This window comes from Lathyrus oleraceus, chromosome 2 (assembly GCF_024323335.1).
Source record: "Lathyrus oleraceus cultivar Zhongwan6 chromosome 2, CAAS_Psat_ZW6_1.0, whole genome shotgun sequence".
NCBI classification, from domain to species: Eukaryota; Viridiplantae; Streptophyta; class Magnoliopsida; order Fabales; family Fabaceae; genus Lathyrus; species Lathyrus oleraceus.
In genome coordinates this window covers 176,664,604-176,736,692 of record NC_066580.1, presented here as the reverse complement: position 1 = coordinate 176,736,692, position 72,089 = coordinate 176,664,604, and the positions used below count along the sequence as shown (strand labels likewise).

At 34.4% G+C, this 72,089-nt stretch overlaps 2 protein-coding genes and 2 pseudogenes across 2 annotated transcripts; 3 read left to right on the top strand and 1 right to left on the bottom strand.

The window, feature by feature from the left end:
* The first annotated feature begins 36,705 nt into the window (after positions 1 to 36,705).
* On the top strand, positions 36,706 to 36,805 carry LOC127124324 (uncharacterized; annotated as a pseudogene).
* Positions 36,806 to 40,580: 3,775 nt separating this feature from the next.
* Positions 40,581 to 43,819, top strand: LOC127118735 (protein TIC 62, chloroplastic). Its single transcript, XM_051048991.1, has 9 exons — positions 40,581 to 40,866; positions 41,472 to 41,584; positions 41,676 to 41,729; positions 41,826 to 41,910; positions 42,097 to 42,202; positions 42,470 to 42,556; positions 42,664 to 42,761; positions 43,244 to 43,353; positions 43,561 to 43,819. Exons 1-9 carry the CDS (start codon positions 40,611 to 40,613, stop codon positions 43,624 to 43,626), a joined length of 975 nt encoding a protein of 324 aa, XP_050904948.1. The 5' UTR covers positions 40,581 to 40,610; the 3' UTR covers positions 43,627 to 43,819.
* On the bottom strand, positions 43,559 to 50,185 carry LOC127122498 (non-specific phospholipase C4-like; annotated as a pseudogene).
* Positions 50,186 to 69,411: 19,226 nt separating this feature from the next.
* LOC127118734 (probable polyamine transporter At3g13620) lies at positions 69,412 to 71,104 on the top strand. The gene has a single exon (XM_051048990.1). It carries the CDS (start codon positions 69,503 to 69,505, stop codon positions 71,003 to 71,005), a length of 1,503 nt encoding a protein of 500 aa, XP_050904947.1. The 5' UTR covers positions 69,412 to 69,502; the 3' UTR covers positions 71,006 to 71,104.
* Positions 71,105 to 72,089: the final 985 nt, after the last annotated feature.

Here is a 72,089-nt window from a genome sequence, read left to right as displayed (position 1 = left end):
ACATGCAATGATGCATTGCCATTATCTAATAAGAAGACACAAAAATTTAATCACAAAAGTAGTATATAAAATCTTTTTTAATAACCAACTTATTTACCATTTATAATACAAGTGTCTATAAAAATAAACATTTATGTATAAGCACACATAAGCTATTTTATAACAAAAGATAACATAAATTTAAGTTGTATTTTTATATATTATTTTGAAGAGAATTTATGAATATACACTAAAATTTATTTGAAAATAATACTATAAGTTGTTTTTATAATTTATCCTAAACGGTATCACAAAAGTTATATCGTGAATTAAAATGGAACTCTATAGACAAATATCATATTGGTGGGATATTATCCCATATTAGCAAAATCATAATGAACCTCAATAGTGAATTGACTCACAATATGACTGGAGTAGAGAACTTTAGAGCACATAACCCAAATAAAAGATCTATTGAGAATAATAATTGTATGGGGATTTCTTTTCTCACCCTAAGCATTATTTCTCTGCCCTTGTGAAAATCCAAAATTACCTATAGATTTCATAAGTCATCTATGGATGCACCTCATTCCCACACAATCCATTCGTTTTTAAGTCAGACCCCAAGATTATGACAATATAATTTGAAAATGCATATTTGTATACCTTACGAAAGTGTATTTTTGAATTTCATTGAACCAGAAACAAATGTAGAAACAAAATAGATGCAAAAAACAGAGATATATTAACATCAATAATTGTTATAACATATATAAAAAGTGAAACATTACATAGGCAATCGTTAACATAAATTGAATAATACGTTTCATTATCAAGTAGGACATTTCAACATCTTCAAACTATCTTCGGTCGATCTTGAAATCTTCGCATTTAGCTTGATCAGACCTTTTGTTTCGTAACTGTGAAATGTACTCCACATAACACTTAAATATTCATTCGTCTTCAACTCAAATTTGTTAAACTGAATCTTTCCTTCATTGTCAATCAACGGTAAATGGTACTCAATTTTCACAATTTTTTGATTGTATTTGCATTATAGGAGATTATCTAGAATGAATCTCAAATCTACAGGTGAGGTATACTCTGTGAGGTATCTCAAATCTACACGTCGTTAAAGTAGACAAATGAGACATGCCAATATATGCTCATTCTGGTGTGGTGTTATATGATTTTGTTAAAAATATGAGATGAGAGACTCATATTCATACAAGATTTAGGCCAATATGTACCTTACAATTCAATCTTATCTCAGAGGATATTTCAGAGATACATAGGATGCATCCATAAATGCATTTCTGAATAAACTTCAGTTCGCGTTTTTTAAATATTTGGGGTGTGTTCGAAGATGCATTTCCATATTCACCCACCACTGTTCACACATAACCTATTTTAGAATATAAAAATGGATTTTTTTTTAAATGTGAAACATAAATTGAAATCTATGAAAACCAAAAGGAATTAGAACATACAAAACATGTCTAACCACATAAATATATTGTTGAATAAAAACTAAAATGAATAGAAACATGTGTCACTGTCTAAATTTATATGTATGCGTGCTTGCACCTTTGACTTTTATTTATTTGTTTATTTTTCAATGTTGCTCAACTTGGTGAATTATTGTATCCTATGCAAAAAATTATCCAGCCAAGTTTCAGACTCCCTTGATAATTGAGCTTTCCACTCCGGTGATTACAATGGTATAAGGCATCTTAGTTTCAAATAAGCTTGAACAAAGTGCAACGATTTTGAAAGTCGCCCAATATACATAATACGATCAATTTAATTTTGAGGTGAGGCAGTCTGAAATGGAATAAATGTTTCTGAGAAACCTTATCTTATCAGATCAATATTCACCATATCATACATACTTGCTATAAGAAGACTAATTTCAGGAAGTGTGTCCATTTTTTCTCTGGTGCTGGACTGTTAACACAAAGATATGAGATTCATGAATTGCATCAAAATATTTCTTTTTTCCATATAGTTGTGTGTATGATTTTTTATGCGCCTTTAAATCTTTGATAAGTTGTTGGTGGACAAATGTATGATATTTCTCTCCTTTACTGTGAAAAGCAAAAATAACTCAATAATCGTAGTTATTGTCACCTTAAACATTGAAGATACATTCAATGTATTTATGAATAAAAATCGGTATCTATTCGACGAATAGATTTTTGGTAAAGGTGGCGAAGGAGGTGGTTTTCTAATACGAGCTTCTTTGAAAACAATTTTTTGATATTTTAAAGTTGGAGAATACGTTAATTTTTTGTCAACGTGTTCAAAGTAGAAAAGAGACTGTGTCATTGAATTATCACTTGATGTTAGTTTGACCTTCTTAGAAGCACCTTTTGTTTTTATCGGTTGATTATTGGTTTCAAATATGTGGTTCTAGATAAGTAATCTTCCTAATTTGCTCTTTGATGTGGAGTTTCATATTGTCATCAACTTTTAAAAATCTCTCTTGTATCACTTCCCATTCGGTCAAGATAGAGATATTTGATTTACCATCCTTCATCACACCATCATCATCATCATCATCATAGAACATGATTTTTTTCCAGTGAGTTCAAACCTCATCGATTCATATTAGGCTATCATGTTTCACCTTCTTTGAAATTAGACAAGCACATAGAAGATCATACATTTTCATGAGTGTGAAACCATACTTTGAGCTATCAAAACCTACCTTCCCAGCTCATTTGGCTTCGTGAAAAATAAAATTCAATCATGCTCGAGATATTTTGTCGACCAATTGTGAATATATATTGTTGTCTATGAAAATGTGTTCCAACACTGTGATGTTGTGACCAAATGACGTTTGTATCTTATTATTCTATTTTTTATCTTTTAGTTCACAAAGTCTCAATGTCTACCCAAATCACCCTTACTATTTTCCAACCAATGCTTCAGTGTAGCATGACCAGACTCAACTCGGTTAGTTGTTGTATTTCTAAGGTATCTAAACTGATCGGTCCAAGCACAAACAATCTTGTCCTTCACCTACTACATAATTAGTTTCAAAATATTTCAAGAAATCTTGATATTTCTCACATATCTTCCTGAAAAGTATAACAACATCGATATATAATTTTTCCATAGAAGAATTTATTATAACATTCATGCATCCAATATTATTTTCACTATCACACTAGCTTTGCCATTTTTATGTCATTGCCCTTTATTTGTTTGGGCCTTACCACAAGTTTAAGTCGATTTCTCACATTCTTTATGATGTGATACCAACAAAATAATGTGTATGAAGTAGGAAATACATTTGCAATCGAATTCATCAAAACAATATTGTGATCAATGATAATGATCGTTGGTGTGTTTCTTTATCCTTCAGCATTGTGCGACACACTTCTAAATTTCAAGTAATATTTTCCTCCTTTTCGCTCTCCAAAAATGCAAATCCAACCGAATAAGTCTTCTTCATAGAGGTAACACCAAAAAAAATCCAATAGTGAAAATATGTACTTGATGGTCTTATATGTTGAATCAATGATGAGTACAGTGGGAATCATATTAAACAAATTTATGAAATCAAGATGAATAAAATATATATCAATAACGGTTTCTCCATCCTTGCACACTCTGTACATAGATACATGATTATTATCATCCAGAAGTTTCAACAGTTGTTGTATTTAAATTTTATACCCCATTAACGCTTTGTTGTTAAGAACACGAATATTGTATATTTTATTGATATTTAAGATATTTAAGGGTCTTTTATGTTTCAAAGTTGTGATTATGTTTTTGGGCTGCACCATATTCAATGTCATGTCAGCAACAATTTCCTTCTCTTTAGGCATAAGGCGACATGAAATGGGATAATCGGCTAACTTGCCACACATGCCAAGGTTATGTAAACCACAAATCACATTGAAACTCCATTTATTATTTTCCAAAAGATCACCACACAACTTAAATGGACACTCATATTTCCTCGAACAAGTCTCATCTCATTTCAACTTCCGGAGAGAAGTTGCATACTTATCACTTGTTTCGCATCTCAGTGTCACAAATGCAAGTCTTCTATCTTAACCATTATCGGACCTTTTAATTAGAGCACCAGACCCCAATTTTGATGCCTCCATGCGAATCCTTGGGAACATATGATCACGAACCTCAAACTTTTGTCCATTTGTAGATTAGTTGCCAACATCCACTTCATTGACAATAATATGTTTGACATATGTAGACACAATAGGTTTGAGGATAACATCAGGGTACACCATATCTAAGGAAAACAATAACAAAAAACATTCAAAAAAATTGGTCAAATTGTACTCTGAACTCAGAAAATTGTATGAGTTCAACTAGAATTTGGAAGTGCATTTTCGGACACAACATAATTTTTTCAGCTCAAAAATCAAATTAATGTGAGTAATGAAGAATGAAATACATGAACTTTACCTTAAATTTCAACTTCTTTTGATCCTTTTGATGTAATGAAACACAAGAATGAAGTTTTGCAGTACAAAACTTGATTGGAAATGTAAGAATCTTTTAAGGGTTTTTAGAGAAAACGAAAATTTGATCATGAATAAGAAGAGCATGTACGGTGTTGTTTTATTAAAAGTCACATTTGATAAGTCCAGAAATACACTTTCAATATTATGACGGACAAATAAATGTGACATATTTTTAAATTTTTGTTTAACTGAAAATATACTTTCAAATTTGTAAAACAAAAATGAGATGAGTCTTATTTAAAAAGTGTTTTTGACGTGAAATACATGTTTCTAGAAATACATACTGAAATATTATGGACATCTTTAAATATTTATGGACATCTTTGAATTTTTATGCTTCTCCACCACCTAGGTGGGAGAAGCTATTCCCTAATTGTATTTAGTTCTACAAGATAAATGGGACGGATGCAACTGAATCCATGTTGAACAATCACTAAAAACAATAAATCTAAATTCCTTATTTTTTAAAAATGTGTGTTTGGGTTTTAGTTAACCCCACCAAGATTTAAATGATTTATATATTACTTATAAAAATATATTTAAAGTATTTGTAATTATAGATGATAATTAAAGAGTTCTAAATAGTTGGATATTTTGATTGTCATATGATATACGATGATTTTAATTTTAATTTTTCTTTAAAAAAATTGAAAACATTCTTTTTTTTACGGGAAACAAATCTTAAACATATATAAGTTAAATTTTTAAACATATAAGTTAAACTTAGTTTATTTTATTTAATGTATATAAAATAAAAATATAGAAAAACCTCAAACGTAGTAATTGCTTGACCAACAAACAAACCATCTCCCGATTTAAACGCCTCAATGTGTCCCCTTCTGTAATAGTTGTTTCTCAACAAACAAACCATTGAGGTTCTGCAAAATCTTCCAACAAAAAAAAGTGATATCATTAATTATTATATATTGATATTCATTTATAGTGATCTTCCTCTTCAATGGGAGAGAGAAAAGGAGATCTTAGAATATATGTCATCTGTTGTTTTTTCTTTGCATGCACAATTGTTGGAGGAATCTTCCTTTGCATGTTCATATTCCTACCAGATTCTGAATCTGTAACATGGTATCTCTTTGTAGGCATGGCATTGGTTGCAATTCCATGGCTCTCTTGGTTTATCATCTTTATATATAGATGCATTGGACCTGTTAATGCTCAAGAACATCATAATAATAGCAATCATGGTAAAAGTGCTGCAATTTGGACACCAGAATCTCCACAGACAACTAGCCCCGGTGGTGCGAAATCCCCCGGTGATTCCCCTATTCACGGTGGCGATGAAGAAAATAGCCATAATGGAGATGTTGATGATCACGAGTCTAAGAACGAACAAGAAAGACCACCATTTGTAATGGTTTAACACTAGTTTAGAGAAAATGAAATTCCATTATAAAAAAATGTGTTAATGGATTGTATGCATGCATGCATGCATGTTGATGGTGTACATTTAGGTGAATTAATGCATACATGGTGATGTAAGATAATTAGATCATAGTGATGATAAATTAGATGAGTGACTCAATAAGACATGATAAGCCATTTAGGAAAGAGTCCACATTAACATGAATGGTTTATATATGTTATTGAGTAGTGATTCTAATGATACTTGAAAAGGACAATTAAGGATTTAGATTCACCCATGGTATGTAATTATACGTACTGGTTTATTGATATTTTTTTATCCAGATCACTGATTTAATGATATACAACTTTTTGTTCTTGATCAATTTTGTTATCATTACAGTTTTGTTTTTATATTCAAATTGGTCTTTCTAATATTATTTTTTGTCTTTGTTCTAAAAGAATAAAATCCAATATTGTACAAATATTATTCTCAACTAAATGTAAAAAAAAAATTGTCTTTAAATTTGTTTATGGAAAAGTGTTCATTGATAATTTTGCCAAGAAAATTAAGGAGTTTTCTCAAATTGCAAATTGCAAAGAGTTTAATGCCATTAAGATTTTTTGGGCATTAGCGTGTCATGTTTTTGTGGGGTTGGAGAAATAGGGAGATTCATGACAAGGAATATCATCAACTAGGTCAAATGTGTTAAAAAGCTTGCTCATGATTGATCATATGCAAGTGCAAACTAATAGCACTATAGTTTAGCAAGTTACCATCCTAATTTTGTTCCAACTTTTTTTAAAATTTTTAAGTAATTAGTCAAGTTTGATGGAAATCCACCATAATCTATGGAGAATTTCAATCAATCTTGATGAATAAGATTGTTATCACCTACACAACAACAATGAAAAAGAGAAGAACAATTGAGAAAGAAAAGAAAGAACGATGGAGAAAAAGAATATTTTCTACAGAGTTTCTCTCTGCCATCAACCTGTGGAAAACTTCTTTATTCATTTTGCAACTGTAAAATTTTGTGAATACAATGTTATGAATGCAACATTACAAGAATAAGAGTTACTCCCTCTATTTATAGATTTAGGTTAGCTTGCTCACTAAGCCAAAACCCAAAACTATAAAAGTCCAAAATAGTTAACACTATTAAAAATAAGCCTAAGTTGAAATCCTGTATGAAGCAAATGCTTCGACACTTCGACAAACTAATACAACTCGACACACTAGGTGATTCGACACTTTCTTGCTTCTGTCGAACAACCTGCTTCGACACAAGGAATTACAATTCAACACACCACCTAATTCATTGTGTCTAAGCTATCTACATTCATCATAGCTCTTAGTCTTCTTAACACTTCGACCTGCACTCTCTTCGTCATGATGTCTGCAATTTGATTCTCAGTTCTGTAGTGTTCCACATTCATCTTCTCATCTGCTACCTGCTCTCGAAGATAATGGAACCTCATTTCGATGTGTTTGCTTCGACCATGTGCTATCAGATTCTTCGCAAGATTGATAGCTGACATGTTGTCGATCTTCATGGTAATTGCTCCACGACTCTTCGTTGTTATCTCTTCGATCAGATTCACCATCCACATTGCTTGACATGCACAAAGGGAAGCAACTATGTATTCTGCTTTGTACGATGATAATGCCATTACTGGCTCTTTTCTCGAACTCCAAACAACTGGTGTACCACCTAGCATAAACACATAGCCAGTTGTGGATTTTCAATCCTCAACATCACTACACCAACTTGAGTCGGTGTATTCCACTAATTTGCATTCTTTTACTTCATCAGCTGCAGGAAACAAAATGCCATAGTCGAGAGTTTCTTTCAGATACCTTAATATCCTCTTCGTCGCTGCTACATGTGATACCTTTGGCTTCTGTATGAATCTACCCACCATAGCTACATTATATGCTAAGTCAGGCCTTTTGTGACAAAGGTATCGAATTGACCCAATAAGTCTTCTATATTGGGTTGGGTCGACATCATCTTCATCTGAATCTTTTGACAGTTGTAATCTGGGCTCAACTGGAGTCGAAATTAGGTTCCAATCTTGCATCTCAAATCTCTTAAGTATTTTGTCTGCATACCTTCTTTGATGCATCATAAAACCTCCACCACTCTTGTAGAATTCTATGCCAAGGAATTATGAAATATCACCCAAATCTGACATTTCGAATTCTTTGTTGAGATCACCTTTGAAGTCTTTGATCTTCTTCTTGCAGCTACCTGTTATCAACAAGTCATCCACATAGATACATAGTATAAGCAATTCACTCTTGCTTCTTCTTACATATACTCCATGTACAGTTTTTCACTTTACAAATTCCTTCTCCCTTAGAAAGCCATCTATCTTCTTGTTCCAAGCTCTTGGAGCTTGTTTGAGTCCGTACATGGATTTATGCAGTCTGTACACCTTTCTTTCTTCGCCTTGTTTCATAAACCCAGCTGGTTGTGCAACATAAACTTCTTCTTCTAAGGGGTCATTAAGGGATGCACATTTCACATCCATCTGACACATCTGTCAGTTGTTCATGTCTGTGTAGAAAGCATAGTGTACCAGCTCACCTTCTTTATTGACTATATTATCTAATGTAATCACACATTCTTGCAACCTTGCAGGCATGTGTCTTATTCTTTGAGGTCTGCTTGGGCCTGCTTCACCCATGCCTTCTTGTCGAACTTCTCTTTCGACTTCACTAGCTGGTTCATCACATAAGATTCTTACTAAATTCTTCTTAAAATTCTCAGTCCAATCTCATTCCTTAAGCTCATCTATGATCATGTCTCTGCTGATCACCACTTGCTTGTTCACTGGGTCGAACAACTTGTATCCTCCAGTCGAATGATATTCTATCAGGATCATCTCACTCGACTTGTCATCAAGTTTTCTTCTCAACTGATCTGACACATGTCTATGTGCTATAGATCCAAACACCTTTAGATGACTCAAGCTAGGATTGCCACCAAACCAACATTCTTGTGGTGTGATTCCTTCTAGCTTCTTCGTCGGGCATCTGTTCAGGATATATGTTGCAGTCGACACAACTTATCCCCATAATTCTTTGGGTAGATGCTTGACTTTCAACATACTTATCACCATGTTGATGATGTTTCTATTCTTCCTTTTTGCGACTTCATTCTGCTGTGGAGTGCAGGGTGGCACCACCTCAGCAAAATCCCTTCTTTCACACATAATACGTCGAAGTCTTTCGACACATATTCTCCACCACCACCAGTCCTCAAAATCTTGATCTTTCGACCGCTTTGTCTTTCGACCATAGATTTAAACTTGGAAAATACCTCAATCACTTCACTTTTATTCTTGATCAGGTAAGTCAACAGTTTTCGACTGAAATCATTTATGAATGTAATAAAGTATTTTTTACCTCCAATATAATCCACCTGGATAAGACCACATACATCAAAGTATATGACTTCAAGAATGCCTTCGACCTGCTTCCTGCATCCTTACGGAAGTTGTTCTTGTGCTGCTTTGCCTGCACACATTCTTCACACTCTTCGTTTGGAATGTCGATTTCTGGTAATCCCGAAACCATATTTCTTCTCTTCAAATCTCTGATGTCTTTGAAATTGAGATGGCCAAGTCTATAATGCCATATTCATTCATCTCTGTTGGCTGCTGTTTCAAGGAACTTATGCTCCATCACATTAAGCTCAATCTTGAAGGTTCTATTCTGAGACATAAGAGCCTTCAAGATCAACCTTCCATTTGAGTCGAGAACTCTCATCATCTTGTCTTCGATCGAAACCTTATAGTTCTTTTCGACTAACTGCCCTATGCTAAACAAATTGCTCTTCATGCCTAGTATGTATAACACATTTGAAATTACTAACCTCTTGCCATCTTTTCTCATAATCAGAACATCACCAACACCTTCAGCTGTTAGAGTGTTGTCATTTGCAAATTTCACCATGTTCTTCGTTGAGGGCTTTATGTTGACAAACCAATCTTTCCTTCCAGACATGTGTAGTGAGCATCCTGACTCCAAGTACCACTGGTCCTTGAATCTCTCTTCATCTCTCGTTGTAACCATCAACAACATCTCTTCTTCTTCATGTTTCACCAGCTTTGTATAAGTTTCTTGCAACTTCTGCTTTTCTGGACAATCATTAGAATAATGACCATGCTTCTGACAATTGTAACACTGAATGTGATTCTTGTCTGGCTTTTGACCACCACCTCTTCCTCTACCTGCATCATCGCCTTTTTTGTTTCCTTGGTTCCAGGGTTTTCTCTGATTCGACCAGTTTCCTTTGCCTTTCCTTTCTTTTGTTGATTGCGCCTTCAAAGCCATATCACTCTTCGACTTTCCTGCAGCTCTTTCAGCCATTATTTGTTCATGAGATTCAATCGTCCCTTGAACTCTTCCTTTGTCAGTTTTGATAAATCTTTTGACTCTTCTATGGCTACTACCACGTGGTCGAACTTTGGAGCCAACGACCTCAAGATCTTTCTAACAACAGATCTTGATGTCAACACTTCTCCACATACCTTGATTTGATTCACCAGCTTCGTAACCTTGGTGAAGTAATCAGTTATACTTTCATTATCTTCCATCTGAAGCAATTCATACGTCCTTTTGTGAGTTTGTAACCTCACCTCTTTCACCTTCTCCGCGCCTTCAAACTGTAAGAACAAAAATTGTTCTACAACAGATTCCAGGATTTTGATGATAACAAAGGATGAAACCAAAAATGGCACTCTAACGAAAATTTTCTAAGTGTGCAGGACTCTGAAAAAGAACAAAGGAATCTGATCGCTTTATCAGATACAGAATCGAATCAGATACAAAGTACCAGAAGATCAAAAGCATCTGAAGAAGAAGCGCGCTCTAGAAGTTCTGACTCTGAGCAAAACAGCATAGCAGAATACCAGAAGCTCTAAACTTCCTCTTGAATCAACGCTGAGGATCTAAAAGAACAGGACTATCAGAAGCTCTGATGTCACATCTCAAATATCTCAGATTAACAGGGTAACACAAACTCTGACGAAGAATTTCCTTATCCAAAAAGAGTAACGGCAACTACAACTTCAAATGGAAAGAAATTATTTTGGTTGTTTTGGCAAGAAACACAGAAGTTATGGCATTAAACTCTCATCAAGACAAAATATCTGCCATCACTACAACGGTCCTTTCACCACTATATAAAGGATGGCGAACCTCATTGAGAGATACACCTGAACGCACAGAAATACTCTACTCTCTCTCTTAGTCTTTCACGAGCTGTTGCTCATACGTGAAATTTCTTGTTTGCTCAAATTGCTGTAATATTTGCTTTATCTTAGAAGCACCTTTAGATTACAATTCTCTTTTGCTTAATTGATTTTGTTCCTCAAGTGACTCTGCGTAGTCTGTATACTTGGGAGGACTAAGAGATCTTTCTCTTAGACGTTGGTTGTAATAATCTTTCAAGATTAGTGGATTAAGTCCTTTTTGAAGGAGAAATCACCTTGGTCGGGTGGACTGGAGTAACTTTGTGTTATAAGCAAACTAGTATAAAATCCTGTGTGCTCTTATTCTACAAAAGCGCTTATTTTCCAAAACAATTCAAACCCCCCCTTTCTTGTTTTTCTCACCTTCAATTGGTATCAGAGCTTCGGCTCTGTTATTGATTTTCTAATCAAACACTTAATAGTGTAGAGAGATCCAGAACGAGAAAAACTATGGCCCACACAAATGAAAGAGACAGTTACAATGCTAAGCCTCCTGTCTTTGATGGAGAGAAATTCGATTACTGAAAAGATAAAATTGAAAGCTTCTTTCTAGGCTATGACGCTGATCTCTAGGACATTGTCACAGATGGATACAAACCTCCTGTAACAGATGCTGGAGTTGAAATTCCCAGAAGTAAGATGTCAGACGATCAGAAGCGAGAATTCAAGAATCATCACAAATCCAGAACGATACTTCTCAATGCCATATCTTACAACGAGTATGAAAAAATCACCAACAGGGAGACATCTAAAGATATACTCGACTCCCTGAGGATGACTCATGAAGGAAACTCTCAGGTCAAAGAAACAAAGGCTCTGGCTCTAATCCAGAAATATGAAGCCTTCAAAATGGAGGATGACGAAGCCATAGAGGTAATGTTCTCTAGATTCCAAACTCTTATTGCAGGTCTCAAAGTTCTAGACAAAGGATACATAACTGCAGACCATGTCAAAAAGATAGTCAGAAACTTGCCAAAGAAGTGGAGACCCATGGTCACTGCCTTAAAGCTTTCAAAGGATCTGAACAACATCAGTCTTGAAGAGCTTGTTAGTTCACTCAGAAGTCATGAGATAGAACTGGAGGAAGATGAGCCTCAGAAGAAGAACAAATCAGTAGCATTAAAGTCCAGATCTGAAAAACGCAAATCTGACAGAAACAAAGCCTTCCAGGCCGAAACAGAAGATGCTGATGACTCTGAACAGGAAGATTCTGATGATGAAGAAGAATTGTCCCTCCTAACCAGAAGAGTTAAACAACTCTGGAAAAAAAGGAACAATAACTTCAGGAGACCAAGACCCAGAGGGGATCGATCAGAATCAACCTCAAAAGGTAAAACTAACAAAGATGTTACTTGTTATGAATGTAAAGAAACAGGTCACTACAGGAATGAATGTCCCAAGCTAAAGAAAGACAGTTCCAGAAAAGAGAGCTTCAAGAAAAATTCCCTCAGAACCAAGAAGAGATTAATGGCTACCTGGGATGATAGTGAATCTGACTCATTAGAATCTGATTCTGATGAACAGGCCAATGTGGCGTTCATGGCTACCACATCCAGGAACACCTCAGATGAAGAATCTGAATCAGAAGAGGTATTTTCTGAACTCTCTCGATCTGACCTAGAATCATGCCTGTCTGAAACTCTTAGCTCATATCAGAAACTAAAACAAAAATTTAAAGCAATAAAAGGTTGCCTTGAAGAAAAATTTGAAGAATGTGGCAAACTTGAGATAACAATTCTGGAACTAAAAGATGAAAACAAAGTTTTAACATCACTAAGAGATGCAGCAAAGAAAAACTGTTTAAAACTGGAAGAAGCGTTATCTCAAGCTCCACAAACTTCAAACACGATAATTTATAAATACGAAAAAGCCTTTCAAAAGTTTCTGAAAAATGGGATAGGAAGGAGTGTAATGGAATCCATGATTTATAGAGTCAGTCAGAACAATAGAAAAGGAATTGGGTATGATCCTAAGGAAGATAAAACTTCTACTAGTGACCAACAGAAATCTCCATTTTCATATCACTATACACACACACAAGAGCAAAAATTTGATAATGCTAGAAAACCCAAAGTAATAAGAAACTCTGGGAAAACTAATAATAAAGGACCCAAGAGACTCTGGATACCAAAAGATAAGATTGTTTATGTTGCAGATATCTTATGCAGCAAATTTCAAACACCGGTCATGGTACCTGGACTCTGGATGCTCGCGACACATGACGGGAAGAAAGTCTATGTTCCAAAGCCTGGAACTTAAAGACGCTGGATTCGTAGGCTTTGGAGGAGATCAGAAAGGAAGGATCAGAGGCTCCGAAACTATTGGTAATGGTACTCTTCCCTCTATATCTGATGTCCTTTACGTAGAAGGATTAATGCATAACCTGTTATCCATAAGTCAATTAAGTGATAACGGTTATGATGTAATCTTTAATCAAAAAACATGTAAAGCCATAAATCAAAACAATGGTTCAGTCCTATTCACAGGTAAGAGGAAAAACAATATTTATAAAATAAATCTTTCTGATTTAAAAGAACAAAATGTGAAGTGTCTGATGTCCGTTCACGAAGAGCAATGGGTATGGCATAGACGCTTGGGCCACATTAGCATGAGGAAATTATCCCAGCTAAATAAACTCGAGTTAGTCAGAGGCCTACCTAAACTGAAGTTCTCTTCAGATGCTCTATGTGAAGCATGTTAGAAAAGAAAATTTTCTAAAATATCTTTCAAAAAGAAAACTATTGTTACTACCTCTAAGCCTCTGGAACTTCTTCACATTGATTTATTTGGTCCTGTGAAAACAGCATCAGTCAATGGAAAGAAGTATGGACTAGTCATTGTTGATGATTTCAGTCGCTGGACATGGGTGAAATTCCTAAAGCACAAGAGTGAGTCTCACTCTGTATTCACTAGCTTCTGTTCCAAAGTGCAAAAAGAATTTGACTCTAAAATTGTAAGAGTCAGAAGTGATCATGGTGGGGAATTTGAAAACAAATTTTTTGAGGAATTATTTGACTCTAATGGAATATCCCATGATTTCTCCTGCCCTAGAACTCCACAATAAAATGGAGTTGTAGAGAGGAAGAATAGGACACTCCAAGAGATGGCCAGAACTATGATCAATGAAACTAATGTGGCTAAGCACTTTTGGGCCGAAGCTGTAAATACAGCGTGTTACATTCAGAATAGAATCTCCATAAGACCTATTCTGAAAAAGACTCCCTATGAACTGTGTAAAGGAAGAAAACCAAACATTTCATATTTTCATCCTTTTGGATGTTCCTGCTTTATTTTAAACACTAAAGAACATCTGAACAAGTTTGATTCCAAAGCACAGAAAGGTATTATGTTAGGATACTCATAACGCTCTAAAGGCTACAGAGTATACAATACAGAAACCAAAATTGTGGAAGAATCAATTCATGTCAGATTTGACGATAAGCTTGACCCTGAAAAGTCAAAGCTAGTTGAAAGTTTTGCAGATTTGGAAATCACTCTTGCAGGATCTGACAAAGCTCCAGAAGCAACTGCCATTCAAAATCCTGAAGAAATTAACCTTCCAATAATCCCAAAGAAAGCTAAAAGTCGCCTCAACATATCTGAAGAGTTGATTCTGGGTAACAAGGACGAACCTGTCAGAACCAGGTCTACCTTCAAGACCTCTGAAGAAACTCCTCTGGGACTAGTATCTCTGATCGAGCCTACGTCCTGTGATGAGGCACTTCAAGATAACGACTGGGTTCTAGCCATGCAAGAAGAGCTAGATCAATTCACAAAGAACGATGTCTGGGATCTTGTTCCTAAGCCCAGAGACACTCACGTTATCGGAACCAGATGGGTATTCAGAAACAAGCTGAATGAGAAAGGAGAAGTCGTCAGAAACAAAGCTCGACTGGTGGCTCAAGGTTACAGTCAACAAGAAGGTATTGACTACAATGAAACCTTTGCTCCAGTCGCCAGGTTAGAATCTATTCGTCTTCTTGTATCTTTCGCTATAAATCATTCTATCAAATTGTATCAAATGGATGTCAAGAGCGCATTCCTTAATGGTTATATATCATAGAAGTGTATGTCAACCAACCTCCAGGTTTTGAAAATCCAAATTATCCAGAACATGTTTTTAAACTTAAAAAATCTTTATATGGACTTAAACAAACTCCCAGAGCTTGGTATGAACGTTTAAGTAACTTTCTTCTGGAACATAAATTTATCAGAGGGAAAGTTGACTCCACACTCTTCTGTAAAAACCTTAACAATGATCTCATGATATGCCAGATATACGTTGATGATATCATTTTTGGTTCAGCTAACGCCTCTGTTTGTCAAGAATTCTCTGAGTTAATGCAGGCAGAATTTGAAATGAGCTTAATGCAAGAACTAAAGTTCTTTCTAGGAATTCAAATTAACCAAACTTCAGAAGTCACGTACGTTCATCAAAGTAAATACATAAAAGATGTTTTGAAGAAATTTGACATGGCTGAATGTAACTCTGCAAAGACTCCCATGCATCCAACATGCATTCTTGAAAAGGAAGAAGTAAGTAAAAAGGTTTGTCAGAAGCTCTATCGTGGTATGATAGGCTCCCTTCTCTATCTGACTGCTACTCGACCTGATATTCTCTTTAGTGTTTGTCTCTGTGCCAGATTTCAATCAGATCCTAGAGAAACTCACTTAACAGCAGTTAAGAGAATTTTCAAATATCTGAAAGGAACTCCTAACCTGGGCCTGATGTATGAGAAAACATCAGAGTATAGACTTTCTGGTTATTGTGATGCAGATTACGCAGGAGATAGATTGGAATGAAAAAGCACATCTGGAAATTGTCAGCTCTTGGGAAACAATCTGATATCATGGGCAAGCAAAAGGCAATCAACTATCGCCCTGTCCACGGCAGAAGCAAAATACATCTCAGCATCACTATGCACTACTCAGATGCTCTAGATGAAGAATCAGTTAGAAGATCTGCAAATCTTCGAGAGTAACATTCCTATCTTTTGTGATAATACTGCTGCCATTTGTTTAAGTAAGAATCCCATTTTACACTCTAGAGCTAAGCACATTGAAATAAAACATCATTTTATCAGAGACTATGTTCAGAAAGGGATAGTAACATTGAAGTTCATTGATACAGATCATCAATGGGCAGATATCTTTACTAAACCTTTAGCTGAAGATAGATTCTTCTTTATCTTAGAAAATCTGAACATTCAAAACTACCCTGAATAAAATGTGCCTCTGAGGTTGTTAAATGAGACTCTGACATAAACTAATGGACTCTGCCTCTGACTCTGTTACCTCTACCTAGTTAGAAGTCATCTGAGTTAGAAATCTCCAGGAACCAATCCCTTGGTATTCCTGAAGATCAGATCAATCAAACCGTGGAGTGTCTTGTGTCTGACCTTGAAACTTCTAGACAGCTGTCCAGCAGTAATCAAGGAACAGTCTCTTGAGATCTCCTCGAGCAGTGTGCTGACTGTTGGGATTAGACCTCATTTATGAGCTATAATCATTTCTCCCTCTAAACGTGCTAACTTGGTTTTTGTGCTAAAACTCTGATTTATGTGTCGTTTTACATGCACCCTAATTTGGGTATTTAAACACTCATTTCTCACTTTGCACACATTTCACTCTCACTCACTCTTTAAACCTCAGTTCTCTCAAGGCATTTCTGCAAGCAGTTCTTCATCTTCATCTCAGTTCTTCATCAACATCATGGATGCTCAACAACAAGCTGTGTTCAACTATTCTCAGCAAATGGGTTCAAGTGATCAAGTTCAAAGCACCAGCAACCCTACTCCAACGGTTACAGGCTTCGTTACAACACCAATCTACAAGGAGCCTCACATTCTTGGTCGTGAGCCCCATATTCACCTTGCAACGCCCTTTGACAAACTGGAAGTGTTGTGTGAATCCTTGGTGGATTTTGATAACATGAGAAGAAATGGCGTAGACCTCACTGACGAACTTCGCAAACAAGGTTGGGGAAACTACTTTCAACGCCTCTACAGTCCAGTTTACCCAAATCTTATTAAAGAATTCTGGAGATTTGCTGATGCTGACGATCACTTCATCGTCTCCTATGTTTTGGGAGTAAAGATGGTGATAACTGAAAAGTCCATCGCTGCTCATCTAAACATGGAGAAAAATGGAGGCAGAAGAATTTACAACATCAATCCCAGGGCGAAATACATATCTCAAGAAATCAACCCAACAATATTCAAACAAAACGCAGAAGGCAACCCCTCAAAGAACAAGGAACTACTTCAGAACCTCCGAGTTTGGCTGAAGATCATTTTGGGTACCATTCACCATCGCCCAACGTCAAACTCTTCAGACTACATCAATACATATCAGAAATGTATTCTGTACTGCATTCACAAAGGTCTGAAGCTATGCCTCTCTGCACTTCTCTTCAAATACCTCAGAGATTCTGTACGAGAAACCAGAAATCACATGAAGCCCAGAACTTACATTCCTCTGGGAAGACTCATCTCAGATGTACTGATAGAGAGTGGTCTTGTGGATCATCTGGTAAGGCTCAGGCTCATGGAAGACATGGCAATAGACACTGGAAAGCCTCTGAACTCCAAGAATCTGAAGAGCATGGGGATTCTGGAGAAGGTCAACGTTATACCTACTCTGGACACCTCTTGGGAAGCCTTAAAAGATCAGAGGAAAATTCCCCATGGTCTATATCTGTTCTCCAATGAAGAACCCAAAGAGGCAATCCTCCACTATCTCCAAGGTCTGAAGGATGAAGGAGTGGATATCTCAGAATTCAATTTGAACGAACTGCCAGATAAAGCTCCCAACTTCATGAGGCATAAAAGAGGTCCATCTGAGAAGACATCGAAGGCGAAGAAAGCGAAGCTAGGAGAATCCTCTAGATCAAGACCGCCAGCACCTCTGCATGAGTCTTCTGGTAAGTCTGTCTCTCCTGCTCCCTCTGCACAAACACAGCAACTTGCCTCTTCTATCCCTCTACCAACACCTCTATACACTTCATCTGAAACCCCTCTTTCAACCACTTGAACATCTCAACCACTCCCAAAATTCAACCTTGCCACTTCCTCCTTACCCATATTTGAAGCTGAACAAATGAATGAAACCACCTCCTCATCTTCAGCCCCAGAATCACCTCCTTACTTTGTCATCTCATTTAACACAGAACTCTCTGACCCCTCTTCTCCCACTCTAGCCCAACTTCAGACTCAAAACTGTGCCTCACAACAACCACAACAACCTCCACCTGAACCTGAAGTAACCTCACCACCCACAGAACAACCAACCATCACTCCCTCTAACGTTTAACCCTCTGACCCCAACACCTCTGACATTACCCCTCCAAACACTTCCGCTGAACCTCAAACTCTCAACCTAAGCCCTCCCACTTCCTCACCTCTACCATCTGAACTTGAACACTCTCTGCCAACCCTAGAAGAGGCAATTATGCTGTTTGCAAGAGCATCGGTGGAAAAGGTCAAGTCTCTGACCATAAACTCTGGCATCAATGATGATCCTTCCTCTGTTATGACACACTGGAACAGAGTCATTGGCTGGATGACCTCTGAGGCCTTTAAGCTGAAGAACCTCTCTGAGCAAGTCAGAAACGACTTTATCAGAGACGCTGAGGCAAGACTACATGAGCGCTTAGCCAGAGAAGCTGAGGAACATGCCAGAAGGGAAGCAGAAGAAAGAGCAAGACAAGAAGAACTTCAAAGGGTAAAAGAAGCTGAAGCCAAAGCTCTAGCTGTTGCTGCTGCTGAAGCTGAAGCTAAAGCCGCCGCTGAAGCTGAAGTTCTCCGTGCTGAAGAACAGCATGCTCTGACTCAGAGGGAGCCCTCTACATTTGCCCCTCTGGTTCTCAAGACCCTTGAGGAGCTTCAGAGAGAGCAGAAGGAAGTCCGAGCCAGATTGGATCAACAGGACACAGTCAACGCCAACATCCAGAATCTGCTGACTCAACTGCTTCAGAGAATGTCTCCTCCTCCCAACCCTTAGGCGCCTAGGCTTACTTCCTGCTTTTTGCCTATTGTTTCTGCTTGTTTCTTTTGTTTGTATCTAATGTTTTTTTTTCTATCTGGACTTTATATATATATATATATATATATATATATATATATATATAATATATATATATATATATATATATATTATATATATATATATATATATATATATATATATATATATATATATATATATATATATATAATATAATATATATATATATATATATATATATTATATATATATATATATATATATATATATATATATATATATATATATATATATATCTATATCTATATATATATTATATATATATATCTTTGTCTTCTTTTTATTAAGTCTTTTTGATTCTGACAAAAAGGGGGAGAAATCAAAACAACTCTGATGAAAAATTATCTAATTCCTTCAGTACTCTGCAAACATATTATTCAAATAAAAATCTATCTAACACTCTTTGACTTAGAAAGTTGCAGAAGGGTATCTAGAAACTTCATTGCGTGGAAGCTCTGGTAAGAACTTCTAAACTCCCTAGCTTATCTCAGGGGGAGCTCACTTCTATCTGATCTGATAAACTCTTATATCTGAATGTTTCATCTGTTAATCAGTTTGTTTTGTTATCATCAAAAAGGGGGAGATTGTAAGAACAAAAATTGTTCTACAACAGATTCCAGGATTTTGATGATAACAAAGGATGAAACCAAAAATGACACTCTAACGAAAATTTTCTAAGTGTGCAGGACTCTGAACAAGAACAAAGGAATCTGATCGCTTTATCAGATACAGAATCGAATCAGATACAAAGTACCAGAAGATCAAAAGCATATGAAGAAGAAGCGCGCTCTAGAAGTTCTGACTCTGAGCAAAACAGCATAGCAGAATACCAGAAGCTCTAAACTTCCTCTTGAATCAACGCCGAGGATCTAAAAGAACAGGACTATCAGAAGCTCTGATGTCACATCTCAAAGATCTCAGATTAACAGAGTAACGCAAACTCTGACGAAGAATTTCCTTATCCAAAAAGAGTAACGGCAACTACAACTTCAAATGGAAATAAATTATTTTGGAAATAAGTTATTCAGGGAGACAAACTTGTTTTGGCAAGAAACACAGAAGTTATGGCATTAAACTCTCATCAAGACAAAATATCTGCCATCACTACAACGGTCCTTTCACCACTATATAAAGGACGGCGAACCTCATTGAGAGATACACCTGAACACACAGAAATACTCTACTCTCTCTCTTAGTCTTTCACGAGCTGTTGCTCATACGTGAAATTTCTTGTTTGCTCAAATTGCTGTAATATTTGCTTTATCTTAGAAGCACCTTTAGATTACAATTCTCTTTTGCTTAATTGATTTTATTCCTCAAGTGACTCTGCGTAGTCTGTATACTTGGGAGGACTAAGAGATCTTTCTCTTAGACGTTGGTTGTAATAATCTTTCAAGATTAGTGGATTAAGTCCTTTTTGAAGGCGAAATCACCTTGGCCGGGTGGACTGGAGTAGCTTTGTGTTATAAGCGAACCAGTATAAAATCCTGTGTGTTCTTATTCTGCAAAAGCGCTTATTTTCCAAAACAATTCAAACCCCCCCCCCCTTTCTTGTTTTTCTCACCTTCACAAACGACCTCTCCAGAATTTCCCATGCTTCTTTCGCTGACTCTACATCACTAACCTTTTCAAAGTCATATGAATCTACACATTGATGGATTATAAATAGAGCTTTATAGTCTTTCTTCTTTAATTCTTTATGTGCAACCTTTTCTTGAGCTGTCACATTTTCTGCAAGCGCTATTACTCTTTCCTTCACAAGATCCCAAAGATCTTAATAACAGAACACAACTCTACTTTCACCAATTGTCATAGTTGGTTTTCTTGAGAATTTGAATATTTGCTAGAAAATGCCCGTTTGGATGAGTCATTGTTGTCGTGATTTTCTTCCCACGAATCGCTTCAACTGGAGCTCTTGATACCAGATGTTGGAAATCCACCACAACCTATGGAGAATTTCAATCAATATTGATGGACAAGATTATCATCACCCACACAATAACAATGAAAAAGATAAGAACAGTTGAGAAAGAAAAGAAAGAACGATGGAGAAGAAGAATATTTTATGCAGAGTTTCTCTCTGCTCACAACATGTGGAAAACTTCTTTATTCCCTTTGCAACTGCAAAATTCTGTGAATACAATGTTATGAATGCAACATTACAAGAATAATGGTTACTCCCTCTATTTATAAATTTAGGTTAGTTTGCTCACTAAGCCAAAGCCCAAAACTATAAAAGCCCAAAATAGTTAACACTATTAAAAATAGGCCTAAATCAAAATCCTGTATGAAGTGGCATGCTTCGACACTTCGACACACTCATGCAACTCGATACACTAGGTGATTCGACACTTCCTTACTTCTGTCGAGCAACCTGCTACGACACAAGGAATTAGAATTCAACAATGTTGTGCCTAATATAAAATTTCAGTTTTACAACCTAAACGATCGAATTATTTTTTGATTGTGTAAAAACTGAAAACTTTTTTCTCATGTTTAAGTCTAAAACTGTCCATTTTACGAACTCTGATTCACATGTGTCGTTTTGGTGCGTTTAAAATAAATTTTCAATTTTATAAAAGGACTGATTAATTAATTGGCCGACTGAATGAAAAAACTGCAAATATTTCTTTCAAACTTGAGACCACAATTGAACATTTTATGAAATCCCGATTCTCATAGGTTCTATTGGTGTGCTCGTGTTATATTTTTGGTCTCGTTTGCATTCCATATTTTTATCCCGTTTAACTCATTTATTCCGGTTTTAATTCAAATCAAAAATAAAAAATATTTAAGATTTAGATCTTAAAGTTTTGTTTTAATTTTTATTAAATTTTTTAGTTGTTTTCATCTTTCTTTTTTTCAGCATTTAATTTATATATATATATATATATATAATATATATATATATATACATATATATATATATATATATATTATATATTATATATATATATATATATATATATATATATATATATATATAGATTAGGTATGTGATTTTATGATTGACAACAATTTTGGTAAAACATGTATCACATCTTAATGTCGAACAATGTCTCATGACATCTTGATCAACTGTGCAGCAGGTTCTGCTTATGTTCCTTGCTGACTGATGTCTTAACGGATGTTATAACATCTTACACCAGGACACTGTATAGGTCTGCAAGTGTGAATCCTTGAAGAGTTGATTTTAAAATGTGAGATTCTTGATGATTCTAGTTCTCCTATATGCGCAACAAATCAATGATTTTTTTAGAATAAATGCAAATTTGATTTGATTTCATAAAAAAGATCTTTTAATACTTTTTAGGAAATATTACAGATTTGTTCCTATTATTGTGGAGAAGATCTTGCAACTGATTTACAAGAGAATATTTAATCTGATTTGAAGAGTCCAAGCCCATACTGCAAGAGTCTATTTATAAGGACCACCTAAACCTAAATTTCAAGCAATTTACATTGAAGAAACCGTGTGCACAAATAAGGGTTTAAGTTTTTGAGAGTTCCTTAGGTTTTAGTGTTTGTTTGTACATCCCTCATGTATCTTTTGATGCATAGAGGTTGACTGATTGTACTTGATTGTATATCAAGTTATTATTCTCACTCATGAGCTTTTAAGCAAAGAGTTGAGTATTGTTCTTGGTTGAAGCTTTTAATCAAAACCAATTATTGTTTATTGGAAGTATAATCTTTTATTTTGGGTTATTGTCACTGGTTTGTGACTTAGGATATCACGGCGGTGATTGGAAATGAGAGGGGGATTCTCATATCTAGAAGGGTTCTAGGTAGAAATTGCATGGGTAATGATTAGGTGATAAGTTGTAAACTGAGATTGTTTAGGCTTTGAACTAATACTATTAGTGGATTTTCTTCCTGACTTGGTAGCCCCTAGATATAGGTGACGTTGCACCAAACTGGGTTAACAATTGATTGTGTCTTTTACCTTCTGCAATTTAATTATACATAATTACTATTTTGATAAAAGTGGTTCTGTCAGCAGATGATGTCTTAACATCTGTCTTGACATTGTGTTCTGTTATTTTCTATTCTCATATCTATAAGTTATCTTGTTATTGTGTATTGATCAGATATCAGTGTCTCAATATCTCTTAGGACATCTCATATCTGCATACCAGAAATTCATATATATATATATATATATATATATATATATATATATATATAAAACAACCCATCATATATATTAAATAGGGGAGAGCCACAAGTGAAAAACGGCCATGCGATCACAAATGAGAAGGAAACCTTTTTTCACGTAGCTTACTAACAAACTTGCATTATGATTTTATTCCTTCTTCATTTACTAAAGGAAAAAAAGTCACCAATATAAACACGCGCCCAAGGATCCAAGAGGAAAGTGTACATTCTGGAAAATTAGTTGACCAACCAAGGTGTTAGATCGGCAGAACTTATCTTGAAAATGTGAGTTCTTTGAGACCAGGTTAGCATGATAGTTGAGTATGGTAGGGTTAATAGATTTGGTACTTAAGATGTCATCTAGTAATCGGAATCTGGTTAGATTATCTGAGTAAGCAAGGCAGAATCGACTTCCCATAAGCCAAGATGGTTCAATTAAATACAAATCGGATCCGATGACAAAGCTAGGATATCATCTCAAGAATCATAAGAGATGGGTTACAGTATAATACATTATGACAAGGAGTTATAATTATTGAAGAGGCAGTCATTAAAGGACAATTATAAGGGGCAATGGACTTTACTAACAAGAGATTTGATGAAAGGTCTGGAGAGTCAGGGCAATGGAAGAAGGAGACCTATAAATATGAGGATATTCAGAGGATAAATGGATAACATGAAAATCTAACATATCAGACACTCTAACAATTTCTAAAGATGCATCTTTGACTCACTCTAACAATTTACTCCTAATTTAACAACTCAATGACTTTTTTAGAAGTGCATTTTCATAGTTGTGAAGCAAGAATTTAAAAACCTGTTATCTTTGCATGTTAGTCAATTTCGGAGATGCATTTTCGGAACCATCAAACTTTTTTTAATAAAACAGAACCCTGCATGATCAAGCTCCATTGCCATTTTTCTCAAACCCTTGCAAAAAATTCTCCCGTTTTCAATCAAGATTTTCACTCCAAAAAATTAGACTTGTGTTTCATCACATTAAAATGAGTAAAATAATATGGAATTTAAGGTAAAGATCATTTATTTCATTCTTCATTGTTCACATTAATCTTATTTTTGTGTTGTGAAGGTTACGTTATGTTCGGAGATGCATTTCTGAATTATAGATGAGCTCCTACGAAAATGAATTTTCGAAATAGGTATGTGTTTATTTAATTCCATTTTTAAATATTTTATGTTATTGTTTGAATTAGAAATGGTGCACACATATGTTTTCCTAAAACTTATTTTGTTTATAGATGTCAAACATGTTGATGTGAAGGAGGTAGATGTTGGCAAATAATTTAGAAATAGACAAGAGTTTGAGTTTCGGGAACATACGCTTCAATGAATTCACACAGAGACATATAAATTGGGATTTGGTGTTGTAATCGAAATGTTCGATAATGGTTCGGATAGAAGAGTTACATTTGTGACAATGAGATGCGAAAGAAGTGAGACATATAGAACTCATCTCCAAAAATTCAAACGAGATGACATCGGTTTGAGAAAATGTGAGTGTCCCTTTAAGTTGTGTGATTATCTATTGTTAAATAAAAAAATGGAGATTTAATGTCATTTTTGGTTTACATTACCATGGAATAAGTGACAAGTTAGTCGGACATTCAATTATTGTCGTCTTATGCTGGAAGAAAGGGGAATTGTTACAGACGTGACATTGAAAATGGTGGAACCTAAAAATATACTTGAAACTTTGAAATGCAAAAGACACAGAAACATATCAAATATCAAGCAATTGTATAATATTCGTGTCAATAACAATTAGGCGTTAAGGGGGGATAAAACTGAAATGCAACAACTATTGGAACTTCTGAATGATAACAATTATGTATTTAGGTACCGAACGTGCGAGGATGGAGTAACCATTCAAGATATATTTTTGACTCATTTAGATTCGATAAAGTTATTAAACATGTTTCTTACTATGCTCGTCATTGATTCAATGTATAATACCTATAATTATAGGCTTCCACTATTAAATATTGTTGGTGTTGCCTCTACCAAGAAGACTTATTCTATCGACTTTTCATTTCTAGAGAGTGAGAAAGAGACAAATGTTACTTGTGCTTTAGAAGTGTGCCAGACAATGTTAAAGGACAAAGAAGACATGCCTAAAGTAATTGCCAACTTCTGTGATACGGTATTGATGAATTCAGTTGCAAAGGTCTTTCCTACTTATTACGCATTACTTTGTAGGTATCACATCACAAAGAATCTGAGAAGTCGAGTTAAAATCGTAGTAGGGACGAAACAAATTAAGGGAGAAGGCTAAATAATTGTCAAAGCTATCGTCATAGTGGAAAGAATAATGGATGAATCGAATGTGATAATAAATTCTTCTACAAAAGAATTATATGTCAATGATGTTATGGAATTTATAAAAGGTGTGTGGGAAATATCTAGATTTGTTGAAATATATTGACTGTAGAATTCTGGACCAAGTGAAGAAAAATATTATTTGTGCTTAGACCGATTAGGTAAGACACTTTGGAAATACAATAACTAATCGAATTGAATATGCCCATGCTTCACTGGAGAATTGGTTGGAAAACATTAAGGGTGATTTGTGTAGAGATTAGGACTTTGTGAACTAAATGATTCAAAATGAACATAATGAGATACAAACATTATTTGGTCGCAACTTACTGGAACACATATTCAAAGACAACAATCTCGAGCAGGACTGAATTTCATTTTTCATGAAGCCAAACAAGTTTAGAATGTAGGTTTTGATAACTCAAAGTATGGTTGCACACTTAGGTAGGAAAATGTATGGGCTCCCACATGCCTATCTAATTTCAAAGAAGGTGAAACTTGATAGACTGATACGAATGGATAAGGTTTTCACTCACTTGAAAAGGCTCAGGTTTGATGATGATGGTGTCGTGAAGGACAATAAATCGAATTTCTCTATCTTTATTGAGTGCGAAGTAATACAAGAGATATTTTTGAAAGCCGATGAGAATATGAAACTCCACATCAAAAAGCAATTAAGAAATATTGTTTATCCAAAAACCACCGATTTGAAACCACTGTCTCAACCGATAAAAATAAAAGGTGCTGCTAAGAAGGTCAAACCAACACCGAGTGATAATTCAACAATGCAGTCTCCTTCCTATTTTAAACATGTTGACAAACTTTTTCCGGATTCTCCAACTCCAAAATCTCAAAAATGTTTTTTCAAAGGAGCTCGCATTAGCAAACCAACTCCTTCACTGCCTCTACAAAAAATCCAGTTCATCGACGAGATGCCAGTTTTTATGAACAAATATATTGAACGAATCATCAATGTTGAGGGTGACGGTAACTGCAGCTTTCAAGTTATTTCTGCTTTGCTCGATAAAGGATATGAAAATCATACACTTGTCCTCTAAAAACTTATCAAAGAGTTGAAAGGCCATAAAGAATCATACACACGACTATACGAGAAAAAAGAAAATTTTAATGTAATTTATGAATCTCTTGTTTCTTGCATTAGTGGACCGGCACTTGAGGATAAATAAACGCGTTTTCCTGAAATGGGTCATCTTATAGCAAGTGTTTATGAAAGAATGTGTATTGATCCGACAAGATATGATTTCTCATAAACACTTTTTCCACTACACATTGTCTCACCTCTAAATATAACTAATCATATTATATGTATCGAGTGACTTTCAAAGACGCGACACTTTTGATCGCTCGACTGGGTGAGTCGAGAATGGGATACAAACTGCAAGTGCACAGTTCTATCGCGTAGTTTTAAAAGATATCGATCCCACAGGGACTTATGAATCGATATACCGTTATCTAAAGTTACTACGTAAATCTAAGGTGAAGATGTTTGATTGTTTGGGGAAAAACTAAGAGCTAAACTAATGTCTAGATTAAATATTAATAAAACGGATATCGGTATGTAATTCGTCAAAACTAGGGAATCAAGTCTTTGTCGGTTTCTTGGTTTTAAAATGAATCGTTTCGGTTAACTTTATTGGTTAAAGGTTCTATCTCAAACTCTCGCTCTGTTGAATAAACCATGATTTTATATTAATGTTGCTGTCACTTATAATTAAGTCAAAAACCATATTTTGAAAACAATAAAGTTGCAGAAACTCTTTTTAAGAAAATACTGACCGTTTTAAACACCCTTATCTCAAACTCTCGCTCTGTTGACTTAGGTTATACAATTAAATCCAAATGCTTAACTCTCGTCCTCACATTCAATCTTTAAAAATACTTTTTGGAAAAGGTCAGAATTTAATTAACTCTAAAACTTGCTCTCGCCCTGATCTAGAATTAATGCCTAACTTACACTGTCCAGTTAAAATCTCAAACTCTCGCTCTATTGATTTTAACTTCTTTATGTCTTTTACTTTTGTAAAAAAATCTTGTTATTAAACCTGTAAGTTGAGACCATAAAAAGATTGATTTTGATTTTAAGTTTAGATAGACCGACTCAGTCTCGACCCCTTATTCTGCTTACTTTACATACCGATACCTAGGCAAATTAGCCAGACATGCTAAATAAACAAGAATTTATATCATGCATAAACAGACTCATTCCAGGCAGGCAATATGAATAAACAATAGAATAAAACATAAAAAAATTAAATAACAATTAAAGAACCTGAATGCGTAATACAATGGTCTTGAACACTCCACCACAAGCCGGTAGGATTTGTTCTTCGATTCTTCAATTAAGCAGTAAAATAAATCAAGGAAATAAAACTCGAATATAACGTAAGGTTAAATCCGGTATAAAGTTGCACAGTAGTTTCCGGTGTAGAAACTATTACGCGAAAAATATCTAAAAGCTAAAAAAACGGGGAAGATAAATTGCAAGGGAAAAGAGAAAGTAAAGCTTGCAAAAGAAATAAATAAAATGAACAGTGCTGGAAAGGAAGAAAAATAAGCAAAGGCGTGAAAGGAAAAATTTGACAGAGCTTCCGCAAAACTGAGCGTGCAAAAACTGTGTATTTTTTTGGTTTGTGAGATGGCTATTTATAATAGCCTTGGTAACTGCCTTGCGTTCCCTACGAGTCTTCAGCATGGCTAAATACACGGCTTGGGAATAGGATACGAAGTCCTCAACGTTACTTCCATTCTTCTGAGAGCGTAACTTGCGCCAAAAAGCTAGTGGGCTGGTGTGACGCTCGTCACACCATGTGTGACGTCCGTCACAAGGCTACTTCGCGTGACGCTCGTCACAACCCTTGTGACGCCCGTCACAGGGGCAACGTGCGCTTTCTTTTGGGCTGGGCTTGGTCTTGGTTATTTGTTTCCTTTTTATTGCTTTTTACACCTCCTTTTCTTCCCTTTTTCACTTTTGCTTCGAAATGGATACCTGACATAAATAGCAAGGAAATACTGCATAATATCTGATAAAATGGGATAAATTAAAGTAAATGATAATAAAATCTAATTAAATTAAGTCTTAAAATGTGATATAATTTCATGTTATCAAACTCCCCCATACTTAAATCTTTGCTTGTCCTCAAGCAAAATTCAGTATAGAACTTGTTAAAAGTTTTAGCCAGATGAAATTTCAAAGCACACATCAATTCGTACTAGGTTGCGAATTGATTTTTGTTTAGGAGGACTTGAGTTTAATCTTGACATCAACAACCACCGTTACAACTTAGATAACCCTACCTTATGCAAATCAGTTCAAGTACCCTATGATAGCTATCCTGGTTCCTTTAGTCTTATTTTACCCGTTTTCATTCTAGCGAAATCACATTAAGCCCTTTATCTTTTCGCGCACATAGTGGAGTAACCGGTTAGTGATTATGATCCGCTTTTAGCTAGAAGTTCTGGTACATAAGTCGGATAACTTCATTATTCAGTCCATTGCAAATTGCGGGGGATCGGACCGTAGTCCGCCCTACCAAGTTCAGTACCAGATTCCTACTGAACCAACTCATAATGGATCTTTCGTATTGTGCTTTTGCATGATCTGCAACCTTTAGATCAAATGATCTGGTAAGGATCACCTAATTTAATTAGTGCATTTCTTGATATATTTATATATCTTAGGTTACTTTGGGGATCATTCACTTATATTCATCGGGTCTCCACGTAGTTTGCTATTAAGATGGTGCTGACTTCTGTATAAACTACTTGGGGTTGCCATAGAACTAAAAGTTCAAGGAATTGGTATAATAGGTACTTATCCTGATCTAACATATTGAGGTTCTCAGAGCGTTGTTACGGTAATGGTTTTGTTTTGATCTCACTCAAGTTTTATAAAGTAAGCAACCTTTATACTTATTGGGTGTGTTAAAATTTTTGTTATGGCTCAGGAAATTGAGGGGAATAGATAATAGAAAATTTTCACACTTAGGAACTTAACTTAAAATAAATATATATTATAATAATTTTTTTTTTTTTTTCATAATAAGAAAGGGAAATAACAATGAAAGGGAAAATAACATACTTGAAAAAAAATGAGAATGGAAAGAATATTGTTTCCCCCCCCATACTTAAACTAAACATTGTCCTCAATGTTTTAAGGAAATGAAATACAAGATGGAAAGGAAAAAGAAAATAACAACTAAGGCTGCCTTCCGCCTCTGGTTCTTGGACCTGGTGATCTTTGACGTATGTCTAAGTTGTCGAACCTGTTGAACAATTCAGTAAACCGCTGGTCGGTTATGGCATTCCGAGCGTCCTGTTGCTGTTGCATTTGACGCATCATCTGCATCATCTCTGTATTCTGTGCCTGCATACCATCGATAGCATCCATAATGTCATCGTTGGTCGCAGGCCTTCGTCGTCGACGACGTTGGGAGGATGGGCCGGCTGCATTACTGGAAGGGTTTAGCGGGACTGATTGTTGTGTTGGCGGATGATCACCTTGTTCCATTTCTTCAAACTCATCTGTTTGCTGGTTTGTTTGTGAAGGCTCGGTGGTTTCAGGAGCGCTTAGATCATAGAGGTGGCGGTCGGGGTTTGTGACATCAGTTAGGGTGGTATTGGGTAGCACAACACTCGGGACTGCTTGGTTGTTCACCATAAGATAATAGCCTCCGCCTACTCTGTTTTTAATCAGGCGGCTGGAGCGGCAATAGCTGATATCCATAGACAGGGGAGGTAGGGATTCTAAAGTTTGGAGTCTATCCCCTAGGTTCAGGCCAAGTGCTATGGAGGTTATTAATCCACCAATTATAAAGGGTTGCCGGCCTCTAGCACATACGGTGCGGATATGATGAAAGAGAAAAGAGGCGGCGTTTACCTTAGTATCCGGTTCGAAAACGCACTGGAGGAAAAATAACTCCTTCGAGTTAACCTTACTGTTGTTTGGTCTTCCAAAAAGTGTGTTTTGCAGGATACGGAGAAAATAACGGATGGTGGGGTTATGGATGTGGGAGAGAAGGAGTTCTTCCCAGTTGTAGGTATTTATACCGGAAATTTTCTTAAAAAGATCGAAAACTAGAACTGTGTTCCAGTTTGAGGTTGGAGGGATTCTGGCATGCAGCAGACCTTCTGTGGGAAATTGTAGCATGGCACTCAATTGGCGTTGGGTTAGAGAGTACTCGGTGTTAAACATGCGGAAGGTTGCGGTACCGGTCAGAAATTCACCCTCACCGGCGGGAGTGGTGTAGTCGTAAGAACTTAGGAATTCTAAGGTTAGGGAAGGGTAGGTGGGTTGGTTATGGGTGCAAAGGAAGGTTAAATCGGCTTTACGGAGCATCCACTCGATACCTTGGAGTAAGCCCAATTGTTGTAAACAAGTTAAATCGGGGTACCTGGTGGAAGCGACGCCTCGCTGTTGGAAGCGCTCGAATTGCTCTTGCTGATAGTTGTCATCTCCGGATCGGAAGATGATATTTCCGAAATTTTGATTTCCCGCCATTGTGATGAATTTTTGAAGGGATGATTTGGAAAGGAAAAGAAGTGTATTTGATATGAGAGAATTGTTTTGTGGTGAATGAAGGAAGTTTTGGTAGGTATTTATAGGAGAAGGATTGGAAGGTAGAAAGAAAAAGTGGTTGAAAAGTAATTAAGTGTGGTAAATGAAAAATGAATGTGGAATGAAAAAAAAAAATTAAAGTGTAACGTTCGTCTCCAACGGCTCCTTAACGTTCACTTGTCTGAAGGGCGTTACGCTCGTCACAGGGGTGTGACGTTCGTAACAGGCGTTTTGCGTGCCGTTCGTCATGGAGTGTGTGACGCTCGTCACACCTCCTTTTTGGCAAGGCTTCAGTGGCGCTTCACAGAATTACTTTGGTAGCGTATTTTAATGTTTCATTTTGCTTATGATCATTTTAGTATGCAATTTTAATGCATTGTGCACGCTTACTTGCTTTGTATAATAATAATAATAGGTAACAACAGTAGAGCATAATAGCCATTGCATAATAAAATTAATTAAACAGCTTCAATAAAAATGATCATAATGTATTACAGGGAAGGAAAATAATGAAATGAAATAGAAATAAACATGAATTCAAATAGCATTAATGAAAAATCTAGCCTAAAACTAAATAACTTAGAGAGAAATAACTAAATTCCATCTATCTTCGGATCTCTGGCCGGAGGAGTAAAAGAGTTAACATGATGCCGTAACATACGTAACTGACTTGCCGTGCTGCTCATGTATTCCAGGATTTCAAGTCTGAAGTTATGGAACTCTTCCCTGAGGGCGTCTTGCTCTGACATCAAGGCTTCAATGACTGTTTTAATATCTGTTCCTGGCATATGATGTCGGAGATCAGGCATGACTGATTCTTCGGTCAGGACAGGCTGAGGAGGAGGATCAATATCATAGTAGCCGGAAGGTGTCTGAGGGTCAGATTCAGCAAGAGAGATATGGTCAACATAGTGCTCATAGTCGTCACAAATCTCATAGTCCTGGATGGATTCAGTGGATCCAGCCGGAGTTGGGGTTTCATTCAGGTTATAGAGCCAGTTCCTTTGATTATGAACACTAGTTCTAGGATCGGGCATGGTGAATAGGCAGAGAACCTGGTTATCAATAATAAGCTCGAACTCATCAGACCCTATGTTTGCTATAAACATAGTGTTGAAGAGGAAAGGTATACTCATAGTAGTAATGCCACAAAAAGGGTTAAGGTCAAGCATAGGCTGACGTAGTCCAATAGCATTACCTATCATAGTGATCAAACCGCCTATTCTAATGGGTGCTCGCTCATCCTGGATAAGGTGGTCCAAATTAGCTAACATAAAAGTAGCACCGTTTACTGGACGGTTCTGGGAAGCACAAAATATGATGAAGAGTTCATCACGTGAAACTGAAGTACTATTTGGCTTCTTCCCAAATAAAGTGTGGGTCAGGATCTTATGGAAATAGCGAAAAGCCGGGTTATGTATGTTTCCAGAGAGAAACTCATGTTCTTCGGGCTCATCATTTCCAGTCAGCTTACCCCAAAAGTGTTCAAGCTCTCTATATTCAAAAAGTTCTTCCTGGCTTACAGTGAATGTATCAAAGGAGGTAGGAAAACCCAAAAGGTTGGTGAAGTCTCTAATATTAAATTGGTATTCCATATTGAACATTCTGAACTGGATAAAACCTCTGCTAATTCCTTTTCCATGGCTAGGTAGATAGATTAATGAACTAAGGAATTCTAATGTGAGTCTCCGGTAGGTGGTGAAATGTCTCAGGATAGGGGAGGTCTCCCATCCTATCTGATTCAGCAAAAACAGGACACTCTGTCTCAGTCCAAGGGCAGTCATAGCCCAATCATCAGCATATAAACTAGGTAGCATCTCTCTAGCGGCTAGTTCTTCAAACTTTCGTTTCTGAGCCATTCCTCTGAACTTGATACCCATACGATCAAAATGTCCCATCTGGTTAGTGTTAACTAGAGAAAAGAAACATGAGTTTAAGTCAGGATTTGGCCAAATGCCGAAAGAAGAAAAGAATTATTATTATTATATATAGATATATTTTTTTTCTTTTTGAATAAATCAATAATGAATACTAAATAGAAATTAAAAGAATAATTAAGAGAAAAATAGAGAAATGATAATAATAATAGAATAATAAAATAACAGATTAATTTGTGGGTTGTCTCCCACTAAGCGCTTTGTTTAAATGTCGCAAGCTCGACAAAGAAACTGTTAAATATAGTCTATGAGTCCTGGGGGCGTTTCGTCTAAGTGTAGAATTTGCGAATCTTCGTTGGTTTCCGCATAGTGATAATGTTTCAGACGTTGCCCGTTTACGGTGAACGGTTCTGTAGATTGTCCTTTTATTTCTACCGCTCCACTGGGGAAGATTTTAGTGATATGAAAAGGTCCTGACCATCTGGATCGTAGTTTTCCCGGGAATAACTTTAGTCTAGAGTTAAATAAAAGTACTGCGTCGCCTTGCTTGAAGACTTTCCTTGATATACGCTTGTCATGCCATTGTTTTGTTCTTTCTTTATAGATTTTGGCATTTTCATAGGCGTCTCTTCTGAGTTCCTCTAATTCGTTTATGTCAAGGATTCTCTTTTCACCGGCGGCTTTATAATTCAAATTTAAATTTCTAATAGCCCAATAGGCCTTATGTTCTAATTCTACCGGGAGGTGACAGGATTTTCCATAAATGAGCTTAAATGGGGTCGTCCCTATGGGAGTTTTATAAGCAGTTCGGTATGCCCATAAAGCTTCTGGTAATTTCAATGACCAATCTTTCCTTGAAGTGGCGACCGTTTTTTCTAGTATTTGCTTGATTTCTCTGTTAGATACTTCCACTTGTCCACTGGTTTGAGGGTGGTAAGGTGTTGCTATCCTATGTCTCACTCCATATTTAAGTAGTAGTTTTTCGAGTACCTTGGATATAAAGTGTGATCCACCATCACTGACTACTATTCTTGGGATGCCAAATCTCGAAAATATTATATTTTTAAAGAGTCTAGTTACTACTCGGGTGTCATTTGTTGGAGAAGCTATAGCTTCGATCCATTTTGATACGTAGTCAACTGCCACGAGTATGTAGTTATTACCGAAAGAGGATGGAAAGGGTCCCATGAAGTCTATCCCCCACACGTCAAAAATCTCTACTTCCAAAATACCTTTTTGTGGCATCTCGTCACGTCTAGATATGTTTCCCGTGCGTTGACATCTGTCACACTCCTTAATAGCCGCATGTACGTCCTTCCATATAGTTGGCCAATAAAAGCCAGCTTGTAGGATTTTAGAGCAGGTCTTGGATGTACTTGTGTGTCCACCATAAGGCGCAGAGTGACAGTGTCAGATTATATTTTCTACCTCTTCTTCGGGTATACATCGACGGAAAATACCATCGGGGCCTCTTTTGAAAAGTAAGGGATCATCCCAGTAATAGTGTTTTATGTCGTGGAAGAATCGTTTCTTCTGCTGGTAAGATAAAGTAGGTGGAACTATTCCGGCAGCTAAATAATTGACTAGATCAGCGTACCATGGTATGACAGATATAGCTAAGGTGGTTTCTACTTGCATGTCGGAGTTGTTCTCTTCCAAAGTAGCTATGAGTTTATCATACGAGAAATCATCATTAATGGATGTTCTTTCTGGTTCAAGGTTCTCAAGTCTAGAGAGGTGGTCTGCTACTACGTTTTCAGTTCCTTTCTTGTCCTTGATTTCTAAGTCGAATTCTTGTAGTAACAAGATCCATCTTAGGAGTCTAGGTTTAGCATCCTTTTTTGTCAAAAGGTACCTGATAGCAGCGTGATCAGTGTAAACTATTATTTTGGCTCCTACCAAGTAAGAACGAAATTTATCTAGCGCAAATACCACTGCTAGGAGTTCTTTCTCGGTTGTGGCATAATTCATCTGCGCTTCATCCAGGGTTCTGCTAGCGTAATATATAACGTGAAGCTTTTTATCCTTTCTTTGTCCTAAAACAGCACCTACAGCATAATCACTGGCATCGCACATTATTTCGAATGGTTCATTCCAGTCTGGTGTCTGCATAATGGGTGCGGAGATCAATGCTTGTTTAAGAGTTTGAAATGCTTTTAAACAGTTATCGTCGAATATGAATTCAGCATCTTTCATCAACAGTCCGGTTAAGGGTTTAGTTATCTTAGAGAAGTCTTTGATGAATCGTCGGTAAAAACCGGCGTGTCCTAAAAAGCTTCGTACTTCTCTCACGGTTCTTGGGGGTTGAAGATTTTCGATTACCTCTATTTTGGCTTTGTCTACTTCAATTCCTCTGTTCGAGATGATGTGTCCTAAAACAATTCCTTCTTGTACCATAAAGTGGCACTTTTCCCAATTAAGTACTAAGTTTACTTTTACACATCGTTCAAGAACTCTTTCCAGGTTTTCAAGGCATTCTTCGAAATTTTGTCCGTATACAGAAAAGTCATCCATAAATACTTCCATGATGTTTTCGAGAAAGTCGGCGAATATTGCCATCATGCATCTTTGAAAAGTTGCAGGGGCATTACACAGACCAAACGGCATTCGTCTATACGCGAAGGTACCAAAAGGGCATGTGAATGTTGTCTTTTCTTGGTCATTAGGGTGAATTGGTATTTGAAAGAAGCCTGAATAACCGTCTAAATAACAGAAATGTGAATGTTTAGCTAATCGTTCTAACATTTGGTCAATGAATGGTAAAGGGAAATGATCTTTTCGGGTTGCTTTGTTTAGTTTCCTATAATCAATGCACATTCTCCATCCCGATTCGATTCGTTTAGTTATAGTTTCTCCTTTTTCGTTTTCAATAACGGTTATGCCTCCTTTCTTGGGTAGCCAAGGCATCTACTTTGCTTGCTAGTTGTTTAAGTTGTTCGCCAGTGTGTATGTTCTGGTTTAAGAAATCTTTATTGGTTTGTTGTTGGGAAGCTATAAAGTTTTCCATCATGATTTCCAAGTTGGATTTTCTAGGGGTATTATTGTTAGGATTCTGTTTCTGATATCCTGGAGATATAGATGGGGCTTGATTTGGAGACTGTCCAGGTGCGTATAAAGCATTATTACTCTTATATGAGAAGTTTGGATGGTTCTTCCAATTTGGGTTATAGGTATTCGAATAGGGGCTTCCTTGAGCATAGTTTACTTGCTCTGTTTGGATTCCAGTCAAGAGTTGACATTCCGCAGGAGTGTGGCCTTGGATTCCACAGACCTCGCAATTCTGAGTTATAGCAACCACGGCTGTTGGAGGTGATACGTTTAAACTTTCAATCTTCTGGACTAAAGCATCCACTTTTGCATTAACGTGATCAAGGTTACTTATCTCGTACATGCCAGTTTTCGGTTGAGGTTTTTCCACTGTTGTTCGTTCGGTTCCCACTGATAGTGGTTTTGGGCCATGCTCTCGATAAGCTGGTAAGCATCAGCATAAGGTTTGTTCATTAGTGCACCACCTGCAGCGGCGTCTATTGTTAACCTTGTATTGTATAAGAGACCATTATAAAATGTGTGAATTACTAACCAGTCTTCCAAACCATGGTGTGGGCAAAGTCTCATCATGTCTTTGTATCTTTCCCATGCTTCGAAAAGAGACTCGTTGTCTTTCTGTTTAAATCCGTTTATCTGGGCTCTTAACATAGCTGTTTTGCTTGGTGGAAAATATCGGGCAAGAAAAACTTTCTTCAACTCGTTCCATGTGGTGACTGAGTTGGAAGGAAGAGATTGAAGCCATCTTCTAGCGCTATCTCTTAATGAGAAAGGAAAAAGACGAAGTCGAATTGCCTCCGAAGTGACACCATTAGCTTTAACAGTATCAGCGTATTGGACAAATACGGATAAATGAAGGTTTGGATCTTCGGTGAGATTTCCAGAGAATTGGTTCTGTTGCACAGCCTGCAACAACGAAGGTTTAAGTTCAAAGTTGTTTGCTTCGATTGCGGGCGGAGCAATACTTGAATGCGGTTCATCTTGCGATGGAGCGGCGTAATCTCTAAGAGCACGAGCTGGTTCTGCCATCTCGGTTAAAAAAGGAAAATCTTTGAGATCAGGAAGGTCTATAGGAGGGAGATTGTTTTCAGTACGATATTCCCGAATTCGTCGTAAGACTCGGAGATATAGTTCGATATCGTTGATTCGTAAATAGAGCGGTTCGCCTTGAGAGCGAGTGCGTGGCATACAAATCAACGAAAGAAAGAAAATAGAAGAAAAGGAAACCTTAGTCTCTACAGCGTAACGGAAGAGTTACGATATCGATTGAATAAAAGTCCCCGGCAACGGCGCCAAAAACTTGATCGCTCGACTGGGTGAGTCGAGAATGGGATACAAACTGCAAGTGCACAGTTCTATCGCGTAGTTTTAAACGATATCGATCCCACAGGGACTTATGAATCGATATACCGTTATCTAAAGTTACTACGTAAATCTAAGGTGAAGATGTTTGATTGTTTGGGGAAAAACTAAGAGCTAAACTAATGTCTAGATTAAATATTAATAAAACGGATATCGGTATGTAATTCGTCAAAACTAGGGAATCAAGTCTTTGTCGGTTTCTTGGTTTTAAAATGAATCGTTTCGGTTAACTTTATTGGTTAAAGGTTCTATCTCAAACTCTCGCTCTGTTGAATAAACCATGATTTTATATTAATGTTGCTGTCACTTATAATTAAGTCAAAAACCATATTTTGAAAACAATAAAGTTGCAGAAACTCTTTTTAAGAAAATACTGACCGTTTTAAAACACCCTTATCTCAAACTCTCTCTCTGTTGACTTAGGTTATACAATTAAATCCAAATGCTTAACTCTCGTCCTCACATTCAATCTTTAAAATACTTTTTGGAAAAGGTCAGAATTTAATTAACTCTAAAACTTGCTCTCGCCCTGATCTAGAATTAATGCCTAACTTACACTGTCCAGTTAAAATCTCAAACTCTCGCTCTATTGATTTTAACTTCTTTATGTCTTTTACTTTTGTAAAAAAATCTTGTTATTAAACCTGTAAGTTGAGACCATAAAAAGATTGATTTTGATTTTAAGTTTAGATAGACCGACTCAGTCTCGACCCCTTATTCTGCTTACTTTACATACCGATACCTAGGCAAATTAGCCAGACATGCTAAATAAACAAGAATTTATATCATGCATAAACAGACTCATTCCAGGCAGGCAATATGAATAAACAATAGAATAAAACATAAAAAAATTAAATAACAATTAAAGAACCTGAATGCGTAATACAATGGTCTTGAACACTCCACCACAAGCCGGTAGGATTTGTTCTTCGATTCTTCAATTAAGCAGTAAAATAAATCAAGGAAATAAAACTCGAATATAACGTAAGGTTAAATCCGGTATAAAGTTGCACAGTAGTTTCCGGTGTAGAAACTATTACGCGAAAAATATCTAAAAGCTAAAAAAACGGGGAAGATAAATTGCAAGGGAAAAGAGAAAGTAAAGCTTGCAAAAGAAATAAATAAAATGAACAGTGCTGGAAAGGAAGAAAAATAAGCAAAGGCGTGAAAGGAAAAATTTGACAGAGCTTCCGCAAAACTGAGCGTGCAAAAACTGTGTATTTTTTTGGTTTGTGAGATGGCTATTTATAATAGCCTTGGTAACTGCCTTGCGTTCCCTACGAGTCTTCAGCATGGCTAAATACACGGCTTGGGAATAGGATACGAAGTCCTCAACGTTACTTCCATTCTTCTGAGAGCGTAACTTGCGCCAAAAAGCTAGTGGGCTGGTGTGACGCTCGTCACACCATGTGTGACGTCCGTCACAAGGCTACTTCGCGTGACGCTCGTCACAACCCTTGTGACGCCCGTCACAGGGGCAACGTGCGCTTTCTTTTGGGCTGGGCTTGGTCTTGGTTATTTGTTTCCTTTTTATTGCTTTTTACACCTCCTTTTCTTCCCTTTTTCACTTTTGCTTCGAAATGGATACCTGACATAAATAGCAAGGAAATACTGCATAATATCTGATAAAATGGGATAAATTAAAGTAAATGATAATAAAATCTAATTAAATTAAGTCTTAAAATGTGATATAATTTCATGTTATCAACTTTGTTCAAGTTTATTTGAAATCAGGATGCTCTATACCACTGTTATCACCATAATTGACAACACATTCATCCACAAAAGATGATACTTGGCCAAATTATTTTTTAGAAAAGATGCAAGAGTTCACCAAGTTAAGCGATATTGAAAGAGAATCAAATAAACAAAAGTTAAAGGTGGTACCGCTCATAAATTTAGATTTAGTCGGCGACATATATTTTGATTCATTTTAGTTTTTGTATGTAATCTTGTATTAATATTGATGATGTCAAATATATATATTTTCAAAGAATTCAATACATATTTAAGTTTTCAGAAAATTTTAATATTTTTCTTTCTAAAGTAGGTTTTGTTTCTCATTGTTTCTGATTTACTTATGTGTTAGGTGATTCTGGAAATGCCTCTTCGGGCGCATACAAACTTTTTTTAAAATATTACAAATAGGGAACATTTCAAAAATGCATCTTCAGACACATCCAAAATATTTTAAAAAATACGAATATGGTGATTTCGGAGATGTATTTCTGGAATGCTCATTTGAACAAGATAGAATTTTTGAGGTCCATATTGTCCTAGAACTTGTATAAGTACGATGCTCTCATATCATATTTTTTACATCATTACATTATAGCAGAATGAACATCATTTGGTATACCGCATATGTCTACTTCAACGAGGCGAAGTCCTCAATTACATTTAAGTTCAATGAGTATACCCCTCTTGCATATCAAAAAATCATACTAGAGAATCTTATACTCCGACAATCAAAAAATTGTCAAGCTCGAGTATCGTTCACCCTCGATTGACATTGAATAGAAGATTGAGTTTAGTAATTTTGAGTTGAATACAGGTGCATATGTAAGGGCTATGTGGAATACCGTTTTCTGTTACGAAAAAAATATCTGATTGAGCTGAATGCGACAATTACGAGATTTGTCAAAGATATTTTTAGCTTCGATCATCATATGTCTACCTGACTTTGTGTTTTTGTAAAAACTGGAAATGCACCTCCGTAAAGTCTATGGAGCTACATCTCCAAAATAAAATCAATCTATTATTTAAGACATGCATCAACCAAGAATGTGATATGTGTATCTATATGTGTCCAAAATTGTATCTCTAAAATCTAAAAAAATTAATTTTTCACAAAAACATGGTAAGAACCCTTAGGACCCCTTAAGCAATTCCCTAAAATTGTTTATCATCATTAACCATTACCATTACAAAAATGACTTGTAAATGAAGAGGTGGCCACTTATTTATTTATGAAAAGAATGAAAAGAAAAAGAAAAAAAAAACTTGTGGTGCCTAATTGAGGTTGGAGTTTAGTGTGTTAAATAAGTAGTGTTTGTTTTTTTTGTCCTTAGAGAACTTGTTGAATTAATGGCTTCTACAACTGCTGCTTCTGCCTTACTTCAATTCCACTCTCTTTCTCCTAATCCTCAATTTTTTCTCACCAAACTCCCTAACTACCCAATCTCCCTTACTTCTTCTACCAAACGGTCTTCCAATTATAAGCGCGTTTACGCAAAAGCTGTTTCTACCGACTCACAAAAACCTCTCGCCCAAAATAATCAAAACACTTCCACATCCTCCTCCTCCAAACTGGTTCTTGTTCTTGGTGCCTCAGGAGGTGTAGGTAAACATTTTATTCATTCTTTTTTTGTTTCACTTATTTTTGTAATTAAAAGCTGAAAGTGTTAAATATTTACTGAAATCAAATATTAGTGGTTGATGAATTTTTACTATAAAATGAAATACTTTGCTGATTGTTGTTTATTCATCTGACTTTATAATAAATTAGTTAAATCAGTTAGTAGTTAGAAATCAGTTATAGTTAGTTAGATTTCTGTTTCAGTTTGCTAGTTTTGGTCGACTAATACATCGACACCGATAAAAATTTGAAAAAAAATGAATCAAGTGAATGTAACCACAAATGTCGGTATAAGTATCTGACACTGACACGCCTTCTTTTCAAAGATGTCGGTGCTGAAGAGGTTTTGGTTCTCCTTTTTGCTCTTGTATTCAATTCATTCAGTTGAGATTGAAATTAATGTGAAGTGTTTCACTCATTTTCTCTCATATGGTAACAGAGTCTCGGTTACGATCCAATGAGTTGTGAGTTATACTAGTTGCTCTAATATGGCATCAGAGTCTCGGTTCAGAAGTGCATACATAATTGATGCCGATAGTTTTGATTGGGGAAGTTTGTGAAACAATTGACTTGTCTTACTCAATATTCAGGGCAGCTTGTTCTAGCGTCATTGCTTCAGCGGAATATTAAGTCGCGGGTGATACTTAGGGATCTTGAGAAAGCTAAGGCACTGTTTGGTGAACAAGATGAGGAGAGACTGCAGGTATATCTTGAGAAAGAGCTTTCTGGCTCAATTTGATTTAATTCGTTCTCAATACATTTTTCTAGTTCTATAAAGCTCTTGAATATGATAGGTTTTCAAAGGAGACACAAGGAAGCATGAAGATTTGGAACCATCTATGTTTGAGGTAGGCCCTTCAAAGTGCTTTACCATTGCATAATTGGTGATTCACCATTTCATTCAACCAATAGAATGTATGGTAATAATTTGTGTTTCTTTGTAGGGAGTCACTCATGTGATTTGCTGCACAGGAACAACGGCTTTTCCTTCGAGGCGGTGGGATGATGAGAATACACCAGAAAGGGTTGGTAAGAATCACATTATGTATATATGTTGCAGCATTTGGTATCATTGCTAAATTGAAATTCAATAGAAAATTAGTTCGGTATCATAGCTAAAATTCATATTATTATAATTTGTCTACATTGTAGAAATCATCTTCTTTTCAAGCACTTCTCAGTATTTTGATTTTCACTACTAGTATTTATTTGAAGATTGGGTGGGAGTGAAGAATCTAGTATCTGCATTGCCTTCCTCGGTGAAGAGAGTTGTTCTTGTGTCATCCATTGGTGTGACCAAGTGTAAAGAATTGCCATGGAGGTAGTATTACTTATTAGTTCTTAATTTAAACTTTAGTTTAACCTACACATGATCGGGTTATAAACGCTTTTTATTTCAGCATCAACTGTAACACTAACTGAAGAATCAGCTGATTCATGATTCTGTTACTAATTTTTGTTGGCCTTTTTTTGTGATTCATGATTTGGTTACTACCGTTCTGCAGAGTGAATCTATGTAAATTATGTTGGTTGACGGACATCTAAATTTTTTGTCTCATAGACTTGTTAATGTACATATTTGATGCAGCATTATGAACCTATTTGGTGTCTTGAAGTATAAGAAGATGGGGGAGGATTTTCTTCAGAGCTCTGGCTTTCCATTTACCATAATTAGGTAACATGTTGCATGTTTTATACCTGATATTGTCATCTTGATAATTGAAAACAAAGGTGTCTTTTATTTTAGAAATATCCTCATATGGTGTATTTAAATGTATTTAGACCTGGAAGATTGACTGATGGACCATACACGTCTTATGATCTCAATACTTTACTCAAAGCAACAGCTGGTCAACGGCGAGCAGTCCTTATAGGTCAAGGTAAACGAATGATTTTCCTCTTTATTGTTTATTTCCAGACCAATTTTCATCTTAGCATATTACTGAACTTTAAGTGTGAATAGTTTTAGGGGTGCAAATGGTTGATATCAAGGATTTAACTCACCAAAAAAAAGTTGTGTAAAGTACTTATGTTAATCTCTTGGATGTGGTTTTTTTTTGTCTTCACCCTCTGGTTTCAAGGGGAGGGAGGCGGCCATGGTTATCTAGAGTTAAAAGTAATGTTTGGCCATGAATTGTTTCACTTGGGATTTTCAAACTCGGTCTTCCCAAACAATTTGTCCTTAAGTGGAGCTCATTTATCACTTGAAGCCCGATCACTTTGTTAAGCCCCTACATGTGAGATAGATGTTGAAAATGAATTTACCGTCTTCTCTTCCATAGTACATAACTATATGTGGTAATGCATAGCTTTTGCTAGTATTTGTGTTTTAAGGTTTCGGAAATCTGGTAACTACTTTCAGGAGATAAATTAGTGGGAGAGGCCAGCAGAATTGTGGTTGCTGAAGCTTGCATACAGGCACTAGATCTTGATGTCACTGAAAACCAAATATATGAAGTTAACTCTGTAGAGGTAAACTTTCAGTGGTAATTTTGTTATTAATTGTATACATGGATGTGTTCAGCATATGAGATCTAAATCACATGATATAATCAACACCTTAAATTTCTTAACTACATGTTTCTGTTAAGTTTGTGATTCATATCTAGTGTAAATCAAATACTGGAAAATATTTATAAGATTTATTTTATTATTGATGCTAAAATGCATATATTTCAGGGGGAAGGACCTGGAAATGATGCTCAGAAATGGCGAGAATTATTCGAGGCGGCACGATCTAGCTAACTAGACTTATTGTCAAAACTTGTATATCATTAAGAACCATGTATATGCATCATAGTTAGGGGCTTCAGCTTTGCAACTATTGTATAGATATATATATACACTTCTTTATTCATTATTGGATACACACAAAAGCACTTGCTTCATTAACAATATTGCCAATTATACACACAGAAGCACTTTTTCATAATGTAAATCATGTCCAAGCTGATTATTCATCGATCACAGGTTACACAAGACAACATCTTGTGAAAGAAGTTTTTGGAATTGGATTTTGTACTACATGAATTGGCACAATCAAGAATTTCAGATCCATCTGCTCCATTTTTTTTTTTTGCTTTCTCACACTCATTCAAGAACCTATTGAATGCATCCTCAACATATTTAACTGCGTCAGAGAACATCACATGTTCTCAACATACTACTCTTTTTATTAATTTTCTTTATCACACTCTTTATGATTAATTGGTGTAACTAGTTCCTTAAAAAGCGTGTTCATCAATTACAATTAATAAAAAAAGAAGTTACTATAATGCACTAAATCAAGAAAACTCGAAATTCTAGGAAGCATTAATAGCTTAGTTTTAGTTTGCATGCATATACATATGCATCTTATTCTTACCTTTTCCTGGCTCAATCCATGGAGAAATAAAGATGGTTGGAACCCTAACACCAAGTGTATCAAACTTAAACTTGAATGGCTCAGGACCAACAATGTCATCTGGACTAGGAACTCCGTCCAATGGCATTGGCACGTGATCGTAAAATCCTCCGTGTTCGTTGTAAGTAATAACAAACATTTCATTCCATTGTGGACTGCCTCTTAGCGCTTCAATCCTCCGTGTTCGTTGTAAGTAATAACAAACAACATTTCATTCCATTGTGGACCGCCTCTTAGCGCTTCATGCATGTCTTTTATAAATCTGTCATTCTCCAACTTCATCTAACTTCATGAGATGGATGATCGTCAATTGCAGGTATTGACAACAAGTCGAAAAATCTTTCTTCTATCACCACGTAGTTTGGTAATTTTCTTTCTTCACAATGCTTCTTGAATGTTAATCCGTATTCATGAAAGTTATCTATGTATTCCAGCTGCCTAAGATTCCTGAGAGTGATTATAAGACATTAATTGTAACCATAAGCAAGCAAATAAATGAAGCAAAGCAGAAAAATAAAGCAAGCAAATAAATGAAGCAAAGCAGAAAAATAAGGAAACTTGTATATTAAGGTACCTAAATTATTAAATGAACAAACCTGTTTGTTGATAGTAGATTCCAAAACTGAATCCATTTTCATCCAAAGAATTAAATATTGTCTTTTGAGGTAACCCTCTAATTAGCTTATAAGGGTCATTGCTAGTTAGTCTGTGTGACGTGGTGGAATGCACATAGAGCCGGTTTTGTTGGGTCGACGCAGGAACCGAAGCGAACCAACCGTCACAAATTGCAAACTCTTTAACTAACTCTTTGTAAATTGGAACCGGAACCGGTTTAAACCCATTCATAACCGCCTATGTCATTGTCAATGTCGTTGTCTCTTTTGGTTTCTCTTGTCTCGTCGCATTTTGAGCGAAACCTTCCATCGTCGGAGGCAAATTTTTTGCCAACGAGGCTTCGCTCCATGGTTCTCCAAAAATTTGCTCGTAAATGTCTTGGACCGAGTGATCAGGATCTGGGTCAACATAGATTAATTGGTTGCTAATTTGAAGCCGGTTTAAGTTGGGATCAGACATCAAAATTATGTTTGACTTTGAACTGGTAACACCCTTGATTTTAGGATTTAAGGACTTCATCCAACCCAACATGTGTTCAAATGTTCAAATGAATGGTTCCCTGAACCAAAACGACCACCGTTTTGATAGGGTAGCTATTAGTAGAGTTAGAATTTGAATTATTTTTTGAAATAGCAAAAGAGTTTCGATAGAATGAACGGGCAGCTCAACTAGTTCAAACTAAACTAGTTGAGTTAAGAATTAAAGGAGTTGAATTTCATAAGCTCAATCCTAGTAAGAGATTATAATTAATACTAACAAATTAACTACTAATAATTTGTCATTAAAAAAAAATATCGGTCGTGATCTATAATTTGTGATTTAAAAAGAAATAATGGTCGCAATAGATCGCGTGAGGCATAGTAGAAATAAGACTATAAACAGGTTAAACCTGCACATTAAATAACACTATGGTTGAAACAGATTCTACAATTTAGTATTTAATTATTAGGTTTATATTTATGAGGTTAATTCGGACATGGATAATTTTGATATTTAAGGGGCGTGGGAAAATCACTAATTGGTTCTTTGATGCATCACTTGTCCATTCATAAAACTATCAAATGGTTGAATAACGATCAAAATCCTTATTAAAGAATACACTACATAATTCCAACCAATTCAAAATAACATACTACATGCCTAACTTACAAGAGAAGATAAAATTTGAGTAATCTTAAATATCAACTAAACCATTTATGATACATTAAATTCATAGATATCTAAGATACAACTTCCATACCAAAAAATCCAGCTAATCTAGACAAGAAATATGGGGCGCCTACGTCAGGGAATAATCCCAAAGGCCTTTGGAGTTATAGTACATGTTGGGAAATTACGAGGCTTGTCTACGGTGGTAAGAAGTCCTATGTTGTGGATCTTGGGACTATTTTAGGAATCATCTCACATGAGGTGAGAGATTCTACAGGCGACTGACATTGTTGGGTTGTAGGCGGTGATCAGGTTGGTTGTTTATGCAGTGATGATGATGAGTGTATTGATACTTTAGTGGTGGAGAGTATGTATGATTGAGAGTTTGTAAGCGTTATGCTTTTTGGGTGTAATGACATGTCTCTCTCCCTTGGGAGATGATGTATTTATAAGAGTATCTTGGACCTAGGGTTCCCTCGAAAAAGGTTATCGTCCACTTAGTCAATAGTGGACAGTTCAATTTTTATTTTCAAGGGAGTCGTGAGTCAGTATTGACCATGGTTTTCTCTTCTTCCAAGACACGTATTATCACACATATTTTTCTGCATGGGCAAAGAAGACTTAAGGGCGAGGTTGTGATATGTCAAAACCTTTAGCACTTGGACTTCTCCACGCTCGATTATTTCTTTGACAAAATGCAGCCTCACATATTTAACAGTGATAACTTGACTATGATAGGCTGAATTCTTCGACAGACGTGCGAAACTTTGACTATCATATTTAACAATGATAACTTGACCTTGAAGTTTCAGCTCCTTCGCAAAACCTTCAAGCCACAATGCTTCCTTTACAGCTTCAGTGAGGATAATATATTCTGCTTTAGTGGTTGATAAGGCAACAACCTTCTGAAGTGTTGCTTTCCAACTGATTGATGAACCAAACATAGTGAAAACATATATAGAAATATATTTTCTAGAATCCATACAATCTGCATAATCAGAGTCGACAAATCCTCCGACTTCTACTTTGTTATCATCACCACAAGCTCCACCGTAAATCAGGACTCTGCTCAGAGACCCATTTATGTACCTCAGAATCCACTTCAATTCTTGTCAATGTTCCTTTCCAGGATTGGTCATATACCTGCTTAAAAGGCTCACTACATATGTTATAGATGGCCTCGTACATACCATAACATACATAAAAAAACCTATTATACTAGCATGTGGAATGTTATTCATATAGGCCCTTTCATCTTTAGTACTCAGGACTTGAGTCGTACTTGTAGATGCATGTTCTTAGGGAGAGTGTTGCATAGACCTCACTCATTTAGAGGGAGAACCCCGATGCGACTATTTTGTTGTTTGTCTTATCACTTTCATTTATTTTCTTTTATTTATTGACTCTCCCTAACTATCACATGTCTTGAGATCAAATTTTTCGATCCGTTTTTAGCATGCATAAAGCCTTGGTTGATTTCGACCTCGTTCATGAATGGTTTAGATCAAATGCATGACTAGGTGTAATAAGAAACATATAGGTTGTTTGGTTCAATCATGTACAAGATAAAATACCAAGAGTTTTCTAAAAACTTGGAATTTTTTAGTGTTTTAGTATTTGATTTGAATCATACACTCTATACACTCAATTTGATTCGAATCAAATTGAGCAGGGATCACAAGAAACTGTTTCTGAGAATTTGATTCGAATTAGAGTTATTACTTGATTCAGATCAAAGAGTTAGTGGTCACTTATGTCTCATTTGATTCAGATCACAACTTGTACTTGATCACGATCATGAACTTCAACAGAATTTTCCTTGGCTCCCTATCTCATTTGATTCAGATTAAACTTAACACTTGATTTGGATCACGAAGCCTTGATTCGAATGACAAGATGTACTTGATCTGAATCATGGGAAAATGGGTCCAAAAAAAATGTTTTCTTATTCCACTTCACTTAATCATTTGATTCAAATCATTTCTTGCTCTTGATTTAAATCCAACCAACATGTTTCCTCTACTTTTTGTGCTTAAACTCAAGCACTCATATATACTTCTTGTTATTCATTTCTACCAAGAGTAACCAAGTGTGATCAAGTAAAGATCATTGTGTGAAACCAAATAGAAATCAGATTTCCAGATTCTGTTGTTCTGCATTTCTTGATTGCTTGTGTAAATTAACACCTCATACTTTTCATAGTAACCTAACAAGAGAAAAACCTTTCTCCTTCTTCAACTTCATTTCAATTTCATATCTTGATAACGATAGGTGTGTGATTAGGTGAAGGAGGCATTGTCTTGAAATTAATCGTTCTTGGAGTTTAGGTTGAGTTTTTTAGGTTTCATATGGGTTGAGGTTATTGTCATTGGTATTGACAAGTTCCACTGAAAAGAATGAGGTTCTTCTCTCCATATTTCATTGTAGTGATTGTGTGAGAGGCTACATATAAGGTGAAGTTCTTCTCAAATCTTCATACGATTTCACCGCTCAAGGAATTTGTAGGATCAATGGATTAATTGCTACATATGAAGGCTTGGAGCATAATTGGTGTCTTTGGAAGATTCAAAAGCGTAGATCGAGTAAAGATTGCACAGAAGAGTTTAACAGTTGTGTTGTATACAAGTCAGAATCCAATAAAAAGATTATTTTATTTCTTTAGAATTGTACGAATTTCTGATTATATGTACTCTTTGAATACTTGGAAAAATAATGAAAATAAACAAAGAAGGTGACAATGGGAAACCATTGAAGAGGGAAGTAGGCAAAGTGAGGACGAACACCGAACCACTATATATCTCGGTGTACTCTTTCTCTCTCTCTCTCTCTCTCTCTCTCACACACACACACACACACATACACACACACACACACACACACACACACACACACACACACACACATACACACAACTTGAATTTAAATTAGTAGAATTGTATATTTAGGTATGTTAATTCTAGCGTAGATTCCGTTATTGCATTGGTAGTGATTTGATACGTAATGATTATGTTTTGTTAGAATTGGGACCTAGTCTGTTGATATTCTTGATTAATATCTATTGATAGATTGAAGTTAGAATCTTTCCTCGTGTGTTTAATCATAATATATACACTTCTTGTGTATTATACGCGTGAATCAATAGATAACTTAACATATCATCTTCATCACAACTTGGTAATTGCGAACTGATTAAGCGTTCCCGTGATCAATTTCTAAACGATGTATAATTCTCTCATTTTCACCATCTTATTTCCGCTAGAAACTGTTTGAAAACTCTAATAATCCATTTTAGGATAATCGGTTGAATTGTGTTTAAATCCATATTATTTCGAAAAGATTTTTTTTGCCTATTCACCCCCCCCCCCCAGACGATTCATAACACCGTATTCTCTACTCAACTTGAATTGAGGATGTGTTGGTATTACGACAAGCTTTGCATTCGACATACCAAATTTATCGAGAATCTTCCTTATGTATGTCTCTTGAGATAAGCATAATCTCGACTACTCTCTATCTCTACAGATCTCAATCTTAAGAATCCTGGTGGTAGCTCCTAACTCCTTCATTTTAAACTCCTTACTAAGTTCATTCTTCACCTACATTACATCCACGACACTACCGCTTGTTATGAGGATATCTTGAGCAAGCACAATGTTCGAACTGGCTCCTAGTGAAATCTATGTGTGCCATAAACTTATCAAATATCATATTCCAATGTCGAGGAGATTGCTTCAGGCCATAAAAAGACCTATTCAAATTTCACACATAATCTTCTTTGCCTCTTTCTACATATCCTTCAGGTTGCCTCATCATAATTATTTCATCTAGATCACCATACAGGAAGTCAAATTTCACATCCATATGTTCAAGTTCCAAGTTGAACTTTTCCACTAGAGCCAACCATATTCTAATGGATTTATTCTTTATAGTAGGTGAAAACACATCATTGAAGTCAACTCCTTCTTTTGGAATGAACCCCTTAGCAACTAACCTTGCCTTGAATCTCTTTGACATCACTTCTTTGATTCCTTCCTTAACCTTGAAAATTCACTTACAGTTGACTAACCTGGCACCTGCATATTTCTCGATCAGCTCCCAAGTGTGGTTATCATGAAGATACTTCATCTCATCATTCATGGCTTTCAGTCATTCAATATTGTTTTGACTCCTCGCAACTTCCTTGTAATCTCTAGGTTCTTCATCAAGTACCTAACTTAAAGAGATTAAATCAAACACTATGAGATATGCATAACCAAGTCTCTGAGGTGGCTTGATTACTCTTCTTGACTTGTCTCTTGCCAGTAGGTAGTCATCAACAATTTCCTTATTTTATTCAGCATCTTGTGCTTCTTCTTCGACTTCATCTGGTTTATGCAATTCAACATCACTATGTTCCACCTCAACAAAAATATCTCTTTGTTCCAGCTCTTCTTCAGAGATTTTTGTACTTCGACCAACATCACCAGTTTTCTTGAACGCCGTCTCAACTTCTTTGAAACGATGCTCAGAAAACAAAGTATGAACAATTTTATTATCAACAAGAAAACCAAGACGTGAAAAGGAGAGAAAATAGATGAGATATATATAGAGAGAGTACAAATTGGTATAAAACCATGGATTCTTTGTTCAATTACATATTAGGTTACAATGTTTACAATTGAATCACAATCACACCTCTTTCTCCCTAAAATAGAGTTATTGAGAAGTGAGGACTAGTATGTTATTCATAAAAAAAACTAAACCTTAGATTTCAACTAACATACTAAACAAATGGGCTTAATAGTCTGTCTTAATTGGACTAGCTAACTTAAGAAACTACATGCAAGAACAAGCTCTGACTATAGCATGCACATCTTTGACTTACGCATGCTTGAACAAATTTCGACTACAACATACATATCTCTTGTCAAACCATGAAACTAACCTGGACAAGTATTTTTTACAAATATAACACTACACTACATATATATATATTGGTGTATATTACGTAACCTAATGCTGAATTTTTACAAACGCATATAGAGAAGTCAAATGTGAAAACCTTGGATTCAAAAACTTACCAAATATGAGTTTGATGTTGCGCGCTTTGATTGATTGGATGTTGAGAGTAAAAACTCAAAAGTGAGTTGAGAGAATTTAAGAGTTTGAGAGTTTGAGAGAGTATGCTGAAAATGAGGAAGAGGGAGGGTTTCACACTTTTTGATTAAAAACCCGCCCAGAGGTGCATTTCCATACTAAGTTTTTAAAAAAATAGGGTCTGACTTACTTACGAATGGATTGTGTTTGAATGAGGTACATCCAGAAGTATTTTTTCGTATTCCAAGGATTATTTTGGTATTTTACTAGGGTGCGAGAGCAACCATTAGGATGGGACTAGTAACCCAAAAAATCTAATAGATGACAACAAAATGAAGAGATTTTATCATGACACTCCCCTAGCTTGACCTGACACCCCACATATTTTCATAATGGAAAAAACACTCTTGTCAAAATTTAACCAAAAAAGAGTGAACGAAAAATTCGGTATGAATAGAAAAATCCAGTGTTGGAAATTGAAAAACCCGGTATGAATAGAAAAATCTGATAGTGTATTTTTAAATCCTGGTATGCATTTTTACGGTGTTTAAAAAAAATTAATTTAACATATCATTTTTGTTAATAAATATGGTATCTTTGGTAGTTTGGCTTGATTTTAAATGTGTTTCATTTGAGTTTGATTTTTTATACTTTGTATTGCTTGTGTTGTTTAATTATAGGCAACATGGATGATAATCAATATCGGTAGAGGCTCGGTAGAGTGTCATGGTATGTATAGGTTCATAGAGAAAGATTCCATCCCTCGCAACCATCAGCCGCATCTATTTCGTTTGATACGGAGACATCAATTTTTAGGGTTCAGGCATCTCCGACTTAGTCTTCCTATAGGCGGCATGTGTCATCTTCCGATGCCCCGAAAGCCCCATCAGTCCAGGTGGATGCATCTAATGTTGATGCAACTATTCTAAAGGTGTTTGGAGGAGGCTCGTATCACTTATCATTTTTTTCCTCTATATGTGAACCATGCTTCCAGGCATGTGTGTGGCGGAGAGGTAAAATTTATTTATATTTACTTTTTGAAACAAATGTGGTATAATATTTTAACTTTATGACGATAATTCATTTTTGTACAGAACCGTGATGCTTTAAAATGCATCAACCATGGTTGAAAGATTACAAGGATGCAACACCCTAAGGAGTAGCAGTTTCACGATGCGATGCAATTATCTGGGATGCAAGATCTATGCACTACTATTATCCATGGTATGTTGTCAGTGTTCATTGAGATATGACACTCTGAGACGTCATCTTTTCATCTTCCACATGGTGAGATGTCCATCACATTGGATCATGTGTCATGTCTGCTGCATCTTACGATTGAGGGAAGATTATTAGACCACTCAAGGATTATAAGAGTTTATGCATCGAAGATGACGATGGCCTATTTGAGAGCTGAGACAGATGATACCTTGAAAAAATAGAAGGCACTTGAGAATGTCATGTTAGATTTGGATTTCTTAAGAGGTTGTATGCACACCAGCTAACTACGGTAGAGCAGACCGATGGTGATGATGAACAAGTTATATAGCATAGAGTATACGTATTGAGGACATACATGTTGTACTTGTTTGACACACCCATATTTATGGACAAAAGTTCCTATTAAATGGATGTGTTTTACCTCATATACTTTGGTGACTTGAAGTGAATTCATTAGTACAACTGGGGACCGCTTTTTTGGTCTTCCTATACTCTAAGTTAGCTAAAGGTCGTATTTGGAAGACCAAACAGATGACAACTACCTGCAGGCCATTGAAGATAATATATTTGCATCCTTTACTGTTTGTTTTACCATTTTCATAATACTTGTTCTACATTACTAATAATTCACATGTATCATTTCCATCACTTCCCACGCATCTCTCGTTGATCATTTATTGATGTCTACACTAAGGATCAGCCATGTGCTTGTGCATTCGTCCCGCTCGGAAGGAATTAGTTGATTGAATCCTTCAGAGTGTTTCTTGACCGCACAGTACACATTGGTATATGATTTCGATCGTATGACCTTCCTCGTCAAATGCATCCCTTGAATGACTTGAATTTCTACTCTACATGGTTAACTTATGGGTCACGTTTGATGTATCCATATCTGCTTGAGAGAGTCATGCGCCAATTCAGGTACATGCAGGTTGTTCCAAGTGAACCTTTTGTGCCTGTCTCTCCCACTATGGCCCGTAGAGGTGTAGATGCCATGTATGATGATTTCTTAATCATCTAGTATCGGATGAGGAACGAGGTGTCATAGATCCTAACAAATAGAGTTGTGCATATAGCTACATCCAATGGTATTTCATAGTGTCATGTCCTTATATGATACTAAATGGAGAGGGATAGCCACCTAAGTCAGTTCATCAGGAGATATTATAGGAGGAGCAGGCTAGGGCAAATCATGTTGTTAATGTGTTACCTACATGTAGTCGTATTATAGATCTTGTACGCACAATTATAGTCAGAGGAAACTTTTTGGAAGGCCCTTATAGGAGGGTCATTGTAGATGTCCTTTTTTAGACAGGGACGACATTGCAGTAAAGGAGACAGCGAAAAAACATGGGGGATCTGAAATATGCAATAATATTATTGTATTTGTATTAGGGATAGTATTATCGTTTGTAATCTATTTTGATTGTATTATGGATTCATAATTGATTCATTTATATATGATGTTTTTATCTTATTAGATAAATGTATGGTTTAATTTATAATAAAATTATTATGATAGTATAATTATAATACATAGGGTATGACATCGGTGTATTTTTAAAAAATGTCAAAATTTACTAACTATGGGGTGAATACGGAATTGTATATCTGTATTTTTTACGGAGATGCATCTCCAAACAAAGCTATGTCAAAATGAGAGTGTCTCAATTAGGAATGAATTGGATGCTTATAGTGTGAATACATGAATGCAACTCTTAACTAATGTCTAGTAAAAAGAGATGTGTGACTCGTTTACATTTATGTAAATGGATGCGTCTGATAATGCGTTTCTGATTTCGTAGAGATAGGTAATGCCTTAGTAAATAATACTTGGTCCATGCCCAGAAAAAAACCCTAATCCTAAATGAAATTAGGAGGAGATCTATGAGCACTTGTTTATGTTGTAAAGCGTTGCTAGCTTTAAAGATTAATTTTTCTTAGATATTTACACCATTTGGTTTTGAGCTCTCACGTTTTATTCCTAGTTATAACTTACCACAATTCATTTTTTTTCTTATTTTTTAGTTTTGAGCTCTAACATTTTATTCCTAGTTTTAACTCCCACAACTCATTTTTTTTCTTATATTTTGGTCTTCAGCTCTCACATTTTATTCCTAGTTCTAAGTATCACATTTCATTCTATTCTTTTTATTTTATTTTATTTTGAGCTCTCACATTTTATTTCTAGTTCTAACTAGCACGTTTCATGTTTTTCTTATTTTTTGGTTCTAAATTCTCACATTTTATTCCTAATTCTAATTACCACAGCTCTCAAATTTGTTTTCGTTTAAGCAAATTGATTCGTAAAAGTTAAATGAAAAAAAGTATATTTATAGTATGATTGTTTGAAAGACATCGTTTTCAAGGTCTAAAAGAATTTGTTTTCTTCGATCTATATATTTTTAGATCTAAAAATATTAATATTGAACTTTAAAAAACAACTTTCTTGTTAATTTTTGTATTAATGTTTTTTATTTATTTATGAATGGCGTGTTTTAACCAATATAATATATATATATATATATATATATATATATATATATATATATATATATATATATATATATATATATATATATATATATATATATATATATATATAAATTTTTCTCTCAGTATTTATTTTATATATGTTTTGCTGAGTTTTTAATATCTACATTATCTTAAAGAAGATTTCTTTGAAATTTTTTTAGGATATGAAAAAATAATTTCATAACAAAAAGGATTCTTTTTTATTAATTAGTACAATTTGATTTTGTGTAATATTTTGAATATCCATTTCTTTTCTTTTTTCATTCCTCATTACTTGTAAAATAATATAAAAAAATATTTTGTACTAATTTAAGTTTGATGTTGTTTATGTGGTATAGTTAAAAGAATAAAACTAAATTTTATAAATATTATATGAAATATAAAAAGATGAAACATAAAGAAATTAAAAAAAAATTATAACAACAAAATAAGATGAGAAGGAGAGAGGAAGGGTTGTTAAATTTTTTACCTTTTGTTAATTACTCAAATATTTAGGAAGGTTCTATGCATGTTTTTAATATTAGATATATAGTTGATGGGACTAGCATATAATTTAAAAATTAAGTGAAAAAAGTTTAATTTCAATTATGGGAAACCCTCTGATAATTATAATTAGTTGCCCTACTCTTATTTGGATATTACAACTAAGGCTGCAGGGAAATGGAATATGAAACATAATATTATTACCTATGGTATATTAAAATCTATGTTTAATTTATCTTTTAGTCCCTCAAATTAATTTATGCTTTTTATTTAGTCTCTCAATTCAAAAATATTACAATATAGTCCTTTAAAATACCTCCGTTAGACTATTATGTCACTTTTGTTAAATTATAGTGGAAAAACGTTAAAGAACGCCAATGTGTCATAGTGAATTAGTGACATAGCATATTGTTATTGTTGTTTCAATTATTAATACACATCTTGTTATTGTTGTTTCAATTAGTTCATACTTTTAGAAACATAATGTCTGAACACTAGTTCATACTTCACATTGTCCGAAGCCCTAGCTGTTGCGAAGAAGAAGAAGAAGAAATTGTCTAAAACCCTAGTTGTTGCGCAGAAGAAGAAATTGAAGAAGAAATCGAAGACGCAACTCATCAACTTTCACCTTTGTTCATTTCCAGTCTAAGGTACGTTTATGTGCTTACTATTTTAAAAAGCAAACCTTTAACATTTTCTCCTACTTAGAAGACTCATTTCTACATTTTCTTCTGCATTATTAGGTCATGAGTGATAGGTTTGAGTGTGTTATCCATCATGGGGGGTGTTTGTTGAGTTTAAAAGATTAGGTTACGACAGATTAGAGGAGGTTTGACAAGTTGACCCTGATTTCTGGAGTTATTTTGAGGTGTTGGGTGGGTTAAAGGATTTAGGATACTCAAAAGTGGAAAGTTTGCGGTATTATGTTGCAATAGATGATAATGAGCTAGTGTTGTTGAACGATGATGCGGGAACAAATAGAATGAAAATGATTGCACTGATCAATGAGAATGTACATCTATATGCCATGCATCCAGTTTGTGGGAAAGAACAAATATTGTCTCTAGAAAATAATGTAGGACCCAATGGTGTAGAAGAAGACAAATTGGAAGATGACACCTTGGATTATTTGAATAATGGTGTAAAAGTAACTTTTGATGATTTGAGGACTTTTGAAGATTTGAATAATCTAGATTACAAGTTTGATGAAGGAGGGACCACTGGTGTAGAAGATACAACTGCAGTTGACCAAGAAGATTCATTTGAGAATGTTAATTTGGATGAGACCACTGAGGGCATTGACCAAAAAGATTCATGTCAAGACGTTAGTTTGGAGGGGGTCACTGTGTATGAGGATGCAATAATGGATATTACTTTAGAGGGGACCACTGATTATATGCTATGTGATCAAGAAACTGACATACTGAGGGAGAAACCAAAGATTCACGGAGTTGGTTTTTAGAGTTATTGACATCTAATTTATGAGGTGTCTGATTATGCAAGACTTATACATTTATAAGTGATCAACAAAAGGTATTGACATCTGGTCTGTTTTAATTATTAATTACATATTCTGACTAGTCTATTTTAATTATTTATTACATATTCATAATTGTAATGCAGGGCTTGTTGCTTGCACTTGATGAGTTGCTACCAGGGGTTGACCAAAGATTTTGTGTTAGGTATTCATTATTGTTAAGTCATATTTGATATGGATACCTTTGAGACAAGTTATTCTTGTTAGGTACTGATGTGGATACCTTTGATATGTAATATTCTTGTTAGGCACTTATATGGAAATTTCAGGAAGAAGTTTCCAGGTGTTAAATTAAAGGAATTGATGTGGAAGGCTGCAACTGCCATTTATGCAAATGCTTGGGAAAAATAATGCATGAAATGAAAAGTGTTAATGAAGAGGCATTCAAGCACCTGTGGAAGATTACACAGAGGTTTTGGAGAAAATCAAGGTTTAGAACTAGTCCAGGGTGTGATACTTTGGTGAAAAACATGTCAGAGGCATTCAACTCAGTATTTGTAGCCGCAAGAGCCAAGCCTATTGTGACTATGATTGAAGAGATAAGAGTGTACCTGATGCAAACGTAGGAGTTCAACAAACAAAAGATTGCTAAACTTGATGATAACATTCTATCAAATATAAAAAAGAAGCTGGAAAAGGAATCACAAAGAACAAACAATTGGATTATTAGGTAATGCTTCATATTTGTTTGAGACATTAATAATTAACTTGATATAACATTGACTTCATAATTGTTTTCTGCATTTGTAATAGGTGTGCAGGTGAGTTTGACTATGAGATTAGGCATATATCATTCAATGGAGAAAATTTTGTTGTTAATTTATCAAAGCATGAATGTTCATGTACAAGGTGGATGTTGACAGGACTGTCATGTAATTTCATGTATGAAAGATCATCATTTACAAGTTGATGATTTTGTGCCTGAATATTACAAAAAGGAGTGCTACGAGGCTTGCTATGCACCAGTAGTTTATCCAGTCAATGGGGAATCTCTTTGGACAAAAACAGATGTTGTTGACCTGCAACCACCCCCATAAAAAGGCAACCTGGTATACCTAAGAAGAAAAGGAACAAGGAGGTTGGAGAACAAGTGAGAAATGAGTCACAACTCAAACAAGCAAAGTTTGGTATCAAATGTAGTCGATGCCATAAGGATGGCCACAACAAGGCTACATGCAAGCTGCCTACAACTTCAACTCAGCCTAGCCCAACTGCTGCTGCTACTGAGCCTAGCCCAACTGCTGCTGCTACTAGGCCTAGCCCAACTGCTGCTACTCGGCCTACTCCAACTGTTGCTGCTACCCAGCCTATTCCAACTGCTGCTACTGCTACTCAACCTACTCCAACAGCTACTTTGAGTCAGCCATCACTACCTGCTTCTTCAAGTCAGCCATCACTACCTGCTGCTTTAAGTCAGCCAACACTAACTGGAGGTTCAACTCAACAACCACCCAAAAAGAAAAGGAGACTTCAAAAAAAACATGTTCTTAGCCAAACTTAATACTTATGCTTTATTATTAACCACTTTTGTTGGTTATGTTATGTAACATATGTCTTACAATGCCTATTTTGTTGTTTATGACTTATGTCTTGTAATGTCACGTTTGTTGGTTGTGTTCTGTAACATATGGCTAACAATGCATATTTTGTAGTTTCTGACTTATGGCTTATAATTCCACTTTTGTAATGACTTCTAATGCAACCTTTTGTTATGATTTATAAAGCAACCTTTGGTTATGACTTATGGTTATATGGCTCACATTGGTGTTCATTGGAAACAAAATTGTGTATCTGTCAACATTGTCATGAGTTATGGCTATGTTCTAATATGCTCTGAGGTGTTCATTTATAATGACTTATAATGCAACCTTATGTTTTGTCAACAAAATTATGGTTATGTCAACATTGTCACTAATAACATAATGATAAATTCATTTAATTCATAAACTCATTACACAAAATTACATTGGTTCTGAAATGTTCATTGAAAACAAAAGCAACATTTCACTAATAACATCATGACAATTTCATTTCATTCATAAACTCATTACACATAGATACATTTCATGACAGATACACATAAAAGACAGCGATTTCATAGACTGATAAAATCCAAACCTAAAAATACATTGTTACAAATACAACATTCAACACTAAGCTCAATATTTCAACCACAATGAAAACTTTCAACAATCCTCTAGTCTGGCTGATTTCATTCTTCAATTTGTACACTTTCTTCTTTTGCCTTTGAGCTTCAGATCCCTTTCATCAATAATGTTGTCATCTAACCATTTGAAATAATTGCATCCCTTATGCATCTGATTCCTGTAATTTCTAAAACCCCATAATTCCCCCCCAAAATTTACACTGTTCATGTTACCCACAGTATGAATGACACTTTCTTCTTTGCAAAAACACTCCCTCATCTTACTTCTACGGATTACCGACCCAGTTGTTCTAATAGAAGCACTGCTTGACAACTTTGACATTGGAGAAGATGAAGTTTAAAACCCTAAAAAAATTGAGGAAGAAGGTAAACACAAGAGGAGGTTTTTTTTTTCACGATGGGATTGAGGAAGAAAGTAAACACAAGAGGAGGTTTGATTTTTACACAATGGGATTGAGGAAGGCAGTAAACACAAGAATGTTCAACATAACCTAGACTCTAACGCATACAACCTTAAATAATGGTTTTTAAAAATAATTTTGATGAGTCATTACACAGTTGGCACATCATATTGACAAAAACTAACATTTTCACAACTAAACTAACGGAAGGGACCAACATTGCTAACAGAACTAATACTACGGGACCAAACTGTAATGAAGCTTTATTAAGGAACTAAAGTGGAACTTAAAATTAACTTATGGGACATGTGGACTAATTATGCCTAAAATCTAAATGTGTATGGCCAACTGTCTTTCTTTTTATGCAAGAATATCTAAGTTTACATGTAATAGATATATCCACCATAACTCGACCATTGTCAAACACTCATTTCCCTTACTTTATGATTTTTTTAAGTTTTTATGTTTTATTAGTTTTAAGAAATATCCACTTTATTGTAAAGTTTTTCATTTACCTTTTCGTTGAATGAAATTAATAAAGATAGTTTGTTGATTTTTTTTTGTTTTAAGTTTTATTTATCTTTTCATTTATCTTTGGATTTGTTTGATTAATGTTTATATTTGTATGGTTAATTAATTTAAATAACTAATTAATTGATTATCTTCCTCATCTTCGGTTAAGTTTCCTCGTGGTTTTGGCATTGAATTACTAAGAAACATGTCTTCTATTCTGCTCCCAAAGAAGCACCTAGTTTCTTATCTCTTCTTTTTGCTTTGCAATGTCTCTTTTCACTGGAATTATGGAAGTTGTATTTGTAATTAATTAGACATTCAATGAGTTATAATATATCTTCAGAGATAATTAATTGGATTTGTTTATGAATATGGATTTTCAATGAGTTATATTATATCAATTGCTTGCTTTATGAAGTTAATGAATATTTTCTTCATATTTTGTGTGTCATTTTGATCCAAATAAAGTATGGTGGTAAACTACTAAACATGTAATGCAGTTGATGTGATTGGATTACTAAATATTGAAATTTTGTTCTTTTTTGCTAGAAAGATATCAAACACAATGTGTTAAACAATGTGTATGATAAAATTAATGCAGTAACAAATAAATTACGGCAAAAGTAAAAGGACACTAGCAAAAAGAGTTTCACAATACATACTAACAATGCAAACAAATGACTCAGTAAATTAAACACTCATGGCTTATCATCTCAATGTCTGAGTCTTTTACATGGAGAGCTCATCCTTAAATAAAATAGAATTCAACTACATTGCCATTTAGGGTTTTTTAATATTTTGTGTTGTTGAAGCAAATCCTAAAAGCACAATACATTAGTCTCCCCTAATATGATTTGAAATCTTTGATATGGTAAATATCCATCAATATGATTTGTTGGTTTTAGGTCTAGAAAATTATTCTTTTGGGAAAACTTTCCTTATTCCAAATAGCTCATGAAACAATCAAACAATAAATAAAACAATTTTTCATCCGGCACAAGATTTACTCAGTGCACACTAGCTTCTGATCGAGGCGGAATGTTTTACAATGTGTGGAACATCTTGTTGCACACCTTACCTTCTAGTTTGAGCTCATAGAAGCCAAATGTCTCACTAGAATGTCATGGCATCTTGCGTCACATATTGCCTATTAAAATGATGTCAATCAAACATAACAACAATCTCCCCTCTGACTTATTTTTAGGAAAATATACCATACAAGATGTGCAACATGATGCTAGCGGAAACATCATTACATGATACATATATCAGAGAGTACCAAAAATACAAATAACTTGCAAATGCATAAAAATAAACATTTATGAGGATCTAAGAAAATTTGTTTGCATTTGCATAAACTTAACTTGTCTCTCATATATCTATAATTAGTTTGTTCTCCCCCTTATTGCCACAAAATGGGCATGGGATAAAAGAAAAACCATCAAAAATAGCCCAGGAAAGGCAGAAAATCATACCAGAACATCAAAAGAAGAAAAAATGGAGTCAACCCCGAAGGATAAAATGAGCCATTATCCTACCCATAGGATAATTAAACATATTTCATAAAAATCAACACAAGGGCATGGAACACCATAGCCAACAAAAAAATCATTAATCAATATCTTTAATCTTTATATTCACCAAAAGAAATCGATTCATAATCATTTTCACTTCCACTAACTTTAACCTTGATATGCCGTAAGTATACGACTATACCAATGTAGTATAAAGACACCGTGTCTAAGAGACCAAATGATAAGTACTGTTATTTATTGTTCCTATGTTTATCTAAGGCTATGCGAAAAGGAAATGCACTAGCCGGTAGTTTAGTACAGTTTAGACTTACAAGCAACAACAAATCACGTGATGTCATATGCCTCTTCCTAAACCTACCCAATGATTTTCTATTTAGGAATCCCCCTAAATATGAGAAATCACCCGCTTTCTTTCTCAAATACCAACGCGTTAGTGCTTGGAGAGTAACCACTCTTTGATCAATATTTTGAATTACAACTACTCAACTCTAGACAAACCAATCATGTCAAGTTACTGAAACATTATGGTGTATATAACAATGTTGAATATACAACTTAACTAAGACAAACCTACTATGCCAAATTACTAAAATACAATGGTGTGCATACAATAAACAAGGACTCAATGTAAATCCTAACACTCAATGATCTTCAATGCCTCGTGGTTTACTCAATTCCATTGCTTCCAAGTTAGGTCTTGAGCTCCTTAAATAGTATTTTGATTATGGGTTTTTCATTATGGATATTTTATATGATTTTGTCTAGAATTATAGTAGATCTTGTTAGATTTTATCTTCTCCTTAATTCTCTCCAACACAATTTGATTTTTTCAAATTTAAATATGAATCTCTTTAAGTCCAACTGTCAAACAAATCACCAATAACATATTGTTAAATAATATCAATAATAAATCTTCAATAAATCTTTTGCAGTTCCATTCCAAAATGGAGCAGTCTGGCCTATTGAGTGTAGGCCCAAATGTCGTACCACATGCTTCGACATCATGTCCAACATGTAGGGTCTTCTGCAGAACTTACTACTTTAGCAAGCTAGAAATATATTGAACACTTTGAACTCTTCTTCTAGTAGGCATTCTTCATGTTGACATTGTCCATATTGTTGTTTTGCAAATTTAGTCAATCCAAAAGGAACAACAATTATAAAACTGCAACGCATTGGCTACGTAGTATGTTTTGCAACATTCTAATGTGCAAACAATTGCATCATTTAAATGTTTAGGAGTAAAAAATATGATTAAATTACCATAAACAATTATTTTTAAATTTTATTTTATAATAATAAATTAAAAATTTGTCAATATATGTATTTTTATAATTAAATCACTTGATTATATAGATAATAAATTAAATTAATAATTTTAAAATATTTTTAAATATATTTTGGGTTAGTCTAGCCTAATGCAATATTCATAAAATTTTATAATTTTTTGAATTAGTTTGACTTTTTAAATATTACTATATCAATACTAATAAAATCTTGAGGTACTTATCATAGTGTCTCTAAATAATTTTGTCCCACAAGACATCTAAGATTTGAAATAAAAACTTGATTGTGTTCCCCATAAAACATCCAAAGAAACCAAAGTTAAAAATTAAAAGTAAAAAAAAAAAGCACGCTCATTATAGAAGACGAAGATGCATAATGTAACACCCTAATTTCCCGGCGCATAAATATACCTAAAACCAGAGTAAAGCATATATCATACACTTAGGATGCTACATATACTCAACAGTAACCCATTTTCTCAATTAATTAAAACACTGCAGCGGGAAATATTCATAATTCATGTGAATTCATTTTTTAAAGAAAACTATTTCTCAATGGACATAGACTCAAAAACAAGTGTTTCAACACGAAATACACGCAACAAAGAAAATACGATATCCCATCCCAATCCTACATCTATCAGAGCTCGAACACTATAAGAGAAAGGAAATAACTAAGCAAAGTGGCTTGAATGCCATACTTCCAAGTCTCGTAACTACTAAGCCTCTCTACTGAGTATCTCCACGTCGTCCATGGTGGACAACAACAACAGACAGGAGTGAGAAATACATTCAAATATGAAATATGCAAAAACATAAAGAGATAGGTATTCACACACTATCAATCACACATCTCATATCTCATCAGTTGAACACAAACAACCACATCTCAAGCACATAATTACAACTCAAGCATAATATAACACATGCAATAATAATAAACTCATATGGACAATGCAGATATGTACGTAATTCCATAAACTCCTCGAATCGATTCTATATGCACGTGGTACCAGTTTTTGGATGTTCAGAAGTATGTTAATGAGCACATCCCATCATAATGTGCCTCTTCTCAATCGAACCGCCCTAAAGTTCACCTCTTCTCGAACCGGGCAACTCAACTCAACAATGAAATGATTAATGCGACTCAATCATATATATGCATATACATAACTCATAAAATATGCATACATCTCATCAATATAATATATATATATATATATATATATATATGTATATATATATATATATATATATATATATATATATATATATATGTATATCTCATCAATGTAGGTCCCTCTCTTGAACCAAACACTCGCCGATATAGGCCACCTCCGTAGTTCCACTATTGAACTATTAACTCCACAAAACAACAACAACACATCTCATGCATTATAATAGCATAATCATTTATTCTTGAAAATGATTTGGCAATGCACACCAATTAATCATACAACAATCACTCAGAAAATACTCAAAATAGTCTTAAACATAAGCATATTTAGAATTTTGGTCATCATCATGAGGTACTCCTATGCGTTAGCTACACAACACTTTAAATCGCGCCTAAATCGGAGTTACGGTACTAAAGTTAGGGTAAAATGGTCAGACAACGCAACAAGTCACAAATAAGCAATTTGTCAAAAAAATACATAGCATCAATCGATTGACACATTGGTGCAATCGATTAACATCAAGTACCCTTCTCCACTGCCTCACATTTTTATATAATCAATCGGTTGATTCTATGTTTCAAACGATTGACATAATGTATTTTTCTAAAATTTTACACATGCAATCGATTGCACTGATGTATCAATCGATTTATATAAGCTCAAGACACAAAAATTCCATATTTCACACGCAAGCTTCGTCTTCCCTAATTTCTAACCCTTATACCTCAAAATCAATTTCATTTTAATCACCCAAACAAAATCAAAACATGAAAAATAATAACACCTAATTATATTATTGCAATTATACATTTTAAAGTCATACTTTTTACCATTTTTAACTCACTTAAAACACCCAAAACAAAAATAGGGAAAAAGCTTCAAATACACGTCAATGGTGGATTTTCATGAACAATTCCAAAATAGAAAATTAAGTATAATAGGAATACAAATTTTATCAATCAAATCAATACATAACAATATCAATCATCGACAATTCAGAATTATCACATAATTCACAAAACTCAGAATTGACATTATGAACACCCACCCTATTGGAGGTTAAAGGTACCTCTATGCGTTGGAACAAAATTGGTTTATACCATGGCTCTTGGTTTTAATGATAAAAAAGTATTTAAATAATACTTGGGTATACTAACCTTTATTCTAAGCGTGTAGGATCAAAGCAAACGTGAATCAGATTCTAAAGAGAGTCTGATTATGGAGAAAGCTTAGCTTCTGAACAAAAGCTCAGGTTTTGGAGAGAGTCTAACTCTGGAGGAATCTCCGACTCTGAAGAAGAATAAAGCACTTAGACTCAGAAGGAAAAATAAGCTTAGCTTCTGACTCTGAAGGAAAATATAGTTCTACTTCTGATCAAGGGATCGAAGTATGATGACCAAAGGTTTGCAACTCAGCTTCTGGATGATACGCTGAATAAAAGAAAGATCTTATATGTATTATAAAGGAAGTCAACTTGAAGCACAAGCGCAAAACTCAAGAACGATTGACATATCTCTCTAAACATCTTGTTGTATTTGGTTAAAGAAAAACTATGTGGATAAAGTTGTTACACAAAGATTGTTTCTTTAATAACAAGTTCCAACACCTACTTTATTGGAAAAGTTATTATGCAAGAGATTTACTTTGCAAGCAGTCATTGAGCAAGTAATCTCCAACGTCTCTTTTGCTACCTCTATAAAATAAAGTGAAGATTTGAATAAAAATAGAACACTACAACGATAAAAAGGAACACGCTTTGCTTTAACATTAACAGTTTCATAGAGCAAAGTTTTTAAGATTTCTTATCTTTATATATCTTAGAAATCTTAAGTAGTGTTAATGTGTTATATAACTTTGAACACCTTTGATTGTGAATAAAGTGTTGTTGTCTGTTATTCTTTTAAACTATTTTCTTAGAGTTTAAGAAGTCTCTTGTTGTGTGCTTGAGCACCATAAGTATCTTGTAGGATTGCTTGAGCACCATAAGTCTCTTGTTGTGTTAGCTTGAGTAGTGGAAGCCTCTTGCAGGATTGGTTGAGCACCTGAAGTCTCTTGCTAGTTTGCTTAAGTAGAAGTCTCTTGTTAGTTTGTTTTAGCAGGAGTCTCTTTCTAGGTTGATTGAGAAAAAGTCTCTTTCTAGGTTTATTGAGCATAAACCTCTTTTTAGATTGATTCTGCAAAAGGGTCTTGCTAGTTTTCTTGAGCATTTGTAATATGATTGACTATAATTAAATTTTTTGATAGTATAAGGGGACTGGATTACTCATGGGTTGGATTACTCATGGGTTGTAAGAGGAACCAGAATATATTTGTGTGTTGATTATTGCTTTCTTGTCTTGCTTCTAATTAGTTATTCGCTGCTAACACTCATCAGATTCTGAACATTATTAGATTATTTTAAAATTATTAGGTTATTATCATCATTATGGTTATTATTAATTTATAAAACTAAAGTAAAAAAAGATGCATTTTATTATTAATATTTGCTTTTTATTTTTAGGCTTTTTAATATTATGTTTTCATTTAATTCTAGATTTTATGCATTTTTTATTCAAATAATAAAAAATTCACAAAAAGATTTTATTGCATTTTTTTTTATCATTTTCTATTTTTTTTATATTTTTGAGTTTATTAAATAGGTATTTTCTAAAACTGTTTTTTCTACTTTTTTAATTTTTCATTTTATTTTTTCATTTTTTGCATTTTTAATGTATCAAATTTATTAATTAATAGTTACTATTATTAGGTTTTATTAATAGTATAAAAAATATTTTCTTATTATTATTATAGTATTTTTAATAATTATGTTTAGTTATTAGGAATTAGAATATTAGATTTTATTATTATTATTTCTATTATATTATTATTTGATTAGGATTTGTACTATTGTTATTAATTTAGCTTATTAGGACTTATTATTGTTCTTTCAATAACAAAAAATAAAAAAAATAAAAAAAGAGGTATTTGTATATTTTTCATTCCACAATACACTAAATCTCTTCAAAACTCACAAAATCTCAAATTAAAATCCAATACATTCCAAAAATCTCACAAAATTTCAATAATTTCAATCAACATAAACTAAAATAATCCAAACATAGTTATCGAAACCTAAAATCTCACTTTTCCCTTTTTTTAGTGCATTTTTCTCTTTTACCTTTATTTCTATATTTTACACACAAAATAGAAAAAGAAATGTATTTTTAGATTTTTAGTTTAGTCTTTTTTTGAAAAAATTTATTTCTATCAATTTATGCATTTTTTTATCACAAATGGTAAAAAACTACAAAAAAAAATATTTTTCTTCTTCATTATATAATTACTATTAAATTATTTTTAGTTATTATTATATTTTTATCAAGTTTATTTTACTGTCATTTTTATAGATTACGTTACATTTTTATTATTATTAGGATTTTTTCATTAATATTATTATATCACTATTATTATCATTATTTATTATTATAGTAATATTATTATCATTATAATTATTCTTATTATCATTTTTTCTTTTCTCTATTAGTTACTAAGGATTTATTATTAGTAGTTATAGTAGTATTATTATTATGATTATTATTTTTATTATTATTATTATTATTAATAGAAATAATAATCATAATAATAGTTACTAAGGATTTTTTAATATTTTTTTATATAATTTTGAATTTTTATATGCTTTTAAAAAATGATTTTTTAATATTTAAATATTACTTTCATTTTTTATTTTTAGGTATTTTAAAATTAGTTTTTTATTTAATTTATTATTATTTAATGTAAAAATATAGTAGAAAATACAAAATTAGATAAAATCTTTTTCAAATTGAATCAAACCTTGCACAAAGACAAAAAAAAAACCGTCTAGGTTCTCACCAAGACAAATCAAACTATTTTTTCTAATAAGATTTATTTGATCGATAAAAATTTAATTATTAACCTAAAATTTTCCTATAAATAAAGCTCTCTTCACTTCATATTGTCGATAGACAATCATCAACAAACTTACAAATTTTATCTTCTAAAAGTTGTTGCTCTTCATGAACAACAATAAAAGTTGTTGCTCTTCACGAACAACAACACTAAACCCTAAAAGAAAAACTCAAACATCCACTCTTTCAAAAACACGAAAAATAGGAAAAATTCAAGGGAAAGTCAAAGCTAATGGCGCAAAGAAGGACGAAAATTTAAAAAAAGTTTATATTCTTTTGCTCACCGGAAGAAATCTCGCTCCTGTAGGTTTGTTTCCCTTACCATCTCATTTATAATTGTCGGATATTTGCCTTATATTTCGTTTGAATTTGATTTTATTTGCTTGTTTTCTTGTTATTTTAATTTTTTTCCAGTTTAATTAATATTATTTTAATAATTAGTTATCAATTTTAAATTTGATATAAAAGAAAATTTTAAATGACTAATTCTATTCTAAGTTATAATTTTAGATTAAATTTATGATTTAATTAATAATTTCTTTTTTTGATTTTTTTCTTTATTATAATAATTCAAAACTTCTCTTTTCAAAATCAAACTATTAAATCCATTTAAGTAAAAATTCTCTATCATTCTTTTTTTTTTCTTCGTAAATAACTTATTCATACCCTTTTTTTCTTATTTAAAACATCATTATTTTTTCAAACTTCTTTTTTATCTTTTTATAAATATTTAATTATTTTATTCATCAACAATACAAAAAAGTTTATTTCCGTTTAATAAAAAAAAAAATACTTTTCTCTTTTAAAAAAAATACTTCGATTCTGTAATTTTTCCAATCACGACAAAAGAGAAATTATTATCGTCATACATAAGGAAACACTTTAGAATCTTCATGTAAAATGTCATAATCATGATAATGACATTTAATGCAAGTGTTACTAAAGATATTTTTCATCCGTTTACTTGTTATTTTTTTTTACATATATCAAGAAACCTCATCATTATTATTATTTTTTTAACAACAATTTTCATTTATCTATAATATCCTTGACTATTTATTACATTCATTTTATTTTTTTTTCTCTATATATAATAATTACTTAATTGTAATTTTGACAAAATACAATTAATACTACCTTAAACTTTGTAGATGATCCTTAAAAAAAAACTTTAAAAAAAAACTAGAAAATGACAATTTCATATTTCAGCCCAAAGATATCACCCTTACAAAAACAAATGTCTTACCTCACCATTTTTTCAAATAAAATATAAATCTAATTAAAGAACATACTTTAGTTATAATTTATTATTAGATATGATATGCCATTTTTTTTATGGATATTAAGATATGACATATTAAACTATCATAATAATAAATTTATTAATTTTATATGAGAACAAATCAGTCTTTATCATATTTATTATAATCAGTCAAAGTTAGCCAAGTGTAATTTGTCTTTAATACAGTAAAAAAAAATCTGAATAAAAGTATAAAAATGTCAATGATTGTTGGCATAGAAAAAAAAAGTTGAGAACAATATACTTTCGTCAAAATAAATTGAAATTCTTCACTTTGTTTGTTCCTTGATTCATTCATGCGTGAAAGTGAATCTATATATCTGCCACTATCAAATTCCAATCATTCAACTAACTCATCAATGGGCGAAGCTGTTCCTTCCACCGCCACCGCCACCACCACCACCACCACCACACCGCCGGAACCAGCACAAGTAACCACTCCCATAAAACCCACCAAAAAACTAACCCTAATCCCTCTAATATTCCTCATCTACTTCGAAGTAGCCGGCGGCCCATACGGCGAAGAACCCGCCGTGCAGGCCGCCGGTCCTCTCTTCGCCCTTCTCGGCTTCCTCATCTTCCCTTTCATCTGGAGCATTCCAGAAGCTCTGATAACGGCTGAATTAACCACCGCTTATCCCGGAAACGGTGGTTTTGTAGTATGGGCCGAAAAAGCTTTCGGCCCATTAGCAGGCTCCCTTATGGGAACTTGGAAGTTTCTCAGCGGTGTCATCAACATAGCAGCTTTTCCTATTCTCTGCATCGATTACATGGAAAAACTCTTTCCAGTTTTTGGATCTGGTTGGCCTCGTAACATCGCAATTCTCTTATCAACTCTTTCACTTTCATTCGTGAATTACATTGGTTTAACAATAGTTGGTTATGTTGCAGTTGGTTTAGGAGTTGTTTCATTAGCACCTTTTATCTTAATGTCACTCATTGCTATTCCTCAGATTAAGCCTCATAAATGGATTAGTTTAGGTCAAAAAGGTGTTAAGAAAGATTGGAATCTTTTCTTCAATACACTTTTTTGGAACTTGAATTTCTGGGATAATGTTAGTACTTTAGCAGGTGAAGTTGAAGAGCCAGCCAAAACTTTTCCTCTGGCTCTTCTTGTTTCTGTTATTTTCACATGCGTTTCTTATTTGATTCCGCTTTTCGCTGTTATCGGAGCTGTGAATGTTGATCAATCCGAATGGGAAAACGGGTTTCATGCTCAGGCGGCTGAGATGATTGCTGGCAAATGGTTGAAAATTTGGATTGAAATCGGTGCTGTTTTATCGGCAATCGGGCTATTCGAAGCTCAGTTAAGTAGTAGTGCTTATCAGGTTTCTGGCATGGCTGAAATTGGGATTTTACCTAAGTTTTGCGGAGTTAGGTCGAAATGGTTCAATACTCCTTGGTTGGGAATTTTGGTGTCTACTTTGATAACAATTGGGGTTTCTTATATGAATTTCACTGATATTGTATCATCTGCTAATTTTTTGTATAGTTTGGGTATGATTTTGGAGTTTGCTTCTTTTCTTTGGTTGAGATGGAAGAAGCCATTGATAGACAGACCTTATAAGGTTCCAATGAATATGCCTATGTTGGTGGTTATGTGTTTGATACCTTCTGGTTTTCTTGTTTTCATTATGGCTATTGCTACTAAGATTGTGTTTTTGGTTAGTGGTTTGATGACCGTAGGTGGGATTGTTTTTTTCTTGTTTATAAGGTTATGTAAGAGGAAGAATTGGGTTAGGTTTGAGGTTAAAAAGGTTGATGATGAAGATATGTATGATGCAGTGGCTAGTTTATGATATAATTAGAATTTTAATGTTTTTTAGTTGTAATTGTATTAAATCTTTGCATGGAAATATTTTGGAGTGATTGTGAAAGGTTATACTGATGTTTAGTTACTTGGCAGCTAGCTACAAAGTGTAGAGTTTTATTTTAATTTTTTGTTAATTTCCGTTTACTTTTTTTGTTCTTATGTCATAATCAAATAATTGTTTTGCGCCATGTCTTGTTTTCCAATATTTAGTGTGTCTTTGTTTTTGTTTTCCATTTTTTAATTTGTTGTTATTTATTTTGTTTTTGTTCTAAGGTCATTATCAAGTATGGAAAAAATTAAGTGGAGTAGATTAGGGGGTTAGTCTAAACTCTAGTATATGGTATGAAACGTATGGAAGAAATGGCAGCATATACCGTGTAAGAAACAAAAGACTAGCACACAAAAAAAAAGTAAATTTTTGAAAACATAAAAATAAGGTGGAACACAAACTGCACATACGAACTTTTGAAAAATAGTGTTGTAGTGGTGGCTCACCTTATTACCAAACATAGGCTAATTGTTTGACTTGGAATGATTGTCGAGTCTAAAGACAAATTATTGCAAGAGATAATTGTCTAGTCATGTGTTTGAATGTATTAAATAATGATGCACAAAAATTTAAAAGTTTGATATTGTTAATGATTTCACATTTTGATTGCATCACTTTTAGGATAAGAGGAGTGGATAATTTTCAACTTTGTCTCTATTCATTTCATCAATAGAGGTTTATTTGGTAGGAAAGATTGCAAGAATTAGAAATTGGTGAGAGAAGTGAAAATTTTGAAGAATTTGTGTAAATAATTTATTTTATGTTTGGGGTTAAGATGGAGACATACGAGTCATTTGAGGAATAAGATTCAATTATTGAAGGGTCTCCATATTGATGATTTGTTCCGATAGAATATGGTGATTATGTTTTCTTCAAACTCTATCATAACATCCTCAAAAAAATTGATCTCATGCGAACATGATATATCCTTCTTAAAAATTTGTTTTGACAATCCGAACAATGAAATTGTATCACTTTGTATTAAGAATCTTTTGTCCCAAATTCAACTTGATCCAACAAT

Bases quoted from the DNA above. Each gene is read 5' to 3' on its own strand.
- LOC127118735 (XM_051048991.1), top strand. From the start codon at position 40,611: ATGGCTTCTACAACTGCTGCTTCTGCCTTACTTCAATTCCACTCTCTT. The intron at 41,585-41,675 runs GTATATCTTGAG...TGAATATGATAG, and splicing joins AAGATGAGGAGAGACTGCAG to GTTTTCAAAGGAGACACAAG. The intron at 43,354-43,560 runs GTAAACTTTCAG...CATATATTTCAG, and splicing joins ATGAAGTTAACTCTGTAGAG to GGGGAAGGACCTGGAAATGA.
- LOC127118734 (XM_051048990.1), top strand. From the start codon at position 69,503: ATGCGTGAAAGTGAATCTATATATCTGCCACTATCAAATTCCAATCAT.